We start from the raw sequence: 72,089 nt of genomic DNA, 5'->3' as shown, positions 1-72,089 counted from the left end.
TTATTACCTCAGCTCTTTTTTATAGACTGATACGTGAAAAGTACAGAAAAGAAAACTCTTATTGGTTAGTAAACTAACACATCACCATCATTGGTCAGTGGGGTTCACCACCCCTCGACCTTCTCTTGCAAGAAAACAAGGAACAGACAAACAGCACCTGCAAGGCTGTTTCCTATCTCTGAGGATTGTTTTAATTCCTCCTTATGAATTCCCAGGCCACTTTCCCAGGCAAGACTGAGAAAGCTATGTGGCCTGCAATTTCCACAGGCACCTTGCTCCCTGCTTTGCAGTTAGCATCCATAATGGGGGAGTGCAGGTCCAAAACAAAACCCCCTATAATCGATTATCTTCAGCATGCAACTTTTGAAACTCAGACAAACTTGTTGCTCTGACTTTAAGTTCTAAAAAATTCTTCACCAAAGCCAGAATGACAGTTTTGTTTCACTAGCACCAGCAAAACAATGAAGTGCACTCACTCAAGTGCTTCTTTTGAGTTTTACATCAATGCCCCGTGTGCCCTAAGGGATCTTATAGCCAGTGTATGACAGCTTAAGCAGCGAAACTCAGCACACTGACCTGAAGCACCGCTTCTGCTGTCGGAACAGGCAGTGGCAGGTCAGCAATCAAGCCATAGGAGGGAGCAGCAGGCTTGTCTGTAGTGTGGCTTGAAGAAACTGATTCAGAAACAGGCATGGCTGCCATTGTTCTGTTTGTTTCTTGAGGTGGATATGGAGGGAGAAATGGAAACCCCTGAGGAGCAAAAGGAGGCATTCCAGCTGGTTTGTTGAAAAGGCTAAAAACAAACAAAACCAAAACCATGAGCAACCAACTGTTTACAGCACATTTCTTATCATTTGAACTATAATTACCAGACCATATATAAGATATAAGAATGAATTTTCAAATGGCCACAAACTTTATATTTTCTCTTCCCAGTTACTTCCAATGTAGTCTTTTTGTCTAACACTACAATATAGTATAGAACTCCATTAATCTTCATTCTTGTAGAACAGCTAAATACACACACTATTATGAGAAAACTACTTCTCAAAAATTTATGAGAGCATAATTTTAAATTGTTTCCATCCAAAAGTTGTGAAAAAACATCTGTGTCAAACATTAGTTCTTATTTATGGTATAACATTTAATAGCTTGGGCAACACACACATAATTACTTCTAAATAGTATGAAATATTTTTAAATTCACAGCTGCAGCTATATCTAAACTTATTATCACAGTCAGCCATGAGAACCACAGTTGTACCCATACAGCTTGAATTTAATACAATTCTTTAAATCACACAATTTCTGCTGCACATGGTGCAACAGAAACTGTCTTAGGCCTGGGAGACTATGAACAGAATATGAAAAACACAACTGCTCAGATCATGAGCTACGACAAATTTCAGACTTCATCTCATAATGTAAAAATTTCTTTTTCCAGAAAACAGATATAAACTTACATCAGGCATGTTGATACAGTAACTCCAATGAACCTAGTGTCTCTTCTAACAAGCAGGTCATCAAGCATGCACATGAAATTGTGCAAGGACAGGGAATCTAATTCTTCCAATAGATCCATTACATTATTCCTGTCCCTGCCCTTCCTATAACTGGTCTAGTCTCTTCTTAAAAAAAGAATAGACATAGTTCCACTTATTATGTTTAGATAACTTACTATGGAAATGATGTTGAGCTAGGAGCTAGAACTGGAGGATTCTTCCAAAACTCATCCAGTAAACTCTGAATAATTTTTCCAAGATCTGAATGCATTGTAAACTGGGAAAAACACAAAACAAAACCCAGTGAAGAAGAAAAATTATGTCTGGAATCCAAGAATTCCAAAATGTGCTGAACTTGATGGTCTATTATACCCATGTGACAGTGCTGAAAAGCTATTTTGGATGTACCAGCTAATCCAAACTGTGTATGAACAAGTGCCAAATAAAGTGATAAAGCCACCCAGAACTGAACAGAAACTAAATGTCTTTTCTATATTCCATTATCAGTGCAGAGTCATTGAAGTACCACATTTCTGATGAACAACCAAAAAAACCTAGTTTAGTTACCAAGTTAAATTTGTACAAACAACAGAAGAGGAAAAAAAATTAAAATATCCAAGGACAAAGGCATTAACTGCATTCTGACAGAATCAGAACCTCCATCCACTCCAAAAAAATAGCACATTCTTCTTGACAAAAGGAACAGCATATTAAAATCCTGAATATTCAAGCTAAAACCGTGACGCCACTCTAATAGGATTAGGCTAGAAAGAACTATGTTACAAAACCGTCTTAAAGCATCCCTCTCCTTTATTTGGAATATACTGGAATGTAGTTGGAAGAACTGTGCAATTAATAATAACCAAAAAATGTGATAATAATTTTCTAAGCCTTCATAACTTAAACCAATTTTAGATATATGGAGTACTCAAGTCAGTAATGATATCAGTAAAAGTATAACTACTAGTCTACTGAACACTTCAGAATTTCTGCCTTCAGGCCCCCAAAATACAGTTTGAAAGAGATTAGGATCTATACTAATGTTTTTTACCAGGAGTATTAACCATAATCTAGCCTGACATGTATTAAAACTGCTATTAACAGTAGATCTGTGTGAAGCTACAAATTATACATACATTACTTATTAATGGACCGGTCACGTATACTCCCTGCTTGTCCATTAAATGATGTCTCACAGGTGGGAAAACACTGATGACTGGTTTTTCCTGAGGAAACTGAGGTGGAAGCAAACTGCAAATACAAGAATAATTATTACTACAGTGACATTCTGTGATACAGTTTGCATAAGAAAGCTTCTTATGCAAAGAAAAATTACTACTAATTACATAAACTTACTTTTCTATGAGAACAGTTATGGAAAAGTTTATAATGAATGAAGCACACAAAAGGAATTTTTGGTTACAAAATTAGAAGTCCAACAGATTGGAATACCAGACTCCCACAAAACTGAAGAGAGCATTTACTGGGCAAAATTTTAGTATAACAAAGGAACAATTATCACAGAATATTCTGAGTTGGAAGGGACCCACAAGGATCACTGAGTCCAGCTCTTAAGTACATGGCCCATACAGGCACCGATAATAACTGATAATAACTTGGTGTTATTAGCACATGCACTGACCAACTGATGGACAACAAAAAAGCTGTAGCATAACAACACTTTTGAATACAAATGTTATTACTACAAATACAATGCTATGTAACCTGTAAGAATATCAGGCCAATCCTGCAGGCCAAAATAACAAAAAACTTGTGAACAGAGTATTAACAATATTTGTCAGAGCAAAAGTATCCCCCCAAATTAAATTCACAGGAAATGTTACAATAAATCACTTAAGTTATGATCCAGAAGCTTCATCAGGATAAGAGTTTGGAATTGCAGCAGACTAGTAAATTACCAATCAAGTTTATTTTCAGTGGGAGGGAATCAAAGTTATCAGAAACCTTCAAGCATTTTCCCCTAGTTACCTTCAACTGAAATCACACAGTTATCTTAGGAACTGAGAACAGCAAAATATGATTTTGCTCTCAGCTGAATATCTGTATCTGGTACAGAGCCAGTTTCACTCCGATCACTATAACCACTAATACAAATCCAGGTTATGGCTCCTGACATTAATTATGAGCTGGAAGCTGCTTATATTCTTTTACTGCTTTTCTTTTAAAAAAAACAATTTTAATTTTGAAGATGTGCACAGACACAGCTCACTCTACTTACATGTTAATATTAATTGTCAAGTTGTTTACAGTGAATGGCAGTCGATATTCCACATCTTTCTGTATTTCTGCAATGCTGTCAAAGAAGAAATTGTTAGCATCCATTTCATGGTCAATATAACAGCTAAAAGTCTGAAAGAAACAAGCATTTGAAACTCAGACATTTGTACTCAGTTTAGTTTTGTAAAGCCCTGTAAGAACAAAACTGAAAATGCTGGAATAAGTTAACAGTCTTCAGCATCCTATATTGAATATTAAGATTAAAGCAAAAAAAAGTGGATTTAACATTTAAACCTCATACATAATCACAAGCAAAGGAACTATAGTAGGAGAAATCACACTACTCACTATTCTGACACTCTCAACTTACCTTTCTCCCTTTACTGGCTTAATTTAAAACAACACAGCAATGTTTTTTTAATATACTGAATTTTATCTGATTAAACATTTACTTTGCAAGACATTATATCGGGTTCACAACTAAGTATTGCTTTGCAACACTGCCTTAAGATCAAAATGTAGAACTAGGCACAGTTAGACTAGGCATTCTTCTTTAATAGCCTAAAATTTAACAGCAGTTTTTACTATGTGCACCAAGCTCAATGCATTTGTACAAGTACTTTCAAGAATTATCTGGAGGAGAGCTACTTTCAACAATGTAAAGCTCCAGTGACACTCAAGACCCAGGCCCTCCTGAAAGCACCGATGTGCCTTACAAAATCAGATAAGGCTGAATCCAAATTTCTTTTTCCTGGAACATGTAAATTAGAGGGGAAAATCTTGAAATGAGCTATATTAATAGGAGGTTTATTTCAATACCCAAGGCATTCTACAATTTCTATGTTAGACTGTCTTGAAAGAGAGCATCCCAGAGAATGTGGAGGAGGTGGAGGTGAAGACTTAGCTCAGAAGCAGAATTTCTAGACCGTACGTACATATCTAAGCTGAGATTAAGAGACAGAAAGACAGAAAATTAGCTTCATCTTATAATGAATCAAAACAAACTGTCAAAGACTGATTGCTCTTCCATGTATTTCTCCTTCTTGCAGCTGGTTAATAATACTCTTCTCAGTCACCTAAGGCTCCCTCATACAGGGGAGGGAACAGAGCTCCAATGGCAATAATGGCAGATGGAAATTCCCAGAAAGCATCTTTTGATTCAACTTCAGAAATGCTCCTCCATCCACTGCCAGGTACAATTTCTCAAAAAACCCAAAGCACATTACCTGAAAATGTGTGTTAAGAGTAGTGTCGGGAGTGTTTTTTGTTCTTCCAAAGCACTATTGGGGCATAGAATTTAAGACTGTCCTTAAAAGCTTGGGAAACAAACGGGCATTAACTTAGCTATGAACCTTGCTTTCTTCAGCCCTGTCTTACTCCTCTCATAGCCAACTCAGTATTTGCTCTTTCCCTGTGAAATCACATGTTGTTTAAAGAAAATATTAAATATCTTCAGCACAGGAGAATTCAAATCAAGGGTTCTACTGTGTTACACCACACACCACTATCTGCACCTTCTCATTCTTAACTGAAGGATTCTCTCTGGAATCTCTCACGCACATTCCTGCCCTGTAATCATCTGTCACACCTTTCATTAGCCTGCTGCAAAATCCTTTTGAGAAGGGTATATAATTATGCTTCATTCATGTGCATAACCTATGGAAACTGGGGAGGAAGATGAGGACAGGGAGTGAGGAACAGGAAAGCCAGAATCTCATTGAACTGTTCCAATGGTTATAACCTTGCTTAGGAAAAACCTTGAACTAATAACCTTAGTGGACCCTTCCCCAAGTGGGAATGAGTACACTGGAAAAATTATACATTTCTAACTTTGTCTAGAACAACAGCAAATGTAAGAAAACTCTTTTTTAAATGCAAAGGTTTTATTTCAAGCTCTTAACCTGTGAAGTGACTGTGTAAAGGAAAGCTAGCTGCTTTACTAAAATGAAGATCACACATACCCGAGCTTTTATGACCTAAGACAACACAAACCAAACCTGACTAACTTAGTTCTAACTACACCATGCCAAGAATTTTGAGCATTTTGGTGAAGAGCAACAACAATACTCATAAATGAATGACATTTGGGCAGCTACCATGTCCCTAGCCCTCACCTCAATTCCTGGCCACAGCATCCATTCCCTCCCTCTCTACGCTTGAGCTGGTGCGTGCACAAAGAGCAGCCAACCATTTCAGCAAACTGACTGACAAAAACTGATCCCCTTTTTGGGGACTTAATTCAGGATGAGCTCATCTCACTGCCAGATTAAAAAAAAAAAAAAAAAAAAAAAAAAAAAAAAAAGTGGGTATAAACCAAAGGCCAAGTAAAGCCAGCTGAAGAAAAACTTTAAAGTTAACTAAGCTCCTATACGCCCACAGAACAGCTCCTTAGAAACATGAACTGTCTCAAAAATATTCGTACAGACTTAAGTTCATGCAAGCAACAATACTTAAAATACCATCATATTTATGTTCCCTGTGTGATAATTCAAAATATTAGGAATGTAAACTATCTGCAGTTATTAAACCTGCAAATGTATTTAGCATCTCTTCCACTCCTAGTATCAGTCTGATGTGACAGGAAACATTCTCCGTCCCTTTTCTGAATTATTTTGGAGGCAGCTGCCATTCCAGTCCTACAGAAATCCTAGGAAGTTGTATGTCTGTAGAATGCTTACATCACTGCAACTATAACCTCAAATGTATGAAATGTGGATCTCCTTTTAAAATACGAAGTGTTTTAAAAGACTAGCCAAAACAGGGCAGCATACTGCCAAGAAGGATTACCTCAGGACAAATTGTTTTGCTTTAAAAATTGTGGACGTTGAACCCGAATAAACACAACTGGCATCTTTTGACCATATAAACAAAACTAGTTTTTTAAGGAGCAGCCCGTTTTTAGCAAGCAGCACCGAACACCAGGAAAAACAGTCCGTAAAGCCAGTAGGGTCGCTATGCCACTGTGACACGCAGCTCCTTGGTGCTCTATGTTTTAGTCTCAACTTTTAATAAACTACGCTGTTACAAGCAGCTACCAAAGAGGTTTTATCCCAAGACGAAGTGGCATCTCTTTGAAGACATTACAACCCATTAGCAGGCTTTCCGGTCCACGGCAGGTGAAACCGGGCACGGCGACCTGCGCCCGATCACCCGGCCAGGCCACACCAAAGCCAGCGGGGCGCCTCCCCGACAGCCGATTTGACTTTCCGTTTCCAAATTCTTCCTCCCAGCCCGCCGGCGTCCCACGTCCCACTGTCCTCCGGCGGGGACCCCGCGGCACCGCACTCCCGCCCGGCGGGACCCTTCGGCCCCGGGACAGCGCGGGGTTGGGCCGGCCCGGCTGCAGCGCCGCAGGCTCGGGGGCCCTGTTTACCCACACGGCCGCGAGGACCCAGCCAGGCCTCACGGGGACGGGGCGCAGGCGGGTCCCCGTGAGTGCGCACAGGGACACGCGACACGCTACCGACACGGCGCGGCCCCGGGACAGGCGACACGACACGGCACGGCCCTCCCGCCCCCACTCCCGCCGCGGCCACTCACGATGCGTGCGCGGCGCGCAGGGACTCGACCTGGCGCTGCCGCTGCTGCTGGAGGCCGGGGCGCGCGGGGGGGGCGGCGGAGGGGGGGGCAGCGCCGCCCTTGGCGAGCGGGAACAGCCAGTTCATCGCGCGCGCCGCGGCACCGGAGGGGCGCGAGGGCACCCGCGGCACCGCGCGCACCTAACCGAGCGCCCGCGCGCGCCTGCGCGCGACGGGCGCCCCCCCGCCGCCCCCGCCCCGCCCCGGAGCCGCCGCCGGCGGGGCCGCGTCAGCGCCGCGCGCCCGCGACCCGAGCGGCGGAGGGGCGGGGCGGGGGCGGCCGCGGCGCGGCCGGCGATTGGCCAGAGGGGAGGGGGGAAAGGCCGCGGCGCGCGGTGATGATGTAATGGCTTTGTGCGCGCGGCGGCGGCGCCGGGGGCAGCAGCGCTTCCTGCGGCTCGCGGGGGCCGCGCGGGGCCTCCCAGACCCGCCGCGGCCCGGCCGGAGAGTGAGGGGTGAGCGGGGGCGGCGCCGCGGGTACCGGGCGGGGACACCGGCACGGAGCCCTGCGGGGCCCCCGGGCTCTGCGGCTCCTCCGGGCGCTCCTGGGGCCTTTCACGCGCGCGGGAACCCGGCCGACCGTGTGTCGGTCTTCGCGCGTCGCTCGCTGGTTTTAGCGCGGCCCTTGGGAACTGGAGGAGCTGCTCCCGCCTCGGGAGGCCGCTCGCCGTGCCGCCGGGTTTGGTGTGACTGTGTTTTGCCGCTTCGTTCCCTGCTGCACGCAGCCCAGAGATCCGCAGGAACGCGCCCTTCCGAGCCGCGGGCAGGAGCGCCTGGGGACCCGTGTGTCTCCCGTATCTGTGTCACTAGTGCGCCTTGCCGCCCTTGTGCGGGAAACAGTCGCTAACGAAACTGTAGGGGTTTAGTTTCTGATGGTAATCTGAGCTCTCGTAGTCGAAATTCTTGTGGTTCTGATGGCTATGTTCTGCTTTTGTGAAATCTCCATGGATAAAGGGTGGATGTGGTGCTTAAGCCTCTTTTTTTTTTTTTTTTCAGACTAAGGGTAAAAACTTACACTTTTGATGCTTTGCTTTCTTTCTGTCTTAGGCTAAAAAAAAACCAAACAGTTGAAGTCCTCTTTATGAAACCGATCCTCGGTCAAGTGTAACTTTTGATGTATGGTCTCTAAAGCCCCCCACTATGCCAGCAGCTACCGTAGACCATAGCCAAAGAATCTGTGAAGTCTGGGCTTGTAACTTGGATGAAGAGATGAAGAAAATTCGTCAAGTTATACGGAAGTATAACTACGTAGCTATGGTAAGTGGGTGCTTGATGTCTGTCTAGCAAATTGCTACAAAAGTTGTGACTTTAGCTGAGGTCAGTACACTTGCTCATCCTTTTTAAATTGAAAGCATAAGGAAATCTTAATGTTGGATTAACACTGTAGGAACATCTGGATCCTAATCTTTTATCTTTTTAAAAGTTAGTATTACACACAGTACTCTTCAGCTATGATATGGTTAGATATGTATAGTTGTCATGTGTTCAAGTTTTAATTCTGCTCTTGCAGGACACAGAATTTCCAGGAGTAGTTGCAAGGCCTATTGGAGAATTCAGAAGCAACGCAGACTATCAGTACCAACTCTTACGCTGCAATGTTGACTTGCTAAAAATAATTCAACTAGGACTGACGTTTATGAATGAGCAAGGAGAATACCCTCCAGGAACTTCAACTTGGCAATTTAATTTTAAATTTAACTTAACGTAAGTATTCCATTTCTGTGCTGCTAAATGTATGTTTCTGACTTACTGAAAACGTATAAATACTTTAGCAACCTTTTTTATCTATCTGATTGTAATACTGAGATACCATAAATACTCATGTAAGGAAAATTTTTGTAAGCCAAACATGCTTTCTTCCTTCATTTATGTGCTGTCTGTCTTACTGCTGATAATTTGGTCAAAAATGCTATGCATTTTTTAAAAAAAATGTGGAAGGCCTTTCGTACTTAATGCAAGAGTTAGCTCTGTGTTTTCATGTTTAGCATTTCAGAGTGCTTCTGCCTTACTTAACTCTTACTAGCTGTTATAGAAATCACATCAACTTTAGGTGGAAAATACCAATGCTTGAAGAAAAAAAGTATAATTACTGAAGTGACTAAAAAAGTATGTCAAATGTTATCATTCTGAAATGTTTTGTCTAAAGTGTTGGTTCAAAAGCAAGCTGACCTTTACTATATTGAAATAATACCATGAACTTTATTTCAAAATGTGAAGTTTATCAGTGATAAAACTTTATAAGCATAGACCTCACTTTTTCAGGGGGATCAAACACTTATCTGGTGCTCTAATTATATCTTTAGCTGGTGGTCAACAAAGTTACTAGTATCTTGATTTTGTTTTTTCTGGAGTAAACACAATTGGTTTGATAGATTTTTGTATGTTGATAATCTATTGAATTGAAGATCAGTACAAACATTTCTCACACATTTAAGTATGTTCAAGCCTTGGGGTTTTTGGCAGTTGTGTTACTGGACAACTTTATATACATGAGTTAAATTCACAATCTACAAGAGAGGTTTAGAGAACAGACTTCTATTTTTTTCTGCAGATGAAAAGACTTGCTTTCAAAGTAGTTGGGGTTTTTAAGAGGAAAACTGCTGCCTCTCTTGATCTCTGCCTTCTTTTAAGCAAGCAGTGCTGTGGATTGTCATAAATCAGTTTGATCTGAGCAGTGACATGCTTTATTTAGTCTTGTCTGAATTGTCTCTTGAAAGAAAAGTAAGCACAGATTTAATGTTTTGGTAACTCTAAACTTACCTGGCCATATAAATGCTGGATGAAAATTACCAATTTTCTTAAATAGAAGAATATACTGAACTTATTTATAAGAGAGAATGAGGAGCGAATTAGTAACTTCCAAACTGTTATTTATGAAGAAGGGCTCGTGCTACACTTGATTTATATTCTGAGCTTCAAAGGTCTACTTAGTATCAAACAACTGAAACCAAGAGTAGTTTTCCACCTATTTGTGCCAGATGCCACAGAGGTAAGACAGCTTAGTAAGGGAAGATATAGGTAATCACCGAATTACGTTTTACTAGTTGATTGGGGGGTACAGAAAAATATAAACTTGGTAAGTACTGCACGAGAAATTATTTTTTTTTTTTTTATGTGGATGGACAACTTACTTATTTTTGTCTGTTTCTAAACATCTTTTTGGGAATTGGCACTGTGCCAAGTGTTCTTCCCCTAAAGCAAAACAGCTGTTGGTTGTTCCTAGAAGGTATTTTTTTTTGTGCATGTGGTTCCAGCCAGGTCTTGTTTTAGTGTGCTTTTAAAGAGCATAAATATTTCTCTAATCATACGATGCACCTGATTAGTACAGAGTAGCAACTAGAATGAAACCCCCTTTTTGTTAAATGGTGTGTTATGGAGATAAACAGGTGTTGAGAAGCTAGTGCCTCAAAGCTGGAGAACTAATGAGCAGCTGTGCAGGATGGAAGAAAAAAGATGTAACACATCTTGAGGATGTATATCTGTGTTCTAAAAAATTGTCTTGCTATCAGGAGCAAGGAATACAGGTCTATGACTGAATCTAGTAGTCAAGTTTGATATATTGGTTGTCTTGTGTAGGTTTTTTTGTGTTTTGATTGTTTTTCATTAAAATTTAAAACTGTTCACTGAAGAGACTGTGGAGCAGTATGTTGTGGACAGTAAAAATGGACTTAATTCTCTAAGTAGATTCATGCTTGCATTATTATTTTTTTTGTCTTCATTTAACCATTCCACGTTTTTGTAACGATGATACAGATAAAACTTCAGGGAGAAAAACTCCATAACATGAATTTTAGCATTAAGACTTTGCCAAAAAAAAAGAGATAGTGTTAAAGGGAATAAATGCAGAGGTAGGAGGGGATCAAACAAATCATAGAGAAATTTTTATTTTAACCTATTAAATTTTAGGTTCAAAATAGTTGACCGAATAGGTTAATATTTTAATATTTTTAAAAGTTGTAACAGGTTGCTTAGAACAAAAGTTAGGATACCTGAATTCTAAGGATTGACTAAGTGGAGTAAATAGTCCATTTCCAATTTTATTGAGTAACAAGTTTGATGAACACATGTCTAGACATTTACACAAGCTCAAATCACAAAAAAACTTTTGAGAAATATTATCTACAGAGCTAATTCAGTACAGGGATCTGGAGTGTATTTCTTATAGTTCTGTAATATAATGTTTTAGTGCTTCAACTGTTACATTTAATTTGTCACAGTTCAGACGATTTATACAGATATTTTGCCAAATGAGTTTTATAGATGCACTTTCATCTGAAGGCTTGCAAAAAAGTGGTTATAGGTAACTGGAAGAGGAGCAGGAACTAATTTTTGTATAAGATGGTAAGAATGGAGGTGAAATGGGAATGGTGAAATGATAATAAAAGTTAAAAGAAAACCTTTGAAAAATGGTTGATTTTGTCATTAACCTGGAACAAAGTCAAATTGCTCCTACTCTGTGCTAGTGAAGTCTGTGGATTGAATAGCAAAAAAGAAATGTTACGTCACTGAGGCTTGTAGATTTTGGAAATTTACTTTTCCTCTCTGTTTTTAGAGAAGATATGTATGCTCAGGACTCTATTGAACTGTTGACGACATCTGGTATCCAGTTTAAAAAGCATGAAGAAGAAGGAATTGAGACACAGTACTTTGCAGAACTGCTCATGACATCAGGAGTTGTATTGTGTGAAGGAGTCAAGTGGCTTTCCTTTCATAGGTAAATTCTGCATGTTAAGTATTTGGGGTTTCAACATCTGACTGGTGTTTGAGTTCTAGAGCTTGGATTTCACATCTCCTGACTTTGAGTGCTGTGTATGTAGCCCATGTCTTGATTGGTAAGACTGAGGAAATATTTCTGCTGTAATACCTCTAACACCATTTGGTATTGGAAGAATAGAGGTCACAGGTGTTTTACTGGTGTTTTTAGCCTTGGTGTTTATGCAGTAACCCGGAAATTGTAAAGCTAAAAACCACGAAACTGCTAAACCAGCAGGTGGCGCTGTACACGTGCATGTAATAACAGAAACATTACTAAAACAAAATATTCCTAAGCAATCCTTGAGGAAATACTGTTTGTTTCATGGGAGAGAATTATCAGTGAGGAGGTCTATAAATTACTCTTAAGTTTGTTGTAAATCTTCTGCAAATCTGGGCAGATGGAATTACTCACCTTGGAAGGAGATCCCTGATAAGCCTTATGCATATATTTTACTGCTTACTCTATCAAAGGAGTCAATCTCTCAAGTAAAAATAGAAATGTAAATGCTAAATCTCTATGAATCTGTCATGATACAAAAGATTTTTGAGTGTTAATAAGATTTAACCCTTTGAAAACATACACAGTAGTTGTTGTTTAGCTAACTACATGCCACAATTTTTGCAAATGACAGTGTCTTTAAAGGCTTATTTCTATGTAACGCCTTGAGACATCTGTCTTAAAGGCTGACTTCTAAGGAAGTCAGCAAGGTGAAGCGAATGAACAAGGCTGTACTCATGATAGAACTCTAAAATAATCTTACTTTTGCACTCTTGTTTCTTGAGTAGCACCTTGGGGAAGAATGCTGTAACAAGAATGCCTTAAATTGTGTCAAAATAACTACAAAAGCCAATTTAGTATTAAGTTTTTTTCAGCTTCCTAAACACAGTATTATGGGCTCTTATGTTTATATTTACAGTTGACTACAGTAATATGGATGGTTCAAGAGAAGGGGGAGGCAGGTAATGCATGTAACTGGTGCCTCAGCAGAGGATGCCATGTAGCAGCAGCTTCAGCCTCAAATGGGTGTTTTTCCAATATTGCCTGATGACTTAGGGCCTGGTATAAGGTATACCTGAGCAATTTCTTCACTAGGGATTCTTTCTAGAGCATAATTATATTTAGTTTAATAATATTAATTCCTAAGTAATAGGCTTGTCAAAGTGTAGTGCAAGCTGTGTGCCATAATGCCATCTTTTACTGGTGCAGCTTTTGAAGGGTTTTTGAAATGGCTTTATTAATAGAAGTCCAGTTTCATCTGTGTTGAAATACAAGTTTCTTTTGTGGATTTCACTGAAAGTGTCTTTAGAAATCCTCTTAAGACAGTTGTTTAGCAAATATTTGTCAAACACTGATTATTAGAGTGTTTGAAGCTTTTCCAGACCTTGTTGATATTATCTTGAGCACAAAACCTTGGAGTAAGTGGGTTACACTCTGAGTAACCCAAGTTAAATTATGAAAAGCTATAAATGAGCATGGGTCATATAAAAAGTGCCACAAAGAATAGTGAGCAGCTGTTTCTAAATACATCTTTGATTTTGATTATGTTCTGTGAATGGAAACTTAGGCAGCAAGATGCTCAGCTGAAAATTTGTTCCATTTGGGCTCTCCATGCAGTAGTTCTTTGACAGCTGATAAAGCTGTACTTGGTAGTTGCTGTCTGCTATTGCCTCTGTTTCCTTAAAATGCTTAAATTACTACTAACTCTTTAAAATTTTGAGTCCCATAGTAAGTGGGAAAGTGGAATCACTCCTTTATCAGAGTATGAAGTTATGATTTGGTTTTCATTTTCTAGTCTTTGACTTCCTTGAACTTTCATGCAGTTCATTTCTAAGCTCTTCCCTTCTCACATAGCTGTCTGTGTGCTTTTTATCTTTGCATTTAATGTAGCTGCCTTGGCATCCTGACATGTTGCCAAGTCTGTGTGGACCTGCAGTTCTGTCAGATATGACTGAAGAAATACTTGCACTGTCACCAATTCTTGTGTATTGCGACTTCATAGGCAACTTCATCTAATCTTGTATGTGTGAGTGTTCAAATGTGTTTGAGTCAATGAGAGAAGAGGGGGAAGCCCTGAATTTGTGATTTTTATCACAGTCAAAAGAGCTGTAAGTACTTGACAGTCTAGCAAGTTAGGAAGGAGCAGCTTAAATGTTGATTGTGTGGTTGTTCAACTATCTGCTCTGCAGAAGCTTTTAAGTGTCCACTTCTCTGCAACCTCCTTTGTCTAGCTTTGGAGGGTCTGTGAAAACATGCTTTTTTGAAAATAAAAACCCAGATGTTCTTGGGATGCTGCAAAGTTCCAAGCTAATATGTTTCAGTAATCATTTTATCTAACTGAATTTAGTAAAATTTAATCTGCTGGCTCATTTCTGTTAGCTTTATAAAATGAGCTAGAGCTTTCTCAGCTCTTGAAAGTTTTGATTTATTTTAGAAGCTTGATGCTTGAGTAGAATTCATTGTTAATTGGCTATCTGAATTCTTTCTTGAAAGTAAGGGAAAGAAATAGAGGCATGTTTGATCTTTACTTTTGTCTTGTTGCCTAGAGCTGCCCATGTTCAGTGAAAAAACAAAACAAAGATCTGTAAGAGTGAGTGCTTGTGTTGTATAGCTCCACAGATTGTGGCTTGCTGTGCTGATTTCGGATGATTATATTAGAAATGGTGCAGGTTTTTTAAGGCAAGGAAGCCTGAGTGCTTCAGGGTATAAACCAACCACTAATCAGTGTTAGAGGTTTAGAAGAAAACTTCTCTAATGTGAAGGTAATTACCTAATCGCTCACCGTGGACTTTCTTAGCCTTCTGTTAGCATCAGTAGTGGCCACTCAAAATTTGTTTTACTGGATCTATCTTAGTCTTGAGCTGGAGTGAGAAATTTTGTGTCTCAAAGCTTGGATCTGCTAAAATCTCCAAGTGGAAGAAATATATAATTCTCAATCGAAATTGCTATTTGTAACAACCTGCTCCGTTTCCATCTGAATAGTAAAGGAATGTTGACTTTTCTTGAAGTACTTCCTTATTTAAAGAAATTAGAAGTGTTTGAGAGCATCTGTTTTTTATTATTTTATTCATATACATTTTTTTTGAAGACTAATCAAAAAAGCTTTCTTTTGAAGAGGAGTAGCACAAATATGATTCTTTTCACTTTAAAAGTTTTAATATGAATGTTACATTTGAGCCTTGAGGATGATCAATGTCAGTAATTCAGTGAGGTAGTAAACTGTAGATTCTAAAGGAGTAAGTCTCCATAATCCTAAACAGTGCTTTATGCGTCTTTTGGAACAGCGTTTTTTGCTAATGTGGCTTTTTCTTTTCTTCTTCTATAGAGGGCTTTATGTTGATACATAAAGTGGCTTTCCCACCACTTCCCTACCCCTTCAAATGATTGAATAAAATTAGACTTCCAAGCTACTGTTTTGCCAAGTTTACTGCAGTTTTTACTTTGTAAGAGTCAACTGAAATCCTTCTTTATCTTTGGCTCCTTTGCTCCCTGGCCAGTGGCTGTTGCTGTGGAAGTTGGAGTGTGGCCAGCACAGCTTCAAAGTACCAGATGCAGTACAGGATTTGTTCAATTTCTGCTTAGAGCACTGGAAACCCCCATGGGAGATCTGCAGTTATTCTATGGCTATTAGGTATCTTGTGTTAATGGACTTGTAGCAAACAGCCCATTTACCCACAGTATGTTCAAGGTTTTTCTACCCTCTGTCTAGGGTCTGTAACTCATAGTATAAAGATGACAGAGATAACCTTATTGTATACAGAAGATTCAAAGTAAACTTACTTACATTGAGTGTGCAAGCTGAAGCCTTGAATCTATGTCAGAAGTCACCACTCTTTGAATATCTGCAGGATACATATATATATATATGTATGCAGTGGTATAGCGCTCTTAACTGATTTATCTTTTCTACTGCTTATCTCACAGTTAAAGATCCTGGCCAGTATTTACCAACTTGAAAAATTCTTGGTTTTGAGTATGACCCTTGTGTAATCAAGAATGAACACAAAGTCTTAAACAGGAAATTTGGAGTCTGTGATGGCCACCTGCTCACTTGAGTCATCCCTCAGCTCTATGCTAAGATTCCTTAAATAGCAAAACTGATAAAACCTTCAGCAGAAGCAGCTCTACGGTAGTGTTTTCATATTCTTTGTTAGTACAGGCATTTTTAAAATTTATGTCAGTAAAATCTAGGAGCAGATCTGGTTCAATGCAAACTTAGTAACATGGAAGAGAAAGTATCACTCCTTGATTTAGTTTAGCGCATAAGCAGTCCTACAAGTACAAGGGATCAGAGCAGATGAGTTTCATGGCCAGGTCATGAATAATCTGGTTTGTAATTGCTGCTCTCCTAGGAAAAAACATAACTAGTCATCACTGCTTTTTGTTGTGGTGTTCAGTCTTGCTTTAATACCTGACATCTCTCTTTCCTGTACTTAACCCTCTTGTTTCCTCTCATAACTCTTTGTAGAAGGCCACAGTTTCCCCGTAACTGCCACGCCTCAGTCCTACATCCTCTTTATTCAATTGAGCTATGGAGGAGGAAGCCTTCCTGAACTCTTCTCTCTACCATGTACACACTATAATACCACCATTTCTTCTAACAGATAAGCACTGCTCAGTTACCTTGCTGCCTCCTGCAGACTTACATATATATACACACACAAAAGTTTTTTCCAGCTTACTCTGTCATTGCCTCCAGAAAGAGTAATAGTCTACAAGCTATTATAAAGTTTTTAGTTGTCTGTGTGCTGATTTAATTGGAAAAGTTGAAAGACAATTCCTCTTTGTTGCTGAGGGCTAGATTTTCCTTGAGGCATAAACATGCATTGGCTCTGGAAACGCATTAATCTTTTGGATTTTGAGAACTGTAGAAGTCTCTGTCTCAGTTTGTAGTGAGAAACTCCAGTCTATGTGAAAGAAACCAGCTTAGGAGTCTTTCTGCTGGAAGTTCTTGTTATTAGATGAAGACCCAGCAGCCCTACCTTATTTTGGGATTTAGAGAAAATCCTGTAGGCAGATCTTTTTACATCTTCACTTGGCCTTATTCAGATCAAATTAAAATGTTTTTGGAATCTGCAATGGAGTCGTTCACATGGAAGTTTAGGTTTTTTACATAGACGTTGGTCTTTATTGCATTGAATTTAAGCAGAATATCCTGTCAATGTGCACTGAAGTCTTGATGTTGGAAGCGAGAAGGATGCTTCTAAGTCAGTTGCTTATATTGTTTTTGTTATTAATTTGCAGTGGATATGACTTTGGCTATCTAATCAAGATCCTGACAAACTCCAATTTACCCGAGGAAGAGCTGGACTTCTTTGAGATACTGCGATTGTTTTTCCCTGTCATCTATGATGTAAAATATCTCATGAAGAGTTGCAAAAATCTGAAGGTAAGTAATCTGTTAATGGTTTGGAGCAAATTTTGCATTTGGAGACAGGATACGTCATGCTTAAAAATACTTTCTCTTTTTTTATTGTCTGCTTTTGCTTTGATGGTGCATATTAAGCATTGTTGTCTCAAGCTTTATATATTTAATATTAAAGGCATTGATAGAAGCAGGCAAGAGCACAAATCAATTTTTATAACTGTTTACCAGTTAAAAATACCATGTTTAAACTGGATACTGTGTTGATAGATTATAAACACATATTTGAAATTAATTCTTTATTTCCTTAGCCATAAGAATTGATGGGTCTCATATACTCTTATTTCCTCATTGTGCAGTCCACTAAGGGCTGCAGTCATCTAGGCAGAGGTAATTGCAGGATGATGTGGAAGTGTCTTGGATGAGAAATGAAGAATGTTTCAGATGGCTGCATAAGCAAAGATAAACAACAACATATGTTTAGGGACAACATGTGACTTCTAGGAAAAAAAAGAACTAGAAATTAATTTCTCATGTCAGGCCAGTGGGGCTACTAATTGGCTTATTCTATCAAGCATAAAATTTGGATACCTTATTGGACTGGAGCACAAGTGGGACCTGAAGCTAAGCATGAAGGGGAAGACAGCAAGTGAAAGAAAGATACTAATGGCACTGTTAATAGCTTTAATTGCCAAAGAGCTGTTAAGACTGCACTGCTGCTGGAGTGAGGTGCATCACTCATCTGAGGAAATTGATGATTTCTTGCTTTTATGGAAAGTAATTTAACTCTAGGATTTAAGGAAAACCTGCAGGAAGAGGAGGATACTCACCTTAGTAACATCAAATCCTGTCTAAGGAATGGCTTGCCAGTTCATTGTGCTGAACTACTGAACTGTGTGCTGTATATAGTCTTCTTTCCTTCTGAGATGAACTAGCAGAGTGTGTCACTTTGAATAGTAGCCTACTTTTGTGGAAAGTAAATTGTGTGAATCCTTTGTTAAATTAATGTTGAAAATGTAGATCACCCTTTCAGTTAGTAAGAAAAGTGTACTTATCTGTATTCATATACAGTTGTTACTGGTACAGTCATCTGGGCAAATGGCTGTGTATTGGGGAACATTTTAGAAACACTTCTCCACAGAGGCCAGGAGTAAAAATTAAATGCTCTTAAACTTCAGGAGTCTTAAATTAGTAGTGGGGAGGAACCTGCCCCAAAAAGTCCTCACTTTCTCACTCACAGTGAAGCAAAGTAGAGCATCTGGTGCCTATCTGGTGACACACTTTGGAAGAACAGAATGTATATTCCAAATTTAGTGACATAGAAAAGGTGACAAATTGATGTTCCATGTCACCATTCAGAGGTGACGTTCCCAGTGGGCTTGGGAAAGAGGGTATTGTAGTTTCTGGCATAATTAAGGCATAGTTGTGTGTAACCTGCATTGTTTAGAGACTCTGAGACTTTTTTGGAAGACAAGAAAAGCCTTCACAGGTCTTATTTTGGCAAACCATAAGAACAAGGGTGATTTTTTTTTTCAGAGCTGAATATGTAGGTCAGCTTTCCTGCAGTAAATTTTGATCCACTCACCTATCCTGCAGACTGATAGTGACAGCAGGGGAAGGGAAATGGGCTATCTTACCCCTCCAAATTTGCCAGTGATGAAGTTATGGTGGACTTGAACTGTACTGAGAGAAGCTGCCTGAAACAAATCACTAAACATTTAGTGTTGTGACTAAAAATGTGTGTACTGTCTCCTAATGTGTGTCACTTTTCATCTTTATTAAATTGCAGTGAATTGAACAGCTGTGAATTTGTCTTTTATTGACTTGCCTAAGTTATTTTTTGTATGATAGTCGCTGATCTGCTGTAGGTCCCCCACTCTCTGCCCCCACACACCCAAAAAAGATTCTTGGTGTTGGAAAGAGAAATAGGCTTCAGAACTGGAAATCTGATTGATGCTTTTTTTGGGGAATTAAATACTCTGTGAATTTACAATCTGTTATGACTTTACTGGCATGCAGATTGCAGTTGACTTGAGATATTAATGTATTATGGGCTAAACTCTTGCTTACAGTCTAAAAAGCTTTTAATGCAGACAATTCCAAACCTTTTGATAGTAGTGGCAATCCTAAGTAATGTAGATTGGTAGACGTTGTTGAAAACTTGCTTTTAATTTGGGGTTTTGTGCAGAACAATAAGCTCTGTGACTGTGCCATGAAATGAGAGTTCAAAGTAGATTCGCTGTTGACTATGGTTGAGTGATTATGTAAATTATTCTGTGGCGTTTTCTTGGAAGGTTGATACTCTGAAAATCTGGGAAGAATTTGTCCTTCTCCAAGAGTGAAGCATAACTATCTGGAGTGTAAAAGTCTTACCTGAAAGAGAATCTCAGTAATTTAATAATTTTCTGTTCTGATTCCATCCAGGACAGGGTAAATTTTTGCAGTAGCAAGGAAGGGGTATGGCTGAGATACGGAGTTTATTCTGTGACACCTCATATAATTTCCTGGGCATGGGGGAAGAGCTTGCTTCTGGGTCAAGGTAGTGTGGTGGAAGGAGCAATCAGGTATTATCAGGTATTATTGTCAGATATTTCTGTAGGTGAGCAATAATGTTCCTTTCTTGCACACTCTATCATTAGTATTGTTGGTATTTCTGTTTGTTTTCTTATCTCACTGCTAATTTCCAGTAATTGGTTCATATCTCAACCTGTGTTCTTCACTTTTTGTGCCTCCAGTTCTCCTCTCCAGTCTGCCACAGGAGACAGGGGAGTGAGTGAGTGGCAGTGTAGTTTGGAATGGTTTTAGTGGAAGCACTAAATTGGAGAATACCATTTCTAAACCATGACAGTCTTACTTGGCACCCAATGTGGGGTGTGCAGGGTTGAGATCTGATCAGAGTGGCTTCATTTCATTTAAGCATTTGTCCTATTAGATTCAGAGGCAGTGGTCACAATGCTGTTTGGTCTCTTTGTGTGAGGGTGTTTATTTGTGTGGTACCTAATCATGTATATTTCTGTATATTTACTGTGTGCCCATCAGGGTGCTCATTTTCAGATCAGGATTGCTTTGTTGATGTATGTTGATTGTATGAACTGGAATCACGTTTATGACCTGATAACATCGAGGGCAATGAAGATCATTTGGGATATTCAGTATATTCAGTCCTCCTCTCCTACCCTTACCTTGGGCGCTACCTCTGGGAGTCCATTGCTAATCATTCCTAAACTGTGGGGACAAGGGAGGATTGATTTCCCATGCTCTTCACTACCTTTTTCTCCTTCAGGCCTATTAGAACAGCTTTTGAGAATTTTGAATTTCCTTTGGATGTTAAGGAAAATATGCTCTTGCTCCTGTGTCTCAAATCAGGACAGAAATTTCTAGGAAGGTTAACTAGAGATCTGTCTGAGGGAGGATAGTCATGAGTAGCATGGAATGTGGGATAAAATGGGCCATTTTTGGGGAAAATTCCTCCAGTGTTTTGAGAGTATCACTACAGGACCTTGATAATGTGACAGAATATTTGCAAGAAGAATGCTGTGGCAACTCCATAAAGAATCAACTTACTGAAGTGTGCTGGGCCCTGGCTGCTCTTTACTGGACACAGTCCAGTGCTAGACCCTTAAGGCTAGAACCTTTAGGGGAAGAAGAGGAAAGCAGATCAACAGTGCTGTGACCACTCAAACTGCAGCTGAACTGGAAGAATGACTCATGCCAGTAACAGTCACACCTACACAGAAGAAAAAAATCCAGGACCAAATCAGTTTGCATAGTGAAGCATAAAAAGGAAATAGAATTCTCAGAACAGGAGGAAGAGGCAGGGCCAGAGATAATCACCCAATTTCTATCCCTGGATGAGCCAAGTGAAAAGATTACAGCTGCCAGTCATGAAAGCACCGGATGAGCTGGCTGCTGTGATGCTGGAATATGGCCCACAATATGAAACTAGATGATAATGAAGCCAAGCAACTGGTGTCCCTATCCTAGTGAGGATTTGGGAAGAGGACAGAAACTCTCAGCCTCTGGCGGCAACTCCTGTCAAGCATGAAAGAAAGGTATTCTCTCCTGAAGGATCTAGTGGTATGCCCAAGCAGATGCAGCACCATGGAGAAAGATGTCCAGTACCTGAGAGAATTAGTTGTGCTGAACGTGATCGGTAAGGATTCAAATAACAAGAAGTCCCCTGTAGATCCAGATAAGGTCCATTGTACACAATCCATGTGGCAGAAGTTTGTACAGAGCACACCATTGTCATTCACCAACTCATAGGCATTGATGTCAATGAAAGAAGGAGAAAAAACAGTCCTTTCGGTGACAGACTCCAGTAATCTCTTTTCTTCTTTACCAACCTGCTCCTCGGCTGTGGAAAGACTGTCGAAGATTGCAGACAGATTCAAAAGACTCGAGCAAACTGGATAGATGTCCCATGAGTTGCTGCTATTGATATACATAGTCTCTGTGTATCCTTGACGTAGATTATCTCAGGACCCAAAAGGTCATTGTTGGGCTTTTGAGATAGCTGCTGTGGAGACAGAGGAAGTTAGACAGTTGAATAACTTGCCTCATTTCTCAGAGGACCCTTCTGCTTTGGGACTGCTGATGGTCAAAGAGCAACAGGTAACAATCTCTACCACAACACTGCACTGTCAACAATGCTGCATTGACTGGGTACTCCATGACTTTCATCCATGAGATGATTTGTGAACTGGCGAGCCAGGGAGTGGTCAGCAAGACCCGCTCACCCTTCAATAATCCTATATGGCCAATTGACTGGACTGTCATGGCCTGAGTGAAGTCACACCACCACTGTGAGCCACTATGCTGGATATGCTAGAACTTCAGTATGGAGTCCAGGGGAGCACAGTGGTACCATCATTGACTGATATTGCTAATGTATTTTTTTCCATTCCTTTGGCAGCAGAGTGCAGGCCACAGTTTGCCTTCACCTGGAGGAGCATCCAGTACACCTGGGACCAACTGCCCCAGCAGTGGAAACAAAGCCCCATCATTTGCCATGGACCAATCCAGACTGCACTGGAAAAGAGCGAGACTCCTGAAGACTTGCAGTACATTGATGACATCATTATATGGGGAATGTTGGCAGAGGAGGTTTTTGAAAAAGGAGAGAAAATAATCCAGATTGTCCTGAAGGCTAGTTTTGCCATAAAGCAAAGTCAGGTCAAGGGATCTGCCTGGGAAATTCAGTTTTTAGGAGGAAAATGGCAAGATGGATGTCATAATGATTCCAGTTGATGTGATCAACAACATAGCAGCTAGATCCCCACCAACCAGCAAGAAATGAATACAGGCTTTCCTAGGTGCTGTTGGGTTTTTGGAGGATGCATATCTCAGATTACAGTCAAATTATAAATCCTCTATATTGTGAGCCAGGAAAAGAATGATTTAAAGTGGAGATTTAAACAAGCTTTTGAAGAATGATTTGAAGTGGGATTTAAACAAGCTTTTGAACAGTTTAAATGGGTGATTGTTCATCTGGTGGCTAGTTCATCCAGTAGCCAGTCTGGTGTTTTGCACCAGACAAGGTGTGTAGTATGTGCTCTACACTGCAGCTGGGGAGAATGGCCTTCCTGGAGCCTCTGTCAGAAGGTACCTGGAGAGGCTTGAGGCTGACCTCCGAGTTCTGGAGTTGGGGGTACAAAGGATCTGAGGCCGCATGCTATGCTCCAGTTGAAGAACAGATCCTGGCATTTTTGGAGAGGTTTGAGCTGCCTCAGAAGTGATTAGCACCAAAGCAGAGCTCCTTTTGGCACCACAAATACCAGTGCTGGTCTGGATGTTTGAAGGGCATGTCCATTCCACACATCGTGCCTGATGTCATGTGGAGTAAGTGGACTGCGCTGATTTCAAAAATAGCCTCATGGACACCTGGGCCAGAGAGCATGCTATGAAGTGGGTGTATCATATTCCCTATCATGCACCAGCCTCTGGGAAAATTAGCTGGTACAATGGACTGTTAAAAAACATTGAAAGCAGTGGGTGGTGGAACTCTCTGATGGTCAGCTCTACATTTAGCAGAGGCCGCCTGCTTAGTTAACACCTGAGGGTCCACCAACTGAGCTGGCCTTGCCCAGTCAAAACCTCCACATACCATAGAAGGGGATAAATCCCTGTTCTTATATCCCTGTATGAGCAACATGTTAGGAAAGACAGTTCAGATTAGTCCTGCCTCAAGCAAAGGCAAACCCATCTGTGAGATTTGCCTTCAGGACCTGGTTACACATTCCCCACAGGGGGATGGGGAAACATGATGATGTGTACTTCAAGGGGATTTGATTTTTGGGTAAGAACACTTTGTAATGTTGAATTGTATAATACTTGTTGCTGAATTCCACTGTATGCCATAATTACTGTGGCAAATGAATATGGAGTGGTCCACATATACCACTCATGAGCTCCTGATGCAGCTTGCAATGAGCTGACAGCACACCAGTGTTCCTGCCCTGGAAGACATCTAGGATAAATAAAACCCACAGTAATGAACTAAATTAACAGACATCTCAGAGAGAAGGCCATTGACTATAGAAATTATACCTGTACTTGTGTGTGTGAATGTATGTATATAGGTGGAAGTTATAAGATTTGGACATGACATAGATAGTACAGGATAAGAAATGGATAATGTCCTGGCTCCAGCCAGGACAGGGTGAATTTTTGCAGTAGCCAGGATGGGGCATGGCTAGGACATGGTGGTTATTCTGTGACACCTCACATCACTTTTTGAGCATGGGGGAAGGGCTCACTTCTGGGTCAGGGTAGTGTGGTGGAGGGAGCAATCAGGTATTGTCAGGTGTTTATCTGCTGCTCATGACAGACTAAAACTAGCAATAGCTGTACCAGGTTTTCTTATTAGTTTGTAGATGTTATCAGGAATGTTAGTATTGAAGCTTCCATCATTTTAAACAAAAACCTGAACGCAAATATGTTGCCATAAGACTCGCGGGAATTTTCATAATGTTTGATCTTTTTTTCAGTTTGGACTCCTTTATAACTCCATGAGTTTTGACTGCTACGCTTTTGCCTCTTATTGCTTCACTTCCTGTACTTAAAATGGGTTAAGAGTGCATGGGAAGGTGAACTCTAGGCATTCTGTATTTAAATGCATTGCCTCTGTGCAATGTTTTTGCCTTTCAATGCTTATGGCAGCACTAAAGATTGTTCTGTTTTTTTTTAATCTTTCTATATCATTAAGAATGTGCATGTGCTTTAGTCTTGCCAGTAGCTGTATAGCTTAATTAATTGAAAAAAGAGTCTTTGTACAATCACGTGCTCACAGCAGTAAAAGATTGCTGTTACAGTATTACATGCCTGTCCTTCAGCTGATAGTGTTATCTATGTAAAACCAAACCAAATTTTGACAGCTTTGCTGTCACATGTAGAAGGTATTACTGTTTTGGAGAGGACACTAAAATTGTGTTTATTTAGTAACTTTGCAGTTAAGGGGATCATTTTTCACATAAGATTATTGAGAAGAAAATTTCCTTCAAAACTGGAGACGTTTTACCTTCTAGAGAAGATAGATTTGCAGCTTTGGTGTGTTCTCTACAGCCTTGTAGTCTGTCATTTTAAAGCAGTGTATCAACAGTCATTTTGAAGGAATTCTTAAGTAATGACATCTGGTTACTGGAGAAGCTGGAACATAAGGAGTACTAGTTTTGTTGATTGCAGATATTGCTTTATTTAGTCAGTACTGACAGAGAATATTAATACTGTTTGATATGGAAAGTTTGATTCTCCTGGTATGCATTTATCAGGTATAATGACTGTTTCAGCTACAGTGTATAGGTATTAAAATATGCCTGAGGTTGTATGGCCTGTGTAACAGATTGTCCCAAATGCAGCTGTTCTATCTTCTAATTTAACTTTTTTCAGCATTTAACAAAAACATTTTGTTTTTCAGGGTGGATTACAAGAAGTGGCTGAGCAGTTAGAGCTGGAAAGGATAGGACCACAGCATCAGGCAGGATCCGATTCTTTACTCACAGGAATGGCCTTTTTCAAAATGAGAGAAGTAGGTGGACATATTGTTTTTATTTCCATGATAGTCATGTGCTGTGATAGTTACATGGAATTGCTGATTCTAATAAGTCTGTGGTATTTTAAGGAGGTCTCTGAAGGGCTTCAGGAATCAATCCTTTCTTGACAAAAATGAGACCACCTGTGTTTTTCCCTGAGTAAGTGTGAACCAGCCTTACTGATTCCTTGCTTTGCTGCTGTCAGTGAGTATTTCTTCCCAATTCCAGCCTAGGCCTGACTTTCGGATTTTTTATGAAGTCTAATTTTGGGGTGTTTTTTCCACACCTGTTTTGTAGGATGCCTTTTTTTAGGTGGCTGCTGCAGTGATTTATGAACTGCTGAAGCCAGACTCCTTTCTGGGTGACTGTTCTCAAGGCTTTTTTTTTTTTTTTTTAGCATTTTTCCTCAGTGTTATATGCAGCTGTTGTGTACTGCTGCTTGTGGCAGGCTGAGAGGTGGGGAAGAAGTGTCGATGAACCACTTCTAGCTAAACTTTCAGGCTAGAGGTGTATTAGCTAATGACTTCTAGGCTGCTTTGGAGAATTTCCAAGCATTTTTTTTTCCTTGAGTGAAGCTCAGTCTAACTAAGGTTCTAAAAGTCAGTTAATTCAAGGTTTACAGCAAGGACAGTCAGGTCTTACAAGCTTCACATTTCCTTTCTATTTGTCAGCATACAACAGGAAATACAACAGGAAAATGTTAGGATATTTTGCATTAGCAGAACAATCAAATGTCAAACAGGCCTCTTCTGGAAAGCAGTTGCACTGAACAAATGCCAGTGCATCAGAATATGGCATTCTTCCAGCAATTCAGTGTCATTTACCATGTCAAAACAGATGGCAATATCAAACCTCATCATTTCATCATGTTAAGTACTATATGCTGAAGTCCACTTTCTGGAATCCAGCCTTTTGTATGAAGGGGAACATGACCACGAGATCGTGACAAACACTATTGACACAGCAAGTGAATAATAAAGAATGATGGTTTAGCTGGTTTGCTTATCCTAGCACTCTGTTCTGCCTCTGCTGGAACTGTTGCAGTTGTCAAGCAGGTCATGGGCTACAGATGTAATGAAAAGGATTATGTTTGGTAATACATAAACCATATTATCTGGTATGATCCAAGCCCTGCTACCTGCAGTCTGCCCAGTATTGTTAAACTTCCACTCTTGAATTTGAAACAAAATCCAGAGCAAAAAAAGGGAAGCATATGATAATCATGCTTAATATACAGCCTTTCAAGTTAGTTTTCTAGAGTAAAAGTTCAAACCCATGATAGTTTCTTTAATGAAATGCAGTTTGTGTTAGGTGGAAAACTAGCTAGTTTTATTTACTAAAAGCTTTTGCCACAACTAGAAGTCTCTGAAGATTTTTTTTAGTTCAACACACTTACTTAAGCCAACAGACATGGACTGATAATGAATTTTTTCCCCCAGTACTTACAAATACTCTTTGCAAATACAACATTTCTAAATGAGAGTAAAATAGTAAGCAGAGTGAAGTACATTTAATGTAGATTTTTAAAGCTTTTCAGCATAGTTCAGTGTTTTAAAATGTATTTCTGAGTACAAAGGCTTCACTTTACAGTGCTTTTTGAGGCACAGAATTTTGTTACTAATTGCTGTGAAGCAGATGCAACTTGCTTGCTGGGTCTTGGAGTGCCAGCCGAAAAAGTTACTGATCCTTTTATTTCCATCAGGAATACTTAAATAATGATACTACAAGAGTAGAGTTGTTATTTTGGGCTTCTTCTACCTGCTTTATTTCATTAGGAACTGCTGTGGGCTGTAAAACTTTTAATTAAAGGTTCTGATTCCTATAGGACAGAACTTCCCATCCTGACTGTGCTGCTAAAATCAAAGCTTGAAGGGAGAAGTTTTGAGCTGTGTGGTGTATACAGGCCTCCATGTTTAGATTGTGTATTGTATCCATTCTCTTCCTGTATATTTCTGCCTGTCATAGATTTCTGATATTGATGATGACTCAGAATGTGAACCATTCTGGGGTGTCCAGGATTGCTATGAAGGTTTTAGGGTGAAAAATGTTTGTGTATGTGTGTCTTCTTATTTTTTCAAGATAATTTGTGATTTTGTGTTTGAGAACCCAAGTCTGAAAGGCAGAGTACCAGAATATCAAGGGCTTTATTTTGTCTTACACGGAAAGGTTCCATTTCCAATTTAGACTTGTAATGTGTAAATGTAGTCTTCGTACCAAATTTTGCTGTTCCTTATTAAATGAGAGCTATGAGAGGAGCTGAAAATGCATCTGTCTGCATTTATCTAAATTCTATGATGGGTTTTGTGTCCATCCTCCCCACCCCCAAACCCACATAATATAAATCAGGACATCTCTATTCCAAGACAACAGAATATGGTGAAAACTTCAGATTGAGGAGAGGTAAGGGTACAGGCATTGATAATGGATGCTAAGCATATGTTTGTTGTAAGAAGCAGAAATGAGATGGAGAAGTATCTTTGTTGCTCTTGCAGATATCTGAGTGATGACTAGTAATACAAAATTGTGAAAACATTGCATTTGGCCATTGAATTGGGAGAGGCACAGGAAGACTGATTATATTTCTGACAGATGTAAATAATTGTGTCATATAGCACATTGTGATAATGTGTTGAGATTAAGTGTCTTACTATACTAATTATATCATCTTTTGCACCTTGGGATTTGATATCTTATTTAAAAATAAAGTAATTTTAAAGCCTTTCTACAGTTCTAATGAAACTGAACCTTTTCTTTTGCAATAATTCATGTCTCTCTCTTTTAACTTTTTAGATGTTCTTTGAAGATCACATTGATGATGCCAAATATTGCGGCCACTTATATGGTCTTGGTTCAGGGTCATCTTATGTACAAAATGGCACAGGAAACGCTTATGAAGAAGAAGCCAACAAACAGTCATGACATGAAATGAAAGGCCGTCTTTTTGACCTCCACATGCTTGTATATAGGTTTTATCTCTGGTTGAACCCCTTGGACAATTAAGGCTTTTTTCCCCCCTTTCTCAGCACAGTTTCTTTTCTGCCTTTCTATGTACTAAACTTGACTGTTCCTATCACAGATTTTGATCTTAATATTGATACGTAAAATTTTCTGGGTTACATTTTGGCCTCTTAACAAGCCCATTTGTAAAGAAGCTTATATAGGATCAGTGTGGCAGAGAGAAGGGGAAAGTTGAATGATAATGAATATTCGGTAAACTTGCCTACATTGTTCTTCCAGTTTTTTGTCTTTCCCTTCCCTTCTCTAAATTAATTGGCTCTGATTATAACTAACTTCCCCCTTCATGTCTGTTCTTTCCAGTATGCAGGCGTTTTAGCTATTCAAGATTGTGGACCATCAAATTTGCACTTTAGAGAGCGACTCTGACTCAGATCCTCTGTTTTATTTGAAGTTTGTTTTGGTTTTTTCTTTTGCCCTCAGCTAGAAAACAATCACTTGCCAAGTTCAGCAGCTTCAAGCTGTATTTCCTTGGTATCTCAACCCACACAACGGGACTTATTTGCTGCATAATCTGTTTGTTCAAGCAAAACAAACTACTGAAATCATAGTAATTGCTCTTACTTTACTAGTGTTTGGTCATCTTCCAACACACCCTGCACATGTCAACTGCTGGTTGGCCTGCTGCTATAAAACCGCTCTGTGATGGGGGAAAGAGGCTTGAAAAAACAGCTTTACACCCTTCAGGAAAATAACAGCTATGAATTTAGCCTTTTTGCCATTAAGCTGAGAGTTGAAGGATAATGGAAAAGTAGGAGTCTTGTAATGGCACATTTCCCTTGATTAACTTTGTGGCTTTTATCTTAGTAATGTACACCTCATATATTTTTTATGAAGTCATATTTATTATGTACTTGATTTCATGATTTTTGTAAGTCAGTTTAGTTGAAGAGAAACCCCAAAGATCTGAAAAAATACTATTTAATTGAATTATTGAATTAGAAAGACAATTAAATCATGCTTTTTTGTAGTTGTTACAAAGACAGATGTTACAGATATTTGTTGTAATACAACAAAATATAAATAACTTCCAGCTAATAAAGTTACCTGAGGAGTGTAATGCTAGTTTATTTTTGAGTATATCTTACAATATATTTTAGATATATTGTTTTCAAGGACCCTGAAGTATCTTCTGAACTCTGCATAGCATGTACACAGAGCAGTTGTGCAGGAAGGATTTTTGGTACTGAATAGCTAAATACTAGCCTGGAATGATGGAATGCGTGACATTGTGTGTCTGTGCGTGTGCACGCGTACGTGTGTTTGACACGGAAATCAATGGCAGAAAAATCTCCAAATGTTCACCAATTACTCTGTTGTATCTTGTACTTAAAAGCAAAAAATCAAATACCTTTTTCTCACTGAATTATGATGATGTAACTGGGCGGTCCTTTTTAAACAAGTAATTTGCATAACAGAGGGTATTTGTTTTTAAAGCTTTTGTAAATAAAGGCCTAAGAAATGTTTTCTTACATAACAACAGACTGGTGGTTTTGTTGCAAAATTTTTCCTGGAATGTGATTATTTAGTCAGTTCAGCTCTGTTTTGTTAGGCATGATAGTTCTTTTCTACATGCTGATTTAGAGGCATCTAACTCACTGCTCCCTGACTGATTTCACATTGAGAGCAGAATTATGTTCATGAGTTTCCACTCATTTAATTCTTACTGTCCTGAGCTGGAAGAGGGGTGATTGCAATTTACTTCAAAGGCATCCTAATCCCATTAGTACTTTTATACCATTATGCATTAGATGATGGTGACTTCAGTTGTCTTTGGCTTTAAGATAGTGATGGTGAAAGCAGGATGAATTGTTACTGTGGCCTCCAGGGAAAGTTTGCGTAGACATGGAATGAAGAACTCCTGAAGTTTGATGCATTTGCTTTAAAGTAGCAGCTTTGCCTAAAGCATATGGATACAGCTATCTGGTTAACTTGAGCAGAATGACTCTTTGAAGGACTTTAATGGGTTTTTGTTTTGAAGTAGGTTTTTAATCGAGGATCAAAGGAAGGTTTTAGAGCCTTCTGAATATGTGCCTACAGTGAAAGTTCTAGTGCCGATGGGGATGTGCTTTTGAAGTGACTGCTGAGCATTCCATATGCTATGCTGTGCTGTGCTGTGCTTTGCTTTGCTTCCCATCATAGAATCATAGAATGGTTTGGGTTGAAAGGAACCTTAAAGATAATCTAGTTCCACCCCCCTTATTCTGGAGAGGGACAGACCGACCAGTATTTCACTTCAAAGAATTCTACTCTTGAGTTTTCTGCCAGTAACAAAAGCATTTTCAAAAGCCACTGGTCAGCATGAAACAGATTATGCTTTATTCTTGGGCTGATCACTGTGATCTGTCTGTTGAGAGTTGATTGCAGCTGGGGAGACATCTGTGCATCATTCATTTCCTCGAAAAAATTAGATTTAGTTTCCATTAAGGAGTGATTTAAATTGTGAATTGTAGAGATTATGAAAAAAGTAATTTCTTTTGTGTAGGACCATTATGTGTAAACTTCAGAGCCTGAAATGCGTTTCCAAGTGGCCAGCTTTAATTGCTTTTGCAAAAATTAATGTGCAGGCACAGTTCCAGCTGTCTAGACACGCACCTTTTTGTTCAGAGAGAATTCTCTTTCTAGGCCTCTGCTTTTCCCAGTCCATTTAAAATACACTGTTGTTGAGTAGGTTTGTCAGAAGAAATGCAGTATCAAGACCTGTTATATTTGATCTTTCTATTTTTAATCCACTTGTATTTTTGGCTTCTCGAGTCAGATGAGTGTTCCAGGAACCTTATGTTCTCTGTCACTATTTTTTTAATATAATTTTTATTTTAAGCATTTGGTTCCTTTCCTCATTGAAACTAGGCAAGAAGCATCCTTGAGATGGAGGAAAATAGGTCTGAAAGACATTCAGAGTATTTAAGGCTTTTTCCCCCATGAACTTGTTGATGACCTATCAACTCTGACATCAATACCTTTCTCTTACCTTTTCTGACTGGTTACTCCACGCTCAAGAATGGTCCATTCCCTTACTCTGAAAATCCAAGAAAAGTAGCAGGAAGCCTGCGTTCATGAACAAGGTGCTTCTGATTCAAGTCAAAACACAGAAAGGTGGAAGCAGGACATGTGACATTGTCTGAAGTGTGGATGAAGGGGCTGGTTTAGGAAAAGCAAAGTCTATCTGAAGTTGATTCTGGTGAGGGACAAGAAAAGCTTGTACAGGGACAGCAGGAGCAATATGACACTACTGCTAAATGGGGGCAGGAGACTAACTTAAAAAGGACATGTAAAAGGCCAAGCTACTTAATGTCTTTGCTTTGGTTTTTACTCTTAGGACCTGCCTTTAGGCATCCCAGGTCTCTGAGATGCCTAGCAAAGTCTGGAGTAAGGAAGACTTATCCTTGATGGAGGAAGATCATTAGGAATGTAAAAACAAACTGGACATAAAGTTCTGTTGTAAACTCCCAATTGGTTTTTCAACCTTGAATTAACTAGTAACTCACTTAAAAACCAATGTGCACTGAAAGAAAACACTTCTATACAAAAGCCATTTTTAGAACTTCCCTGGAAGCTTAATATTCTCATGTCAATGGATTTAGGGTGGTGTGAGTTTATTGCAGTTTATTAACCTGTAAAATAATTAAGTGGAATTTTAAACAAAACAGACTTCTCAAGATTTTTATATTACACCATGTCAGCGATGGCAAAGAAAGCCAAAAGCCTCCAGCAGAATTGTGGGTATTTGTCTAACTACTTAAAATTGAGTTTGAACAAAATCTCACAAAGAATAAATCCCAATTTTTACACAGTAAAATCAATTATCTCTGTGTACTTTTCTATTCATACCATGAAGTTATTCTCCTGGTATATCTGATGTTTAGTGCACTTTAACTGGTTCATGGGAGATGGTTTTATTTCCCTCTTCCATGAGGGTGCTTACTTGGTGTTCCCTCTTGCACTACCCTCACACAGGTAGTGAAATGAAGATGATTCTCCTGCATTATTTTAGCAGTCTTGGGTTGGGAATAAATCAGCCCATTCATGCCAGCTGTGAAGAGACTGGTGTTGTACTTCTGCCAGCACATATGAGGTATTATTTCTTGCCTCTGTTGCAGTAGAATTTTCTTGCCCAAGAGTGCTCTTTCCCATGCTCCTAAGACACTTGCCTCAGTTAACTGTGTTGGATAATGTGAGGGAGAACTGGAGAAAGGGGAAGGAAAGCCTTTTCCCTTCTCCATGTATGTTGGCAGCAGATGAACTTTTTAAGCTGCATTACAGAAAATGTGCTTTACTTTTTGTAGGACAGTGAAGCAGAGCTGGGGTTGCATTGCCTTTCTTTACTTCTCATCATGTAACAGCTGAGCTGGACAAGCTCCCCCTTCATTCTCGTTCCTCTGCGTGCTCTGGGGAATAGCTGTAGTATCAGTGATAGTGTTTTATATGAAGCTGATGATTTTTGCTATTATATCTATTTGAAATACCAGCCAGTTACATCCCTTGATGTGATGGAGAAAATAACTGGAAACAAGTTACTGTTGTTCAGGCTCTAAAAGTATGTGTGTTGTCTATTTTTGCCTTTATTACAGGAACTCTATAAGTGAACTAAGAATTGTTCTATTTTCAGATTAAAAAAAAAAAAAGGAAAGTGACTTCATAAACTGATGACTGTCAGGCAGTGTTGGGTATGTTCCAGTTATGCCAATCAGTTAAACTGTGAGCATGCAGAGGGGGAGAAAGGGGAGAAGGCTCACAGCACACTCTTCCAACTGCTGCAGTCAAGCTATTGGGACCATCTGCTTGAGATTACACTGATCTAGGATGAAGGATGTGATCAATGCCTCAAATACTGGATTTCAGGATGACTGAGTTACTGTATTTCAATGATGAATGATAACTTGGAGAAATGAAGGAATTACCTATATAGAATCAACTTTGGGAGGGAGAAAAATAAAGAGAATATAAGTGGTGATTGTACATGTCAAATGAAACTCTTCTAATCTGGACTTCTAGGGAAGGGAAGGAGAAGACAGAAAGATGATAAAAAATTAAAAGAAGGAACAATTGAAAAACTGCTGAGGGAACACAGCAAGGCTTTCCTTAGGTTATGTCAGATGTCACCTGCTGAAAGTTCAATCCCATAAGGCTGCTGCTTTTCCTATCCTACTGCAAGGTCACTGACAAGCAGGTGATAGATGGAAGTGAAGTAGGAATAAAGACATCCCACCACCCCCACTGCATAGCAGCACATACTTTTTTTAAATCTTGTTTTGGATGAGAATGTTTGTGTATGGTTCAATACCAATATTTTTGGAAGGGTTTTAAAAACAGGATGAGCTTGGACCATATACTGCAGGTTATGTCTGAAGTGGAAGAAATAAAAGCTGCTTTCACCTTTACATAACTGTTCCTGAAGTTTCAGAAGTCCCTAAGCCAAGTCTCACTCCTCTCTGCACAGGAGGTGGATCCAGCACTTTCCTAAGGAAGACTTAGGAAAGGGGAAAGTCAGACAGCTCTAAAGAATCTGGCCTGGCAGGGTGCAGAGAACCTTCATGAAGCAAAGCTGCTGTGGGTGACAGTCCTGGTTAGAAGCTTTCTTGTACATTCTCACTTCTATGGTATAGGGGGTTTAAGACAAACCTCCCCCACCCCCCTTTTTGGGGGGGGGGGAAACGACAAAATTTCACATTTTTGACCATCAACAGTACTCAAAGGAGTACTCAAAGCTGTCTGCTCTGCCAGCATAAAGGCATGGAGTGTTTCCCCCATGAAAGATAATAGAAGAACTAGTTCCTTTTCAACCTCTTTCAGTGTCAGTGCATTGTGAGGTAAACCTTGGAGAAGGGAAATACACCTAAAAAAGTCCAAAACTCTTGATGAAGGGGTAAGAGGGGACATTCATAGCAACTGGGTTGTTAGTGAAGCCCTAGTAGAGATGATCTGTTCAGATACACCATCACTAAAACTGCTGGTAGCGTGTCAATGACTGCTACGTACATGGCATGCTGAACATGAAGCATTTATTTATGTGAGCAATACATTAACAAGTGGTAAAGTTATACACTAAATTTATATAGAAATATATTTCCCCCCACCCCTCCACACACCAGTCAACTGAACCAGGGGAAGAACTCTCAGTCCAAATAATAATGAAAACCAGCTCCAGCACTCCACACACTGAGACAAACTTGTTTCCTTTCTGTAGTGTCCCTCACAAGAGATACTCAAGAACCATCTGTATTTCATACTGTGCAATATGCTCTAGGATGATCCTGCTTGAGCAGGGACCAGATAATCCCAGTGGTGTTACCTTCCAACCTCTGTGAGTTTGTGTTTCATTACCTGCCCAGCCACAGTCTACTAAAGAACTTTCAGTCTGTAACCTAAACTGGACAGTGTTTTTCTTCTCCATTTAAAGAACTAAAGTGCGTAACAGCAGCTGTATCTTAACTGCTCACAAAGATTGTGTTCCATTTTCATAACAAAAATAGTTCTCTGTGAAGACTTTGAGTACTCCATCACCAGTAGAGTATGTGTGGACTACTTCTGGTGCAGATGTTTTGGGTTTGTTCTAACCTACAAATAAAATAATTTTTTTACACATGTAGGGAGCTATGGTTCATATGACTGTTTACATATATACAAAATAAATTTAATTCTGTTGTCATTGGGACTTGGGCCCATCTGAGGAGTCTGCAGAACTCATCCAGTTTCCACTAGAGTTTGAAATGCAGTCATACCTCTAGACAAATATCAGGGATATTATTTTCTTTTTAGCAAAAAAGTAGATTAGTAACTGTACAGTAGGTAAAAAGCACTCCTTAAAAAAAATACAGAAATTACACAAAAGGCTGTAGTAAAGTGCCTAGCAAGAATATAAAGGACAGGAGAATCAGTGTAGGCAGACAAACAACATTGCATCCTTGCTACCCTGACTTCTTCACGAATTCTCCTGCATGCATTGTAACACTGACAATGGTCAGTATGTCAAAAAGAGAATTTTTACTTATTATAGAAAGTATTAGAGTTTAAAGCCAAGAGTACAGTCACATCATCAGAAATTATACTTTGGAGCATGATTAGCTCAATTTTGTCCATACTCTACACAGTGAGGACTGCCAGGAACCCTTAAAGCCTGCTGACAGTGCTGTGCATGGAGATACAGCTCATGCCCATCCAGAGAGCAGATGCAGCTACAGCCCTCTGGCTTAGATCTACTCAGTGTTTACTTCTGAGCTACCATCCTTTCTTTCTCCTCCCTTCATCAGTGTCTGTTTCCCATGCCTCCACCAGTTTTCTCTGAGGGGGACAGCCTCTGACTGCAACAAAACTGCAGATTATTTAGGGCTATTGTGCTTTCTGAGTATGACTTCTGAGATATGGAGAAGCCAGGCATTTCTTGATCCCTTATCCCTGTCCTTTCTCTACAATGATCCTCAGCCTTACTGAGAGATCTCAGAGCCCTGGACACAGAGACTGACATCTGTATTAGAGAGACCCATTTCCATGATGTGTTTTGCTGGGGAAGAAATCTTTTTATGTTTTTATGTATGTCTTTACATAAAAATATGGCGCAAGATACACTGAAGCTGAATTTCAACTTTCTACTTAGTATTTTTAAATGCATGCCCCATGAAAATCCACCCTGTGTTCACCTAACTGCATAAAAAACAAGACTCTACAAGATTGAGAACCTGAAGTGTTAAAAAATATATTTTCCCTCTCCCCCTTATCCCTTGACAAGTTTGCCTTTAAACAAACATGAATATGAGGTAAGCTGACAGAACAACACTGAATAAAGAGCTGCAAAAAATCTTTTGGTTACTAGATCTCTGCAGACATCATGTAAACTGTATGCTACCTTCATGCTAGTTTAAAAAAGGTGTTCTACATCAAGGGATCCACACTCTGGCACTTCTGGCAATAAACAGATGTTTTCAGGCTGGTAAAATTTTTAGATTTAAAAAAAAAAGTAAAATAAATACATTTTCCCTCACTAGAGAAAAAAAAAAAGCGCCACATTTTGCTACACCAGCTATCACTTAAGCTGCAAACCCAAGAAAGACAAATTTTGAAGTTACCTGCTGGTAGAAGAGTTAATAATAGTATCTTTTGCTTTCAGAATTATATCACTTAGTCCTGTTGCCAGTTCCATAAACAAATGACTAGCATCTTTATACTGTGAACCAACCTACTAAGTAACTCAGGTTTGATAACAGAAGCACTTTCCTCTTTCAACTGAACTGAGCATAGTCTGACAGATTTTCACCTTTCTTTTTAGAGTCCTCTTTTTATCTAGCCCCCTAGAAAGCATAACTAAGTTCCTCCTAAAGTTGTTTTCAGAATAGAAATTTGCATTTAAATGTAAACACTGATACCATAAATATAGTGTATACAAAAGGCACAAGACAATTAGATTTGTGTTGCTAAAACTTCCTTGACTTTGAAAGCCAAAAATGCCTCTTTTATTCTGGTCAGTAAACTGATCCTAAGAAAGCTGCTAGCTCCTAACTTAATTGAATGGGATTTCCTACGTGCAGCAGCTTGGCTTTTTGGTATTGCAATCAAAAGTCCATTGTCCTGTAAATGCAAATATCACAAGTTATAACAGTCTCCTTGACTGTACATGGTACTCAATAAGTTATTCAGTAAGAAAGGCAGTGTCTTGAAGAAAAAGTGAAGAAAGAAATCTGAGACAAATACTGATTAATAGGAAATTAGGAGCTTGAAAGACAATGGCCCTCGGTAAATACCTTTTGGATCTAAGTTCAGGGCCAACATTTGCTTCCCAAAGGGGTAAGAGCTCTAAATGGGACAATAAAATCCCATTTCATAGGACTATTCTGTGACACTTCCATCAAAATCCCCAGCTGGCCAATTTCATTTACATATTACCCATCTGAACACAGGCTTTTTATCACATTACCGAGGAGTGGCCCACTCTGGCATTCAATTAACCAAAGGATTCTTTTCCTTCTCAACAACTTTTCAAATTATTGGTAGTGCAGATCTGAGGGAAAACAGAGCTTTTACAATAATGTTTTCCAAAAAGTGTTCCAAAAATAGTCAAGACACTTAGGTCTTATCTTCAAAAATTGCTTATCAAGGGCTCAAAAGAAAATACAGTCCACCAAGCAATTAAACTATTCCTAATCAACACTGGCTGTTCTCCCCTCATAAAGCCAGTAGTGCAAAAATTTGATTTTAAAGTCAACTAACAACAATTTGAATTAAAAGACAGATTTTCAAAACCAAGCCAAGAACACGAACTGATAGTAAGGGGTCACATTTTTCTTGTGCTGAATATCAAAGTAAAACCAGCCATTGAACTTTTACAATTGTAAACGCAGACTTCTTTTTATCCACTTTCTGGTACTCAGTCATCCTTCACCATTCAAACCCAGTAATTTTAAGTTGAGACATCCTTTATATGGTTCAGAAGTAGTGTGTTTAGTTTCGTGTTTCAAGCAGTGACATGGAGACAGCTAATCATCTGTCAGTTTGTTTTCTGAGCACATCCATAGAGGAGCAGACAGGAGCAGCTGGCCAACAGGGCTGATATTTGGAAGAATGCATCTTCCTTCCAACAACAGCTTGTTCTTAAACTGGAACAGAATATTAATCACAAAACAAATGATTAGAATCAAAGAATGCTTAAAAATTATTGTAACAAGTCTCATGAACTTGAAGGGAAAAGTTACTAACAGCAGAGTAAAAACTCCCACCCTGAAGAGGAACCCAGTAAGACTGTTCATAGATATGCTATTAATCCACTTCAGAATGACAGTGATAAGTACTGACTACACAGCAAGCAGGCCACCAGCTTATAAAATGGCAAGAGCTATTTTTACAGTACTTTCAGATACCAACATAATTAAAAAACAATTCTCTATTACATTAGTGTAAACTACATCTGGCACTTTTGGTAATTAGTCCTCTGCTGAAATATGAAGGATTATAGGATATAGGATATTGAACAGATCCTTTGGTGGGACAGAAATTCTAATTCTAATACATTGGCAGGGGCTGCAGGCTGTATTTTTCATATCTAAGATGAAATTGCTTGTTTTTGTTGTAGTGACTTCAGCAGCTCTATTAGAAGTATTCTATTCAATTCCTAAGAAGAAATATAACTCATATATTGACAATAATGTAATGAAGTTAAATGCAAAGTAGCTAAAAGAAGTTTTTATATAAGGGTTCTTATTTCAGCAACTGTTTGTCACACATATGTCGACAGTAATCTATCTTTTTTGTTACTTTTCCAGAAAGTTTTAACTGCCACACAGAAATATCTCAGAGCTAAGGGTACATCCAATCTGGTGCTTATGCTCATGCCAGGGAATTGCCAGGCCTTAGTACCCTTCTGAAAGTGCATGAATCCAAGTGAGGCAAAACCAACTTCCAGGAGCCCCTTAATGTGACTTTAGACTTACTCTTTGGAACATAACTTCCTCTGAAAGTAGTCTCTCCTTAAAAAGCCACATTTCAAAACAGATGCTTCCAAAAAGAAAAAACAACCCCAAACAAAGCCCCCAAACCCCACAGAATGAAATAATCAGACTGCAAACACAACTCTTTCTCAGACTGGATTAAAAGAAGAAAAGAATTTAACAAGAGCACAAGATGTTTATCAAGCTAAACTGATGGGAAAACCCACCCACTTTTAACATCTTTAGAACAGTCACAGACCACGTTTGATATTCAGAGTAATCTGACTGACAAAGTTCCAATAAAATGTACACACACTCTTCAAAGAAATATTAAAGTTTAAAAGCTATTACTTAAGTGTTTTAATAAAGTGTAATAAAGTGTTAGGACTTCAGAAAGTAGAACTCCAACCTGATAAAACTATTTGCAATTAATGGTATTTCTGTAACAATCCAATAATCTGTTTCTTTGAAGTCTGTCTCCAGTATTTTACTCTTTAATTAGGGATGATACGTAAGACATTACACTAACTGAAGGTAAGTAATTCGGTCTTTTCCAGAAGCTGTTGTTTTGTTGAAAGAACTGATGGATTAAACAGTGTAGAAATGCAATATTTTACATTTTGAACGAAGGGTTTGAATGAGGAATTTATATTCTATTAAAATATCATACACAGAGCAGTGAAAATTGCAGACACCGAGTTTCCTGCACTCAGCTCTTTAACTCTGTTCATCTGACACCCACATTTTCAACACCTCTAACACTTCACATCATCATCAAGTTTGCAGATGTACCTATATCTGGAACTGTGTCTTCATCACTGAACACAAAACCAGAATGTAAGGGCCAAGAGGTTTTTAAATTTCTCTTGTGAACCAAACTGAACTTTAGGGGACTTTTTGGTACAAGGGCCCATCTGCTGGTATCTGTACACCTACTAGTTTTATAATCTGCCTTGACAGTGCAATACCATTCCCAATGGGCCTAGAAACAATCACTGCAGTTCCCTGATGACTTTTCATGCCTTTCATTTCTTCCATGAGGGACCACGAGCAAACTCACAGCCATGACAGCATGTCCAAGAATCATATCACACATAAATGAAGGACATTGACTTGAGACACATTTTCAGGATGACGGAAAAGGTCATCTTCCAGCAGCAGAGAAGAAATGACCTTGCTGGAACAGCTCCTCCATACCAATCATTTGGTATGCAGAAATTCTTAGGGTTGGAGTCAAACTTTTTATACAATTTTAAATACAAAATAATATAATTCTGTACGTTTTGGTGGAGTTAGCTATATTCAAGTACTAGAGTTAATGTGATGATTGTGCTCGTTCTCCACAACCCAGGAAAAGGTCAACTCCTGTTATGCACCTAACAGAATTTACTAGCTGCTTCTCAAACCTGCTTTCTGAGAAGTCTGTGTTGCAAGATATCAATGCAAGAAATCAAGAAAATCTCAGCAGTTTTTGACAACAGGTGATTACATGCTCAGGAAGTCACATGGACATCTTTTGTCTTCAGCAGGCAGCATGTTTTTACTATAAAATAGGATGCATCTCAGTACCTGACCACAGCAAGACACTAATAGCTTATATATTAGACTAAATCCTTTTTGCTTCATCATTTGATATACTGTTACCTGTTTTAGGAGACAAAGCTATGATCTTTGCATTCAGTGTTAAGAATCAGCCTAATTTTCAAACTTAGTGTTAGAAATATTGGCTGAACAGCTTGAATATTAACAATTTCAGTATATTTCTAAAGAACGGGAATAATAATAATAATAATAATAATAAGTCTATTACCTAAACACCAATGAGTATAAAGATCAAACTAACTTGCAAACATGACTCATCAAGAAATAGGTTTAGTTTAAAACTATGAATTGATGTGCTAATACACATAGTAAAAAAATTAATTGAAGAAAACAGATAGGAAGTGTTCTAGTAATTTTCTTTTGTGCATTCTTCAAATGGTAAGGATCATCGAATAAAATATTAAATACAGAGAATATTAACATACCTTTCCTTACATATTCAGATGTTTCTTTTAAGGGAAATTAGGTTTCATTTTCCATGGTTAATGCAGGATTACTCATACCTTAAAAGACAAAAAAATAGTATTCCCACAGGAAAAGGTTTCATGTCTATTTCAGCAAATAATACAACCTTGAATTAACAATCATTTTAATGTCATTACTCTAACACCAAGCCTAGTCCTGTCCCATGTCTATCACATAGCTTTTCACTAGCTGCAAATAGGTGTCACCTCTTTATAAGCAATTTGCTTCAAAAGGTGCCATCAGGCCTAGCTTAAAAAATAATTAGCACCTACTAGCATCAGTGTTCTGATATTCCTTGGCCAGGTTTAACTGCAGCTTGACACACAGAACTCCCTCCAAGCATGTATTTAAAAAAACCCTCATGAATTTTGGTTCATGAATACAAGCCATGTGACTGTGGTCACTGTTACACTATATCCTCCAAAACTAGTTTATACAGCACAAATCATTGCAGCCTCCTTACCAACTTTGCCCTTTTCAGCCTTTGCAGCAGTTTCTGACCAAGATGGTGTATCTGTAAGTAGGTGGCTCTGGGAATCACGCAATGGCTTTGCAGGAAACAGATGGTTCTCACTGTAGTGCCAATAAAAAGAACATTAGTGAACTGCAGTAATTTTTAATCATCTTACCATACGTTACAAACAGCTTGTCATACGCAGTATTTTCCTTACCTCACCTTGCTTCTTGTCTGATGAATCACTACTTTTTTATCATTACATACATTACACTGTAGTTGTCACAAGTGCAAGCACAATCTAAAAAGCACAGGGATTTTTAATTTGACAGCTATTTTGTAATAATACATGTACTTCAGCCCCAAATGCACTCTTACCTATATTCCTCTTCACTACAACAAACTTGACATGATAAATAGTGGAGAGAACATCTCCAAAATCTCTTTCCTAATGTAAGCTACAGAATGCTGGGATAAGATAAAACGTCAGTAAACAGCTAGCTGAAATGTCATATATTTCTTTTACGACTAAAAGATTGTCAGTATGATTCCGTAATCATTTCTTAGCCACTTATTCCCTATACTGATCGCATTTTCATTACATAAATGTTTCAAAAAAGATGCAATATGAATTTATTTAAAGGAGAATGTGCATATTTTTCACACTTTAAAGATGTCACGTCCATTAAGGATGAGAATTAATAAAACATGTTCTATTATCAGCAGAAACAACACTTAATATTCAGCTTCCTGCCCTTTGGCCCAAGTGCCATTAGGGATGATTCCCTTATATGAAGTAGCTTTCACCAGACAAGAAAAAGCAGGTGTCCCCCAAAAGCCATGCAAGGCTGATTTGTATCACAGGCAGACTGACTAACCATCTCATATGTATGCATAAAGAATACTGCTGATAGTGATTGTTAGGCAAGTGTGAAAAATTCAGGTCCTGGGATGCCACTGAACCGAGACAAAGCACCAGGGGGAAAAAACCCATCCCCCCTCATTTCCATAAATTTAAATATAAATCTGAGGATTACCTGATTTACAGCTTAACTGTTAAAATTTGACTTGGATTTATTAAAAGGATACTCTTCATTTGCTTGCCACATTTAAGTATGTTATACGTTGTTCTGTTTATGTGTGCACATGAAAAAAAAATCAACTATTTGAAATGGGTAACAAAAAAGCAGATTACTTTTTGGATGTTGAATTAAGTCCACCAGGTGTGGAAGCTTGCTCAGGATCCTGATTAACAAGGCAAGTTGGAAAGGAGCAACCATCCCCTAAACTGAAAAAGTCAGAATTAGTGTCATACATAAAAAAACCTCTCAACTTTGAAGAACTTTTTTTATTCTAGTATTACTATATCTTATTTCAAAAAACTAACCATCCCCCAAACTCTCAGGATCCTGGTTATTTAACAGCTTAAACAAATGAAGCATTTGGAACAGCATACCTTGAAAACACAGGCAGCAACCAGTACTTCTTCTCATCACCAAACACCTGCCTTAGGTTTTTGCTGAAGCCCAGGCTAAAGCCATTCTTATCTGTTCTGTGACGAAATATGGGAGCTCTGAATACCTCTTAAAATAAAAAGAGTAATTAGACCTCTTTGCAGATTAGCACGTTTAAGTCTCCCACCAGTACTTAGGGAATTGCTCTGTGGGTACCACCACCCAAGAGGAAAGGCTGAGAAATGTCACTGCCCAAATGACTGAGAACCTGAGAACGAGTGCACTCTTTGAAGCCAAAGTCAGTGCTACACAGGCACTGTGCGTGTGGAGCAAGTCCAATGGCTGAGTAAGGGTGGAGGTCACCCTCACCCTTCTCCCTCATCAAGGCAGGGAAGAGTGAGGAACTCAGTCTTTAAAAAAGCATATGTTTATATGAAGATTTCAGCATGTGACTATACCACAGATAGTGTTCAACAAAGAAAAACCTAAACAAAGGGTTTATTATAGAAAAAGTAATGTAAAAGAAGAAAAGGTTAACTTTAGTAGTAAGACTTTCACACACTGGGGTATGAAAATACTGTGTGTTTTTACCACTGCATTAAGAAACATTTTTGCTCATAGACCCAGATTATTCCCCCTGGCCATCCAACCTAAATTTCTGGAGAAGAGGGCTAAATATAGCTTCAAGTGTTGTAAAGTGCCTGAGGCAGAAATTTTACTCACCTTCCACCAAGCAACTGATAGCCATTTAATTCCATTAATTGGCTGTACATAGCAGGCAAGCTCTGATGGCCTGACAGCACAGGCCCCACAAAGCCTGTCAGAACCATGCTGAGACTGTCCTTCTGCAGTCAGACCTTAGCTATGAACTGCTGGAAATGACCTTCCACATGCAGTGTGCATTCATTTACAATGGGTTTTAAAGAAGGGGGAAGGGAAAATGGGGGCACCCTTTTAAATACCCCTATTAGGATAGGAAAAGAGCTCCCAGGATGATTTAAGCACAGTCACACTTAAAGCTATCATGGCTTCATTACCAAATTACTGAGTTTTTAGGGCTTCACATATTGAGCAATCTCCTAAAGTAAAATGGGAAGAGACACCCAGATCTTTTTGAGTAACTTAAGTAAGCAGGAAATATGTTACACCAGTATGGGATTCCATTTGTTTTGAAAACACTAAATGTTGAATTAGAAGTGCAATGTATTATGACTACCTCTGAACAAAGTTTTTGCATTAAAATTTTAAGATCAGTTTATAAACAGAAGGTCAATTTATTCTGTTCAAATTAGCATCTTTAATAAAACTTTTCTCTACTTAAACCTAGACAGAAATGAATACCAGTAAAAAATTGTTCAAAGTCAGTGATTTCTTAGAATAATGAAGAAACTCAAAAATCCTAGAGGAAATCTTGAAGTAAACAAGCTTTCTTCCAGTGATACAGATACCTATTTTCAAAGTTTTCCTTTAATCACCAAAATCATCATAAACAAATCCTAAGAGAACTGGGAAAAACAGGTTAATTCACTGGCCTCATTTAAATCAGCTTACATCAACACGAAAGTGTTTAGAGATTTAGAAATTTTAATGACTATATTGCAAATTGGCATTATTACTCTAGCATGCAGTAGAGAACAGGCACTTAAGTATTCTAGTCTTTATTTATGTATTAAGTTTTGTGATCAGACACATGTGCATTCAAGCATTACGTGTGCAAGCACGTAGTAGTCCATCTAACATTTATTAGAAATTTATCTTGATTTTATTTTAATTTCTTTAGTTTATTCAGTTTCTATTAACAAACTGTGGGCGGAAAGCAGCAAGAGGAAGAACATTAAATTTATTAATAACTTGGCCCTTTGGGGCAAGAGAGAAAGAGTCAAAATTTCCAGAAATCAGAAGAACTCAGGAGTCTTCTAACCAAGATCCAAGGAACCTGTGTAGAATTACCCACTTCCTCCACTACCCCCATGCATATAAGATACATTTATTATCTATTTTTTGCTGTCAAACATGGAAGCATTAAATTCACTTACCTAATGTAGATTTATTCTTGCTGACAAGCCAACAGTGATACCCAAAGAGAGAAGACAAACTGACAGAAAACATAGCTGCAGCAAAGAATAAAAACATGATGTGGAACTTGGCTTGAGTATCAGGAAGGCCATTCTAAAAATTAAAAAAAAAATGCCATTAGAATAGGGGAAATAGCTGTTTCATTTGATTATTAATCATCCTCTATTCAGCCAAATCAAATTCAGTACACAGACAAGTACACCACACAGCAAGAATATCAATAAATGGATTATACACATTCTATGTACAGACAGCCATGAAATTAGGTTGGTGACAGCATCTAAGTTAAAGAAATAGGTCCTTTTTTGAGAAACTGGAAATACTGAGAGCAAGGACCTGAAATTTAGGTCTGAACTTTGAAGTGTCTCTTAGAGGAGAATAATTTGTAAAAAATGAAGGCTATGATTATATATATAGGCTATACTTTTGTACATGACATTAGGAGATACCAGTTTATGAAGTAATGCCTTGGAATCACAGAACACCTTGGCTTGGAAGGGACCTTAACAATCATCTAGTTCCCAACGCCCCACCATGGACAGGGGCACCTTCAACCACACCAGGCTGCTCAAAGCCCCATCCAACCTGGCCTGGAACACTTCCAGGAATGGGGAATCAGTAACTTCTCTGAGCAACCTATTCCAGTCCTCACCACCCTCACAGTAAAAAATTCCTTCCTCATACCTCATCAATATCTGCTCTCTTTCAGCTTAAAGCCATTTCTCCTTGTCCTACCAATACATATCCTTGTAAAAATGATTTTTTGTAGGTCCCCTTAGAATCTGAGGTTTCTTGCACAGCAGTAACTTCACACACTTAAAGACAGTTTGTAGATCTAGGTACTTACTGTCCAAAACTTGATAAAGTACTGCAAATCTGTTGCAGCAATGAAAAGGCAATACAGTAGCGAGTAAGCCAAGAAGAGAAGAAAAAATTTGTAATTGGAGAATCCTACACAGTTGTTCACCCTGATAAAAACAAACAAAAAAACATGTAAAAATAAAATGTCATGAAAGTTTTCCTCGCTTTCATCCAACCAATTTAAATTCAACTTATTTACTCTAAAAAAATTTATACCAGCATGTAAACAATTTTTTACTTCCTATTTCTGATCCCGTAAGCTACTGGAATGGATTTAGTTTCAATCCTCAAATTAGCATAGTAACCCAAATCAAAACACCACCACCACAAAAAAGCCCAAAGAACTTTACCAGGTAACACCTCTTTCAACAGCTCACTGAAATCAAATTTTCACTTATGGTATGAAATTTGTTCTCATCATAGCTGATGTAAATGTGATTGCAGGTAGCTATTTTTTTTTAGTTTGCAGGTGTTACACCATTACGCATACTGCATGTCAACTGGGAGAGTAACATGCCAGGAACTGAAACTTGACTGAACTTTGTGAGAATAAAAGCAGTCTAATTTAATCCAGATCCTCCTTCATTAATCATACTATATACTTAAAACTTCCCATATTAAAAAACTTCTTAGTAAAATTCTCAAACCATGAGCATTCATAGGAGACTCCTAAAAATACGTATATTTACATCAAATAATGAGAGAAATGCTACTCTGGAATAGAAAACATTCCCTATCAGTGACAACATGACAGAGAATATCTAAAACATACCTAAATATTAAAATAAATTTCATTTTATCATTTTCACTTATGGGCCTTAAGATCACCTGTCTCCCATTTGTAAAGATTTTCATACATGATAATGAGCATCTAGTATACACTATGATGATGAGGGTGCATTTAGCACCCTTTAGTAGCTTCCCATTAGAGAAAACATATTAAGTATTATGAATTTTAGAGCTCTATTAAACAAATAATGATATTACACTCACCAAATGAAAAAATATTGGAGTGTTCCCCACGGGCACCTCATTGGTAAACTGCTTCCTCTTTTATTTGGCTGCATTGAGAAGCTAATCAAAGTTATCTTTGCACTAACCTTGACAGAACTCTTCATATGAGTTTAAAAAAACCTAACTGATTCTGCTGTCAGAAAGATCAGCCAAATAAGAGAAGACTATATCCATAAAGAAACTTGTGTATTGATAAATGATTCTCAACAAAAAAAAAATAAAAAAAAATAGAAGAATGTGTGGTGAGGCTCAACTTCAGCTTCCAGAAGTGCAGGACGAGTTACCACAATTATTCCCTTCTTTAGGGAGATGGTGATGGTTAATGGCAGAAGACATGCTAATCAGGTAAGGGTAAAATCTTAAAATAGCAAAGAAATTTTCATTGTACATTACTGTTACCCATTCTCAAGTTGGGTCAGAGTTTGTTCTAAATTTTGTTTAGACAAAACATAACACCTTGGTTAAACATAAATTTTGCACTGTCATTTAAACATGCAGCAATAGCTAAGCATTCATATTAACTACAGTTAAGCACTCACAACAGATTGATCTAATTAAGAAAAGATATATTTCTAAGCTCATCATTATTCTTATCGAAAAAATATAAAATTCTCCACAGTGAAGTGGGTTTTTTCATTATGTATGTCCAATTCCATGATAAACTGCAAGCAATTCTGGTTCAAGTTTTCTACAATAATCCTACTTTCCTTTCATGCTACTTATTTTTGAGCTTTCTTACTTAAGACACTGCTTGATGTGAGAAAAGAAATATCAAGTGAAATGTTATTCCCCGAAGATGAAGTGTTTTGAATCTAAGATAGATTTACTTCTGTTGTTTTGCACGTGGCAAATGGAACATGATACTCATGTCAAAATAAACTTGCATAAATTATTATGCTCCCTTTTGACAAGGCCCCAGAGAGGTGTCACTGCAGAGGTGTCACTGGAAAAAAATAGTTCCTCAGAAGATTGAAGAGAAAGTAAACACCAAGGTTTTGTAATTGTATTGTTTGAGCATGCAGCATCAAATCTTAAACCTCAAGAACAGTGGTTAGATTTGAAGTCTAACATTTCTAAGAAAAACAGATAAATATACCAGCAAATGGCTAAATAATGGTATGTTATTGCAGCAAAACATTCATACAGTCAGAACAGTCCAGAATAACAATTTGGATTACAGCTAGCATTTTAAACACTCCATTTTCAAGTACAAAAAGTATATGTATTATTCCTGTCTGAGGGGTTAGTTTACTGAAAATGGCAGGCAAAGAAATAATTTGCAAGGCATTGAAGGTGATGCAACCCAGTTAACAAAAAGCATCACAGAATCCAGGAAATGCTAACTATTTGGATTACTCAAAAGATGAAGGAGAGATGTTTTGAGTTATTCCTAAGGTAGTTCCTAAGCGCACCTTGTTAGTACTAAGAGTGATATATACAAACAGTATTTTTGGTGATGCCTCAAGCCATTGGTACCCACCTCCAGCTCCATTTGTACGCAGTGAATAGCAGCAGCACTAGAAATCACCAATGCATCACTTACACATTTCAGAGCAGTTAGTGGCAGTTAGCATTAAATATTTCTGTTTATCACAGTGTTCCCATTAGCACAAGAGTGACAGCCAAAACAAAGACTCACAGAGAGCAGAAGACAGCTGACTTGGGGCTAGGACATGACAACCTCTCATTACCTCTGCCTTCTAAAAGCTTCGTCTTACTTTCCATAGGTTATTTTTACTCCTCCTCTCTCCAGAAATCCTTCTCCTGGCAGAATATTAAATTAGAGCTAGCTCTCATTGCTGTTTCCCTGATCTCCCTCCTTAAGCTTCACCTGAGTTCTTTCCCTCTTCCTTCCCACCCAATTTGCTCCCATCAAAAAATCACAACATGAAAAGCAAAGCAAAACCTAGTGATGTTCAGAGAGGCTAAAACCCATCCATTATATTGAATTGCACCCTTACTTTTGTTGGCAAGATAGTCATATATATTTTCCTAAGAACCTTCAAACATGGGTCTTTACAGGAAACTATAAAGCTTGATCAGCACATCTGCAGTATTTCAAAATTTTTTCATCTTTTCCACAGTTACTTTCTTCAGGGTGAGCAAGGAACTGTGCACATCTGCTCAAATTAGGAAAAAATGCACAATACCTCTTTTTCTACTGCAAAAGGAACATCTCTCCAGGAAGTATTACACATCTTTCAATTACCTTCTCTATTTTATTTTAGTTTTTGCACCCATTGCTTATTAGATTAAAACCAATGAGCAGTGTGCATACTCTCTCAAACTGGGTATGTTTATGTTGTTAGATTAAAAAGAGTGCAAACATGTATAGTAAGCAAACAATACTGAGAGGAAAACAGTATTTCTAGAAGTTTCTGCTCTAGTGAAATAACACTTCACTGTCCCTTTATACAAAACCTAAGTAGTGTTTATGATTTGTTATTTGATACAATGGATTTTTATTCTGAAATCGAAGCTAACATGAAGAACATTTTCATGTAAATGTCAAGACAGAAAAACACAAAACTCCCAAAGAGACCACAAACCTTATAAGAAGTGTTTATAATACTGAGTATTACTAGTCATATCAAGACTTTTCACTGCTATTTTGCCAGGAATAGCCTAGCAACTGTTTTTCTTAGAGCTTTCAACAAGGCAGCTATTAAAAAGCTGAAAAAAGGAAACTGTCTTTTTTGTTCTAAGAAATTTGTTCCACATTCAATAGTTTTACCTGTTTGCTTTGTTGCAGCCTTGTTTGTGGGTTTTTTTAAGAAGCAGACTACTAACACTGAACATGATAAATTTTCACATGCTCATTATCCCTACAGCAAAAAAACTCTACCCTACACAAATAACTATTTCTTTCAATTGTATCCATCATGTAGAAGCAAAAGAGGATGAGATGCTTCAAATCAAATTACATTATGGCAGATGCTGTAGTCAGGACCAAGAGAAACAGGTGGAACCCAGCACCCACCCGTGCTCCAGGACAAAGCCTCCTCTTTCCTGGAATTTGATATAAGAAAGTGTCAAAACAACTGCTTAGAACCATCTACCATTCAGTTTGTCCAACACAGAGGATTCTACTTTTCTGATAATTTTATATGGTGAAGAACTCCCTTGTACCACTCAATCCTCTAAACTTGGACCTTACTAAGCAACTATCTTCAATAATTTCTGTGAGATACATCTGCCAAATCGACATAAAACTAATTATACACCCTGTCTATTGACTGGTTCCAAGGGTTGCTAAGAAAAGACAGGAGAACAAAATCACTGTGTGGGCTGACACAGAAGCAAAACAAGGGAGAGTGGGAGGCAGAGAGGAGAAAGAATGAAAGAAAACAAAGAACCCATAAAACTCAAAGTGGTAACTTGGTGTTTCCAGCAAGCCCACTTCAGCTGTCCTGGGAGCTTCGGTAAAAGGAACCAGGCACAGCCTTGCTCTTGCATTTTAAACCTAGGATAGCACCTCACACTTCAATGCACCTCACACTTCAACTAAGGCACAGTAATATTCAATCTCTATGAAGAAAAGATGCAGTTCTTAAAAGAAGTTCTCACTGATCTGAAGTAGACTAAAGAAGACTTCATTCATACTTGTTAAAACATAAAGAGGTACCAAGCAAAATGATAAATTAACAAATTCTTTCTGTACACCGTAACTAGGAAAAGAGGACATACAGTAAATAACACCAACAGTTCTGCAAGACCAGTAACCTCACACATTCCTAACTCTAGGAAGGCTAAAGCATCATCATCATGGCAGGCCCCACAAAAGTGTATTTTACCAAATCTGAACATAAGAAAAGAAAACCAATAGTACACTCACCAAGGGCAGTGATGATCCATTTTCAAAATGCATCTTGAAAAAGCCCCAGCAGAATTCCAAGCATCACCAAAAGACAGAAGAAAAAAAAAATTGTCAGAAGCAAAGTAACATGCCAGATTTAAAATATTTATGTACAGATTCAGAATTACCCATATTTCCTATATGGTATTTAATGTATTTAATAAATACATCTATTTTAAATTCACATAATACAGTTTACCTGCAAGGGAACTGCAGAACTGGCAGATAAGCCAAACTGAAAACATTTGATATGTCAAGAACTTATGATGTAAGAAAATGCAATCTATAGGATTTGGTCAACTTTAGCATTTGGTCCTCAATCTGAATAGGATTTTCAACTACTGTTTATTTTCTGGCAGAGCCTTAGAAACTGGGCTAATTCAATTATTATGTAGTCATACAACTAAATATATTTCCAAGAACATGGTCTGTTTCTATAGAAATATATACATCTTTCTATGCAAATAGACAAGGTTTTTAAGGGCTTACCTTGTATGAAAAATCCCAATCACTTTTGCAATTAATCACTCTCCGTTAACAAAATGTTCACAAGAAAATCAGATATGATTGAAATGAGGAAATTTTGGTAATGTAAGGACAAAATAAAGGTATTCTACAAAACATGTTAACTAATTGCATCCTGCAAATTTCGCTCACATTTTTTAGGATAACAAGTCACCTTTTTTCTTCACTAGAACCCCACATGACAATGTTCCTATCTTACACTGCAACCACCATTTCATACAACACAACCAACATGCTCTTCCTGCCTCAACTCCATCTCTCTTTCAGTGCCTCTGCTGCCTTCCTGGACAAAACAATGTCTTCTCCAACTCACAATCGTGTTGGAACCTTTGATGAGCTGAAGAGTATTTGGAAAAGCCTTAAAGCTAAGAATAAATCGCCCTCTGAAGAAATGTCCTCTCAAAGTTAGATACATAAAGTATGGGGGGGCAAGAGTGAAGAAACACACAGACATCCAAGCTAACTGGAGAAGGGTCAGAGAGAACAGCCAAAAGAAAGATTAAATCACAAAGCAATCAGACCTCTGGAGAGTATGGATAAGAACTTCCTTTTGTGTGAGACAAACAAGAACTTAATTTTAATTTTATGGCCTCAGTTAGAAAAGGGAAAATGCTTGCCTGTTTTTATTTTAAACAAAAGTAACCTGCAAGTTATCCAGTAAAAAATAGGATATTAAGTTTATTACCTCGGGTAAGATGTAAGTGATATCATGATTAGATTGAGATGGATAGTGATGTGTATTCAGATTCTAACAAAAAAAGCACATTTTTTTTAATCAGCTATTTTTGGTTACATTCTTACAGAAAATTCTTTAATAGTATTTATAATTTTTAACCATTATGTAAAGAATGTGTAAGACCATGTAATCCAAGCTGGCATTAAGTAAGTCATGAAATGAATTAGACTAAGCTATAGACTTTCTTAGAAATAAGTGAATAAAAACTAAACCAAAGAAAAAGAAAAGGGGAAAAAAGTGGATCTGCCAAAATATGAAGCCTGAAAAATCTATTCATAAAAAATAAAAGCTTCTGTGCTAAGAAAGAAAAATAGCTTAATTCAAAAAAAAATCCCTTATTTAAAAAATATTCTTACTTGTCGCATACTGAACAGTGATGGCAACGATCTGGTTTTACAAGATGGCATCTGTCACAGTATCTGATTGCTAAAGAAAAAAGTTCCAAGATTAGATTTCAATGTACAGTTACACATTTTGATTTCTGAAGTCTGTGCAGAAGCAAATACTATCAGCTCAGCCCAGCAGAACCCCCAGGAAGGCATTTCAGCATGATCACAGTCAGTTGCAAATACCAAAGCATTCTTCAACCACTTGCAATGCTGAATCTATCAGACCCCAAAAAGCTCAGTTTTTGCAATCTCTGCTAATCATAATAATCTTTTTTTTTGTTTTCCAAGCCTTTTAGCTCTGCAAAACAACTAACCAACAAAACCCACAAAAACCTCACTAGACTGGAAAAATGTTAAAGTCTGTTCAACAATATAGCTATTTTAAGCTATTATTCTAAAAGCTTTAATTTATTATGTGAGATTATCTCTTGGATTTGCTTAGCTAGCCAGCATTCAAAACCTGACAATATGAGTAGGGCTAGATTAACTCTTAGTTTGGAAGATCTTTTTTCTTGCAACTTAACAACCAACAAGTAAAAGTAACTGTTTCTTACTGTGATCTATCTAGCTAGACATGACATGCAGATAGTGATTCTGTTTCTATTTTTTAACTTATGATAAATGACTACAGTCTCTTCAGCAATTTGTTAGTATCACAAGCTAATTGTTAATATCAATTTGAAAATAAAAGCAAGTAATTGTCAATCCACTTTAAAATCCTATATTGTATGCTGCAATTACCTCCCAACAATCTTTATACACTGAATAAATGTAGCTGCACAAAGCTAAATTAAATTTCATGGAACACTTTGTTATTTTATGAAATATGAAAAACACTTCTTCCCTCCTATCCAGACCCTTGAAAACTCTTTTTTTAATTACTTTAACTAGTACATCAAGACACCTGCCTTTGTTAGGCTCCTGAACATCTATTTACCTCCAGACATTGTCCGTGTGTAGATCGGAAGATCCTTGGCTGCCCGTCTTAGGACTTCTTGCTGGGATTCACCTCTAGGCTCCCTCTCTAGGGACTCCTTGTCTGAATATGATAGGTGAAACTGGAATAATTTTTAAAATGAAAGAAATATTAGCAAATTCCAAGTTAAATATGTAACTGTAGATGTATAAAGAGGAATAAATATTCATTATCTAAAGATGGATTAGCAATGTGTACAGGGTATTACAGCAAATAACCCAGTGTGTTCCCACGATAACTAATTTATTTTAAGGTGACTAAAGACCAAATTAACTTCTGATTTGGTATTGATGCAATGATGAATGCTTCAAGAAGTATTAAGCAACATTCTTCAAGAGAAATATCAAGATCTTATCACTCCTGTGAAAGGCCAGTCAATTTACTTCTGCAATGGTAAATATTAACTAGTGAATATAACCTAGGGATGTCAGTGTTTAACTGAAAGAAAATACACTACTAGTAATAGCAGAAAAAAAGGCTTTAGTTCTCCTCTGGTGTCTGGCATTTTTCCTTTTATTCTTTGTCACTGCTGTTCTCTTCATGCAGGTGTTAGGATATGCTTTTACTTTAGAGACTGGCAGAGAGAAGGAAGAGATGTCTCTTGTATGGCAAAATAACCATATCTTGAATATCTTCCTGAATAAAATGCCAGCTTCTGTCACTGCCCAAAACAATAACAAACATGGCTTTAGCAAGTGCTGAAAAAGTAAGAATTACTGAAAGAGATGCTTAGTACACATGAAGTAGTACAAATTTCTTAAACTCTGAAGTCCTCTGCAACACAGCAACATAGCCAGCTTTGTCACTGTAGCTTCTAGAAACAGCCAGAAGTCTTTGCTATCTTTATCAGAGAAAGATGATACAAAATCACCTTTGAAAAGAAGGCCATATTTGGCAGGAAGAGATGTCTCCATCCTGTGCCAGAAACAGAAGCCCTCTGCACAGCATTTATGTTTACAGGAAGGCTAGTCATTACAATAATATTGATTTCTTTTTTCCTAAAAGAAAGTGTTGCATATAAAATAGGAAAGCAGACAGAAACATGCAGTTAGGAGCCAATTCTCACTTCCACGGAGAAGGAACCACTCCACCCTTCCTGACAAAGCCCACAGTCAAGCTGGATATTCACTGTTTAACTTGAGTTTCTCAGGTCAGCTCTTTTTTTTCCCTTGCAAGAACACTTACCAACATCTGAGTTGATTTATATCGGGATACTTAAGATTTCTCACTGCAGAAACTTAGTTTAGAATACTTTTTTTTTAATGCTCATTTGATATAAACTGAGCTACTGTTCCATTTTTCTTTATAGCTCCTCAGAGTAGTCCTACATCTAAAACCCTCATGCCTGGGTAACCATTTCCACTCCCATCTTCATGCAGTGCTTGTATAAAGCTGGTACAAGTAAAGAATGGCACACACTACAGTAAATCCCCTCAAAACCTACTTTACATGTAAAAGTTTGAAATAAGCTTAAAAGAAAGCAGCTGCAGCACTCATGAAAACAAAATGCAAAAGTATTGAGTAATGTCGCATTACTCTTCAAGTGAGCATTTGCTAGTTCACTTCACCTGAAAACACCTCTTTTTTCTATTTGCAGACTTCATCCAATAATATGGATTACAAAATACCCTAATTAAAATTTTTAAATACTGCTCTAGTAGAATAGGAAACAGATATGGAACAACCAAGATGTCACTTACTGCCAAGCAACACTGTGTAAATTCAAAGAATGCAGGAACACCACACATTGCTTTCTGTTACTCAATTACAGTACTTTTCCCATTTGAAATTCTCTAGTAGCATTGTATGACTATAATCAGCAGGATTTGTCAAAATGCTTTTATTGGCATCAGCCCAATGATTTGAAAGCCCTGCTAATGATCAGTACAGTCACCATATACATGCATACATTTTGCTGTGTAATTTCCAAATGAAATAGGTTTTTAATTTATTTTGCTCCTACCCACCACAGGCTGTAGTAAAGACTGCAGTGTGAACTCCAGTGAAGATGGCAATTAGTTTGAATTATCTACTCACTTTCACAACTGCATACCCTAGTAGTGAATGAAAACTATTCAGATAAGAACCTCCACACAACAGACAGTAGAAATCACAAGCTATTCATTTTAGGTTGAGCTGGTACTTAGAGCAGCTAGAGTTGAGTCCATGCCAAAGTAAGTGTTTGCTTTGTGGGAATTTCAAACTACAGGGCAGCCATAGCATGATTCCTCCTGACCTCAGAGGCTGTGTAACACAGCACCTACTGAGGACTTGGGGGTTTCTGTTCAGAGACAGAATGGAAGAGGCCAAAAAGTTGTGCCAGCTATAAAAGGCAGCATGGGCAGAATTTCCATCAGGACCATTGATGGAGAAACTTCCAAGACCTCTTTTTTCAAATGGCTGTTCTTTACCAGCTCCCTTCCTGCTTAGCCAGCTGTGGCTTCCCACCATCAGCTTACCTAATGTGCACTCCCAGCACAATCCAAAAGTTCCTTCATACCAAAACAGACAGAGAATAAGTTTTAATTCAGAGGACAACAGACAGATGCTGACAAGAAATATAAGTCTTAAACATAGGGAAATAAATTTTTGCCCACATAAAAGTCTGATATTCCAAAGGCAAAGGTACAGGCCACTAGTTCAAAGAACTCATATTTTTCAAGCGGACAGGATTTTTTCTTCTACCATAAATATCTCATTTTAAAATATCTATTAAAAAATTAGAGAAATTGTTACCTTTTGTTTTTGTCTTGGTCACTACACTGATTGCAATCTGACTCCTATTAAGAAGCTGTAACTGCCATCTGTGTTTTTCTACAGAGTGTAAAACTACATGAGATCAGAAAATTAGTTATTAACATACTACAAAATCAGGCATTTGGCTAGGCTATTTCATAAACAGAAGTTAAGTTTATCTTACTTCTTTTGAAGGATTCATTGGTAGCGTAAAGATTGTTTTCCAATATGACCAGACGAACAGCATGAAAAATATGTGGTAAGCAACCAGGCACACAACTAAAATCAGAAGGGAACAGAATTAATACAAACAGACCAATGATATTGTAGTACTTACAAACAGTGCCTGTAGGCATCACAGATAGTTCTCTAACAGATATATAAATACAGAGGCTCTGGAAAAGCTTTGCAACAAAAATACTACACTGCAACTTTACATAAGACAAATACAAACTGTGTGGGGAAGGTCATGATACAGTCTACATAGATTACAGAAATTTGAGGAAAATGGTTAATAGCCTATTAAAGCCCCACCATTAATTAGCAAGCAGTCTCCTTTACACATTTGTTAAATACTAATTAACCGATGCATCTCTGCCTTTGTAGCTTTATAACCCTTGAAGGGAGACTGCTGGCTGTGCAAACCCCAACTCTGCCTCCCTCAGCAAAAGCCCCAAGCCCCCAAAGGATGTAAGGGGACAGTGACAAGTGTGAGGGAATTCTTGGGGTGAATATGCACATGATACCTGAGCAGTAGCCATATCCAGTTAATTTGTTTTCCTAGATTTTAAGAGGGAGGACAGTTGGGTGGTTTTTAAAACCTACAGGTCCTTTAAATTCAAGTATTCGTTCATTACTTTATATTCTTCAGAGCCAGTCAGCATTTATTCTGATGTTTTTTAATAGGTGAGAATCAACATTTAGCATGCTGAGTTGTTGTACTAAAATACAGAAGGCAATAGTAACTTTTCCAAAGAGTCTGGCATAGGTTGAAAGGTATTTCCATTTAAAAGTTCTTACCCTAGTATAAGCAATTCACTACAGGAAATAAATCATGAACTCATATCCCCTGATTAACTTACTCTAATGACAAGAAAATAGTATTCTTCCACAAATTCCTATCCTCAAAAAGCATCACAATGGAAAATTTCTGTACTTTCATTTCATGATCTAAAATATTGCCCTTGTATGGTCAGCTTATGGAGTCTTTTTATATGCCATATTATTCAGGGCTACAGAATTCTTTATGACACATGCATGATGGTGCATGTAAGTGCAGGAACAGATGTCTGGTATGTTCTTACTTTTTGCAATTTTGCCTCAAAAGTAACACTGAATAAATACTTTTGGTGTTGAAATTTGTTTATTCAAATAGCAGGAACATTGTAAATATTTACTCTTATTCACTAAACTGTTAAAAATAATAAACAAAAGCTAATAGAATCTGAGGTGAGGCTCTATACAAAACTTATGGAATGATGGGGCAAAGAGTCATATGCCATGGCTATAAACGGAAAGAAAAATTTTATCAGCATAAATAAATGACAGAACTGGGCTCCCTAGAGGTCTGTGCTGGGGCCAGTTCTTCTCAGTATTTTTATTGACATGGATGAGGGTGTTGAGTCTTTCATTAATAAATTTGCAGATGACACTAAGCTGGGAGCGTGTGTTGATCTGTTGGAAGGTGGGAGGGCTCTGCAGAGAGACCTGGAATGGTTCAATGGATGGGCAGAGTCCAATGGGATGATGTTTAATAAGTCCAAGTGCAAGGTCCTGCATTTTGGCCACAAAAGCCCCCTGCAACACTATAGGCTGGGGATGATGTGGCTGGACACTGCCCAGAAAGGGACCTGGGGGTGCTGGTGACAGCTGGCTGAACATGAGCCAGCAGTGTGCCCTGGTGGCCAAGAAGGCAAAAGGCCCCTGGCCTGGATGAGGAATGGTGTGGCCAGCAGGAGCAGGGAGGCCATTCTTCCCCTGCACTCGGCACTGGTGAGGCCACACCTGGAGTGCTGTGTCCAGTTCTGGGCCCTCAGTTTGGGAAGGACGCTGAGATGCTTGAATGCATCCAGAGGAGGGAACGAGGCTGGTGAGGGGCTTGGAACACAAACCCTGTGAGGAATGGCTGGGGTTGTTTAGCCTGGAGAAAAGGAGACTCAGAGGTGACCTTATCACTCTCTACAAATCCCTGAAAGGTGGCTGTGGGCAGGTGGGGGTCCGTCTCTTTCTCCAGGCAGCAACTGGCAGAATAAGAGGACCCAGTCTCAAGCTGCGCCAAGGGAAATATGGGTTGGATATTAGGAAAACATTTACGGAAAGAGTAATATGGTCTGCCCAGGGAGGTGGTGGAGTCACTGTCCTGGATAGTGTTTAAAAAAAGACTGGAGGTGGCACTCAGTGCCATGGTCTAGTTGTGGTGTTAGGGCTGGGTTGGACTTGGAGGTCTCTTCCAACCTAGTGATTCTGTTGAAATTCACACAAAGCACAGTACACTAAATGACCATCTTGTCAGTCTTGCTTGCATAAGCATCTGGACAAGAAAAGTCCCCGCTTTTATGAGAACATTTCTATGAACTCTAAAAATACCCAGTTTACTCAGACAAAATCAGTATTTTTTTAAGCAACAGTACATTCATGGCATATAGGGAGAGCAAAGTTACCTCAGTTCTGTACATGATGCACTTACTGATCTGCATTAAGCATTTTATTGGTGCAAAAAAACTCCCCAGTAACTGAGTGACAAGAAAATTGTTCACATATTAAAAAAAAAAAAGCCTAATGCCTAAAGACATTATCCAAGGCTCTCCCCCTTTGATGTCTGAACAAGACTCAAGCTCATCTTATTTGATCTTGAACCTCAGTTCCCCAGGCTGGCCCTGGTCCTGACTGGTCACTCCTCCCAGGTTATTTGCCCACCAGTTTCCCTGCACTGCGATGGAGACACTGGGCTACCCAGCTGCCCCCTGGGTGTTCAGAGTCCAATGTAAGAACTTCACTTCACTTGAGACAGTTAAAGAAGAGCTGTCTGCTGCTCCCTGGCAGAAATCTTTCTCTTTTACATGTTCTCTGGAAAAATCCCCAAAACCGATCAACCAACCAACCAACACAACCCCTAGTGAACCAAACAAAACAAATCCCAACCCAACGGTGTATCCCTTGCTTGAAGGCAACCAGTTTACAGCTAGCTAGCACAGCTAGAGTTGCCTGGAAATTTGAGGCAACGTGCAGTATGGCTGAGCCCCATTTTCCCACTTTTCTCTCCTGAAAAATCTTAGGGCAGAAGGATAGCCTGGGTAAGGTTTTTCTGACTGGCTGAAGCCCATCAAGGCATTGAGTGAAAATATGAAAATATAATGTTCCCCAATGCATTTTGCTGATAATTTTAATGTGTTTTGTGAGCAATGCCCATCAACTCACTTTTTTCCCCTCCCACAGAGTACAAGGCAGTAAGAAACTGAAATTCAATGCCTGCAGATAACACTTCTATACTCATATAGGGGGTGAGATCACTGAACTGAAAAAAAATTTTTCAAGAAAATGTTTCTTAATTGACAAACATGTTTTCTAAGCGAGGGAGTTGCCAATGACTTAATAAAATCTGCTGGAATTAGACAAACATAAAAAGCTCTTCCTCCAAAAGCTCTGCAGCCTTACACTTTACACTTCCATGTTGTGCTGTAATATTAAAATAGTATCTGGAAAAACAATCTAAAACTAATCTACAGCCTCAGGGTAGGAATTTTAGTGACTGCTGACTAGGCAGGTTTATTATATTCTGACAAGGTTACACATCTGAAAGATTCTATTTCTTTAAATATGTTAAAAAGAAAATGCAGAAAAAAAAATCACCTCCCATTTAAGTATGTTGCATCTGCACAAATACACTGCTCATCTCTGAAACCCTGCTTTTATAAGAGCTTTCTGTACTATGAATACATTATTTTAAAAACCAGAATATAAAGATTTAGTTGACACATCAGAAAGCCAGTGAGAAGAGTAAAAATTCTAATTTTTCTCATCTCTGTTTGTAATGGCTAAGGCAACATTCAGGAACAGCAAGATAATAAAAGGTGCTAAGGAAGAAAAAAAAGTACAAATCTAACTGTTTTAAGTTAGACTATTTCTCAATTCTACTAGTAAACTACTGTTCTACTCTGATATATGAATTACACCTATAGACAGCTAATAAAAATCTTACCTTTTTCTCCGATATTTGTCATTGTCACTGAAAAAAAGAAAAAAAGGAAATAATAAAATGTTATGTTTAATAGCAAATGATGTAACTCAGTATTTAAACTTCTTTTTTTTCAACCAAAGATGGAAGAGCAATCATCAAACAATACACTTTAAGGTCACACACTAAGAAGCTTTTATGCTGTGTACATTCATCACAAGAATAGGTACACAATATCAACTGCTTATAAGGGTTTTTGGCTCCTCTTCCCAGGCTCATTTCCTGATAACTAGGACCTCCATCTATCTGAAGCTGCCAAAGTTTAATCCAAAAAAAGCCATCTCTGAAGAGCAGTTATTTCTTCTAAATGTGGTTACACAGGTTTCACTCTTTATTTATGTTCTGTTCTTGAAGTGAAGGTATCAGGCTCCAGACCTGGTTTTAACAGCAATATTTGGTGATACCTTAGATCTTCAAAGCATGAAAACTCAAAGTAGAAAGAAGCTGCACTTCCTTTAAGAAACTGCCCACTGATTACAAGATTTGGGGACAGTAAGAGAGTGAGAAAGGGCAAGTATGTCAGGCATGGAAGGGACCACACAGGTATCACATATCAGTGACCACATTTTCCACTCTTGGTCACATTATTTAAAATGACCATCCCACAACAAGTATCTCAGAGAGATCAGAAACTCCCAACTGACCAAAACCTCTCTTTTCACCCAAATTACTCCACCACGCATTTATCCATCCCAGCTAAGCAGCCTACAAGCTGTAGCACTGGTGCCTACAACAGCAGAGTAGATATACAGAACTCTCATCCACTCTTGTTCTCCTAATAAAAATGATTGCAAAAGGCTGGTCTTCAAGCAGCAGGAACAAGGCAACTCCTACGGAAAAGCCAAACAGCCATCTGACTGATGGATTAAACTTAGGCTTGGTGGTCGAGTTAAAGCCAGTATTTAAATACACCTTGCACATTGCAAGGGTGGCCCATGGGACCAGTGCTGCTCAACACCTAAACTAATGCTCTGGAAGACTGAATACTTATCAAGTTTGCAGATGACACCACCCTGAGGACAGCAGCTGGTATGTGCAGGACTTCCATTCAGAGGGACCACGACAGGCCGGGGGAATGAACCAATTTGTGAGGGCAAAGACAAAGTCCTGCACCTGTAAAGAAGCAAAGCCCTGCAATGACACAGCCTGGGGAGCTCCAGCTGCTGGGCTGGAGCAGCTCTCTAGAAGAAGCCATGGTGTTGCTGGTGGGCAGCAGAAAGGGCCACCAGCCACAAGGGCCACATCAGCAGGGGCACGGCCGGTCAGTCAAGGGAAGGGTTTATCCCCCTCTGCGCAGCATTCATCAGACCACATCCAGAACACTGCGGGGATCTGGGCCCCCCAAAACAAAGAGAAAAGGCCAGGAGGAAGCAACCAAACTGGCAGGGTCTTATTCTCTAAAGATAGGCTGCACAGCCAGGGCTTGTCAGCCTGGAGAAGACATGGTTTTGACAGGGTCCCTCCCAGGACCTCCAGGGACGCACTGAGGAGCTGAGTTCTTCAGGCTGGTGCAGAGTGGGTGACACGAGCCAGTAAGTGCAAGTTGAAATAAAAGGATCAGATTTGACACAAGGAAAAACATTTCCACCATGAGAACCATCCACAAGTAGGGGCAGCTGTCCAGACATGTTGCACAGCCTCCACCAGTTAAGTTTTTCAAGACTCAAGCCAATAAAACCCTGAACAACCTGGTGTGACCTCACACCTAGCCATGTTTTGATTAGGAGGTTGGACTGGATCCTCTCAAACATGAATTATTCCACAACTCTGTAATTATAGATTTTAATAGGTGCATTAAAATGGAGATTCGGCTATAGCTCTACCAAAACAAGCATCTACCTTATATGAGGGAAAACAGTAAGCAACTGTGTTTATACAGCTCAAAAAAACCCCAGAAAGACACCACAGAACTTGCATAAGCCACTATAAACTATATTCTGCCCTCAGTTTTCTGAATTCTTCAGAATTTGATAAGCTGAATATCCATCTAGACAGATGCTAGAGAGAAGCTGAAGGAACACGTATGTACATTTGACTCTGAAAAGCAGACATGCTCCCCTACAATAACACACAAGAATTATAAAATTGTAACAAAACAGTCATCCACCAGATGATTGTTTACAAAACAAAAGACATCTTCAGAGCTGATATGCAATTTAAGAGTGATAGAGTACTCAGATTAAGACAAATTAGCCACTATTCAAATCCTAATTTTCTTTCTCCACTTGGAACGGTCAGCAAAGTGTGCAGAAATTTTGCCAGTCTTCTTGGAATAACTACTCTCTGCTAATTAAAAAGTCACAGCCAAGCATACATTGTAGAATCACCAGTTTCAAAACAAAATCTACTTAACCAACCTTCACAATAATTTGTGGCATTTTTCTCTCCTTACGAGGGAGAAAATTGCTGTGAAAGCAATTTTCATGATTTTTCCACCCCTTATCTTTGGATAAAATGTATTTACTAATGTGTCTGAGATGACTAAATTTTCCACAATGCCTATAAGTAAATGACAGACAAATCCAAATTCAGTAATTTCTACCAGATGGCAAAACTAAAGTTTTTGAAAATTTCTGTCTGCCTCCAGAAGGAAAAGCACTCCTCAGAGTCTACACCTGCACACAGGACTGTCTTCTCAGCTTTTGCAGTATCTAGCTTGGAACACAAATGCTCCTGACAGTCAGGACCACGAAGACTAAAACACAAGTGCCCAGAGATGTCCAGTTAACCCCAGGAGGGTGAAAAGATGTTTCTGTTTTTGGTTTGTTTTTTCTGTTTGTTTTTTTTTTAATATGTGTATCTTGCAATTTTATTTTTTTTTACCACTGAGTATAAATCAAAAGTTATTTCATACACTCCTGAGCTACAACCACTGTAAGAGCCTAAAGCAGAGAAGAACAAGGCTGAAAAGAGATGCTAGTACCTTCAATCTTACCATTATTTTTCTCCACACATATTGGAACTGGTGTTTACAAGGAGACTGGCTGCACTGCCCAACAAGATTCCCACAGACAGTGACAGAAATGAACTATGCCAGATATCCAATAACCTGCATGAAGTGAGGTACCAGACCTTCTGCTTATGCCTTTTTAAATCACTCTAACAAGGCTCCCTGGAGGAGGCACAGTGTGTGGGAAACTAATGGACAAGCATCTACAATACAACAGAGAGAAAGGTTGAAGGTGTGGGGTTATTTTTTGGTTGGCTGGGGTTTTCTTGGTTTGGTTGCTGGCTTTTTTGTGGGGGGGAGGGAGGGAGTGGGAGAACATTTTGTTTTTCACCAATGTGGCAGAGCTGACCAACAAGAAAAAAAAGTGGCTCTTACAAATCAAACTGTCTCTTAAATTTCTCTTAAAGATTTAAGCTTTCTCCATTTGTTGAATGACCAAAATACAAAGACTTCTTAAATTAACTACATGATGTTTACCCTAAGATCACATTAAAATCAAACTATTTAAGAGCATGGAAAATAATTTTCTAATATGAAAAAGTTCTCTAATTTTGGATTCGATCAAAGAAATACTTGTTATTTTCCCTGCCTTCTGAATAGCACATAATATGTTTATTTAAACAAAATTTTATATTTTCTAGTAGAATAATTTGTGTCAGTATTTCTGTCAGTTTTCTCATTTGTTTCAAGGGGTTACACTCACTGTAGTGAAAAGTAGGTCAGACTGTGCATTCTGTCATTAATAAATATCAGCTGAAATGCTGCAAATACACTTGCTGATATTGAAATAGCACAGAAATAATATGGGTAAAAAGCATTTATGTCTACGATGATTAAAATAAACACAAAGGACATGGCAATCCCAACTGCTAAGCAATTTCTGGGAGAAAACAGGGTAAATCCCTTTGGGACCAAAATGGAATGATACTCCTGTATATTCAGAGATGGAAATAATTATACAAACATGACCTGTCTTCAGGAAATCATTAAAAAGTTACAGCTTTGTTTGCCTGAGATACTGCAGGGGCCAATTTCATTAAGAATCACCCTTGCACTGCTAAAGCCTCAGGATGCCATTTACAGTTCAGCACTAGCAGACTGTCACATCATTAGAGCCTCTCTGGTTCATTACGCAGCTCGCAGATGGTGCTCATCGGAATCAGGGACCAGGCTGGGACAGACACAGCATTTCAGCCAATGTAGATGCCAATTTCCTGAGCCAGAAACATTGCTCCCTGCTTGCCCCAAGCCACAAGCAGCCAGAAACGGGAACAGCACGTTCAATAGTCAATGCCACAAAGCAGCCTGCGCTTACAGAGAACAATTGCAAAGATGACAGAATACTGCGTTTCAAAAGATCGTAAACAGTCCAGGATGGCTTCCATCACCAAATTAGTGTGTTAGGAAGAGAAACCACATCTCCAGGCACCTTGCACACTGGGTCAGACCAAGTGGATTTCCCACTTCTTCAGTTTCCACTCATTTTCTCTAGAATCTTTATTCCCACTCAACCATGTAAAAACTATGTAGACATCCATCTCCACATAGCTAGAGACATGGTAAGACACATTGCTATCACGAACCCCAAAAGATTTTGAAAGATAAATTTCATACCAAAAATGTGCATTGGTTTTGTAATGTTAAATTTTGCTTGACTTCTAAACCCAAAATCAAAGTTTCTGAACTGTAAATGTAATGGCTAGATTTAAAAATTAGGGAAAAATTAAAAAAATAAAATGGGAGAAAGCAATTAATTTTTTAAAGCTGTGATGAAAGAGAATATGCAAAATTTTGCTATTGTATTTTACGTACTTTTTAAAAATATTTAAATCTTTGGAATTGGAAAACAAGATACATCTGATTCAGAGACTCTGCAGCCACATCTATAAATAGCCAGTTCTCTCAAACTTTTATGAAGTTTAACATCTTGGATCTGATTTGCAAAACTAAGTACATATTTTATCTTTATAGCATACTTGAAGCTGTAAAACACTGATCTATAGATGCAGTTTGACTCAGCTCTGTGCACACATAAAAGTGTTTTATAGTTGTGACAAGTGTTCTGTCATTGCCTGCAATAGTCCTTTAGTAAAAATATCAGTGCTTGCAATAAAGCAACTACCTCTCTGCTAGACAGAGCAGTGATCTGCATTGATTCAGTGTGGCAAGGTACCACCAGTGCTTTGTTTCAGAACAAAAGTAACGGAAATATTTCTGGGATATTTAAGGTTGCCATAGGTAGTCATCAATAACCCATACATTTGCATTTGATGGTATCTGCAAATGTTTCAGAAGATTCATTTTAACCCTGTGCCCATCGAACTGCATCACTGTCCACCTGCCCAGCAGCAAGCTGCTATTTGGCACCTTTGTAGGTAGGGTCACAAAACCACTGCTTTGTATAGGGTAATATAAGAACTGCTTTAATCTTTTGTATAGGGTATATAAAAACTGACAAGCTTTCTTCTTTACAAACTTCCCATTTACCTTCCAAGCCACAAAGACAGACTAAAGAATGAAAAGTGTCTGGCTCTACCAAAGTTGTAGACACTTGTGTTGCCAGACACTTATCAGCAAAAACTACACCCTAACAGGAACAGCTCTAGAAGTTATGTATCAAGCAGTGTTAAACCTTTACCTGAAAACATAATCTTGTCCAGTAACTGTATCTTCACCACAGACCTTATGTTTTCAACTTCAAGCCATGGTTTACATTTCAAGGCACAAAACCTACAGGTAATACACTGGGCACTGCACGGAGAGATAGCCAGCCATGCTTAACATACACTTCAATTCTGTTTCAGAGCTGTAGAATGGCAGCTGCCCCTGAAAGTCTGAGAAACCATCTGAAATGCACAGGAGCACTGCTGGCTATAATTCAGAAGCCAATTCTGCTTCAGTCACTGGTTTTGAAACTTCTCAGAGTAACCACAGATGTCACAAGAGGGGAAAAAAGAAAGAAAGAGAAAAAAAAGAAGAAAAAAAAAAAGAAAAAAGAAAAGAGGTAGTATTTCCAAAACATGGAATAAAAATGAGAACTTTCTTGGACCAAAGTACTTTTGTACCTGAGCAGTACCTAACGTGCTGACAGGGTGTTTAACCGGTATTTGACATCAGCCAACTGCAACGTTACAATGTACTTGCATTTCTATAGCCAAACCTAAACTCTAAATGGTTACAAGACATAAGCTGCAAGTACCATAAATCCTTTAATCCATCTGGAGAACACACTGAGCAAAGAGTTCAAATCCAGCTGACCAAATCCTAGATCTAACTTTTTTTTTCTTTTTTTAGCTTTTCTTCCCCCCCACCCTATCAGCTTCTATCTCCTTATTTTCTGCCACTCCTGATGCCCTGATGACACTGTGCCAAGACCACAGGGAATGTATTAATTCTTCCTCTAAACTTTGATGAATTAAGCAGCTTTATATTCTGTTATAATTCCATTCCACTGATGGTTCACAGGGTCAAAAACCTCAATTCAGCACTTATCAATCTGATCCTCCAGCAAAAATCTTCCATGATCATTAACATCTTCAGCAGCTGGATGTCATTCCACGCTTTCTGTTCCATTCTGAAGGCAGCTGTGGACAGATACCAGTCACGTATTCTACACCAAAAACAAAGATGTGACTTTTGAGCATTCCTAACAGTACTGTGAATGTCTTGTACCCGCTCTTCAGCTGTGCTGAAGCAATTTATTCTTTTCCAAATCAGGCAAATCACTCACCAGGTGGCAATATTTCCTCTCTTTCCCTTCACTGGAGTAGTCACAAAATGCTTATTGCTCGTTTGTTCCACAGTGAATCTATTTTCCTTCAAAATTACAAATTCAAGCTGCATTTTCTGACAGAATTCCCTGAGAAAGAGCATAATCCTTTGAATTAAAATTAGTGCCATGTAAAAATGGATCAAAACTGAACATCCATTTTCTATTGGATACAGAACATCTACAGGATAACCCTTTCATCAGCTAAGCTGTTCTTTTTACTAAAAAATGTGTCACAACACTGTCAAATTTTTTACATTTTCCTTCTTATATGCACCTCCAAATCATGAACTGGTAGGAAAACAAAGCAAAACAAAAGGATGTCAGTATCTGCATTTGTCAAGAACATTTCTGAAAAACAGCTGTCAGAAACTGCAAGTAACTACAGGTTTGCCTTACCTAAAGCATGAAATGGATAACTCCTCCAAGTCCCTTATGGTTCTGCTATCCTGAATTAGAGATGTATCTAAGAAGGGAAATGTAAGAATAATTTTTTTTCTTTGCATGTGAAGTATGCAAAGATTTTAATAAACACTGAATGTTCATTTTCTTGTTTTCATAGTGAAGCCAATGTGTATTTTCTGAGCACAGACACATGGACACAGGTGCTGGGGTTAAGTATTTCATTTGCACTTCATGTTACTGTTGTTCTATGTATCCCAGGTTGAAATTTCAGTAGCTTGAGCTATCAAAGTTCACTGTACTCCGTGTGTGCCACCTCTTTCCCCATCCTTTTTTAGAGAAAGAAAAAAAAAAAAAAAAATAATCTTTCTCACAAACACACTCAATTTTTTTTCTTAAGGGAAGGAATACTTAAAGACCCAGTCATTTTAAACACAAAGTTATTCAGGATGAAAAAAGAAGTACTGCTGCTAGACAGGACTTGTGAAATGACAATATTGGCAAAATCAAGAGAATGGCACTGGATTAGAGGTAAGCATTTTTAGTCGAGTTGTTGAGTTGTTAAGACCAACTCATATACACATTTAATTCCAGTATTCATTCTACATCCAGAAGAAAGAACCTTTGGTACTGTTCAACACCTTTCTCCTTGTTAAAGGTTAAAGCTGCATGAACACTTATCTGAATCTACTAAGAGACAGAACTCTAGACATGGCAATACTAGTGCTAAAAACAGTGGATTCATTTTTCTGTTTCTAAAAGCCTTTTTTGTTTCTAAAATGCTACTCAATACTGTAACTGCTCAGCTTTAGGTATATAAGGAATCAGGTTAGTAGATTTCTTTAAAAAAAATTGTCCCTCCTATAATGCTCAGATGAAATAAAAAAAACCCAAAACCAAACAACAAATAACCCCTAAAAAAAAAAATCCCAAAAACCTATTCAAAATACTATACTTGAAACACTTTCTCATTACTAAAAGCTCAAACAGACCACTTACATTACAATAGTGCAAAGTCCTTGCTAAGTCCTATGGCACAACGGTTAATAGTTCCCTGTCAGCCTCAGTGACAGAAAGCTGCAGAAAAAACCCAGCTATATACATTCTCTTTAGCATTCAGTGCTGCAGGAATAAAAGATGCACTGAATAGACAGGCTGGCTTCAAAGCACTGAAATGCTTACAGTCTATTTCTGCCTTTTTCTTGGCTTTCGTTCCCAGAGTTGTTAGTTATTCCTTCTGTTGTTTACACTAAATATTCATTAGTAAGACAAGACATAAGCTTATTTTATTTTAATATGCCAAAAATGAGGGAAAACATCCAGATATAGATAAAAGATGGAATTACTGGAGATTGTGGATGACTATTATGCTGAATTAAAGAAACTGGTGAGCCAGCTCCAATTGGAAGGTGTGGGCGCGGGTGGGAAATAAACAAACAAACAAATCACCCTTGATGATGTCCATTGAAAGGAATTCAGTAAAAGATGCTTTAGCTGAGACCCAGAATTCCACTTCCTCCCCCTCCCACTGTGGCCTTTTGCTTCGAGGGGTTCTCAAGGGAGCAGTGAAGCACAGTTTACAATCTGAAGCAAGTTTCAAGCCTGTCCTTTCCTTAAGAGGCACCTGCTTTCAGGTAAGCTAAAATCCAACCTTCCTCTGTCATACAGTTATGCAGAATAAAAAATACAGTAGAATACTGAAGCAGTAGTGCCCAAAACAAGTCTACTGTACCTACCACAAAGCTGCATACATTAGTACATTAACTACAGAGTGGCTTTTCCCTGGAACATCCTTGCCCTCCTCGTGTCAGCTTACAGCTCTCCTTTCCAGGCTTCAGTCAACTCCCAGAGCCCTGCAGACAATTCTTGTGCTGTGGGCAGACACTTCATTCTTCCTCTCATGAGGGCACAGCAACTTTATTGAAGAGTGATGTTTAGAACCAACAGATTTGAATGGTGGTAGGGAAGAAAAAAAATACGAAACGCCTAACCTCCAACATAGGAGCTACAGCAAGTCTTAATACTGCCCCAAAAAACAGGTGCTACGCCTGGTAATCACTTTTTGCTTAATCCCTCAACTGCTCAGCCAAGCATCCACAGGACAATAATCCTATCAGTTCTCTGTATACAATTTAAAAAATCAAAAATTAGGTAATAGACTGCTGAGATTTTCAACACGAACAGCCGAAAACTAAGTACAGCTAACTTACATTCCTGTGTGTCATTATGATGACATTGTTATTGAAACATCAGTATGCCACACATTACCCTCTGAAAATCAGATTCAATGGTTTTCTACAACAGACACCATAACAGAACCAAAATCAGAAAACAACCCCTCCAAACCAAGGGACGCTGGTGAGCTGGTCATTTAATAAATCTTTCTGGCTCGGCAACTCTAATTGACACAAACGCTCATAGCACACCCAGCCTCCAGTTTGTAATTAACGATCCGCCTGACGCTAAGGATCAGGTGCCAAGGGGCGTGCTCAGGATCACTTCCGAACGTAGTGGCAGGCTGCCGGTGACAAAGAAGGCATCAAGAAGTTGTGACAGCCGGGCATTTTCTAGACGACAGAAGAGTGGCAGAGGGATACTCGCGGATTTCCTGTTACCTATTCCTGCATCCACGTCCGCCCTCAAATGGCTCTGTACATGTATGTGTGTGTGTGTACACATACGTGTGTGTACATCTGTGCGTGTGAGCCGAAGGGAAACTCTGCTCAGCCCCCTGCACAGCCAGTCCCGCTTCCCGTGTCCGGGGCTGGGACCGGCCACACTGCGCACTCCACGGAGGCAACTCACGCCTGTCAAAAGCCCCGTGCTCCAGGCTCCCTCCTCCCGTGGAAGTGGAAACCAGGCGCGATGGGTCGCGGGGGATCCCGGCCAGCGCGGATGTCCCTCGCCCGCCCAGGGGGCCGGGGCGCGGGGCTCCGGTCCGGTCCAGCCCAGCCCAGCCAAGCCCAGCCCAGCCCAGCCCAGCCCCGGCCCGGCCCGGGCGTGGCAGCAGCAGCAGCCGAGGGCGGCCCCGGCGCCGCCAAACAACAGAGGCAGCCGCCCGTGCCCGTGCCCCAAGCTGTGCTCCCCCGGCAGGGGCGGCAGCGCCCACCCGCGTCCCGCCCGCGCCCCGCCGCGGCGGCGGCACTCACGCAGGCAGAGCTGGGTGACATAGGCGTAGTAGGACCAGCAGAGGATGCTGGAGATGAAGAGCACCGGCACCCAGTAGAGCAGCCGCTGGCAGCGTCGCCGCACGCCGCCCCAAGCGCCCGGCGCCCCGGCTGCCGGCGGCGGCGGGGCCGCCATCTTCCCGCACCGCATCCCGGCCGCTCGCTCCGGGGGCCCGGGCCCCGGCCGCGCTCCCCGCCGGAGCCCGCCCCGGCCCCACCCTCCCGGCACGGCCGCTCCTCCCACCGCCCGCCCGCCCGCCGCTCCCCCCGGGCCGGGCTGGGCTGGGCAGCGGGGGAAGAGCCGCCCGCAGCGTCCTCTCGGGCTCCGCTTGTGCCGGGCCGGGGGGCACGGGCACGGCCGGGAAGTTCGGGGCGGGCGGCGGAGCGGCCCCGCCCGGCGCAGGGCGCGGCTCCGGCCTCGGGCGGCCGCCACGTGCAAGGGGCTGGGACGGGCAGCGCCCGGTGCTCGACGCTGCTTCTCTCCGCACCCGCCTCTGAAACTGGGATGGTGACGCGTAACACCGCCTCGCAAGTGGTTTCGAATACCCAGTGTTACAAAAAGCGCTGCCTCGTTTGCAAATAACGCTTCAGAGGACAATGAAAAAGTGTTGCCGTGCCTTGGCGGGCAGGAGGCGGTGGAAGGCCACGGTGGCCAGGCGTGGTTGGCTTGTGCCTTTTGGTGGCGGAAGGTGGCAGAAGGTTGTGCTGACTCACGCTTCCCCTAAGGCTTTACATTTTACTCATCGCTACAAAACACTTGTGAACTATAACAGTACTCCCAAGCCTGCATCACATTACGCGCACCCTAATCGTTGCTGAATTATCATTGCAAAATTGGAAATGTCGAGCACGGCCTGTAGTATTTGTGCAGTCTGGTAGAATCTCAGAGCATCAGCAGCGCAGTGGTGGGCAGTAGCTGGTTGATTAAAATGGGATTGAACTTTGGAAAAAACCTTGTCTAATACCTCATGCAGGAGACTATCCATGAAGATAAGTAATCGCTACCTGGAAGGCATACTACTGACATTGATTGAGAAAACAGCTCCAAGAGAGGAAAAAAATATTGGAGAAAATAAGAGAGAACCAATAGTAGTTGTGCTGGCAGATTCCAGAGTAAGAAATGGAGTAGCTATAGTATGTTGGTTGAAGAGACACAAGAAAAGAAGTTGACCATATGGCTGCAGTGTTTTTATGCGATGCAAAATCATTCACCCCTCCTTACTGTAACATCAAACAGAGTGATTTCAGTTAGCCATAGTGAACTGACTGAATGACCAACACAGGATGATGTATCGAGAGGAATAATATATATCCCATGGCAGTAAATCATATTTTCCTATTCAGGAAAAATACTTCTATATCATCCCAAAGGGCTCAGAAAAACTGTCTCCTCAATGTGTGGTTATTATAGTAGAGAAATGAACAAAAGATGCCACCAAAAGATTGGAACATAATAATTTAACAAAAGATTCTGCATAATGGGGAATTATGTATTATACATTAAAACATAGAGTAAATGGTGCTGAA

At 39.2% G+C, this 72,089-nt stretch overlaps 3 protein-coding genes across 5 annotated transcripts in view; 1 reads left to right on the top strand and 2 right to left on the bottom strand.

Moving 5' to 3' along the window:
- The window catches only part of VPS37A (VPS37A subunit of ESCRT-I), a 14,541-nt gene extending 7,101 nt beyond the window's left edge, over positions 1-7,440 (bottom strand). The window contains exons 1-5 of the mRNA XM_005517692.3: positions 7,281-7,440; positions 3,742-3,816; positions 2,639-2,753; positions 1,679-1,779; positions 577-793 (exon numbers count right to left, since the gene is read on the bottom strand). Coding sequence (XP_005517749.2) covers positions 577-793; positions 1,679-1,779; positions 2,639-2,753; positions 3,742-3,816; positions 7,281-7,405 — 633 coding nt within the window. The 5' untranslated portion in view covers positions 7,406-7,440. The remainder of the gene's footprint in view (positions 1-576; positions 794-1,678; positions 1,780-2,638; positions 2,754-3,741; positions 3,817-7,280) is intronic.
- Positions 7,441-7,653: 213 nt separating this feature from the next.
- On the top strand, positions 7,654-29,961 carry CNOT7 (CCR4-NOT transcription complex subunit 7). The gene is made up of 7 exons (XM_005517693.3): positions 7,654-7,773; positions 8,366-8,575; positions 8,829-9,022; positions 11,871-12,032; positions 17,316-17,460; positions 25,352-25,462; positions 28,257-29,961. The coding sequence occupies exons 2-7, from the start codon at positions 8,459-8,461 to the stop codon at positions 28,383-28,385; spliced, it is 858 nt and encodes a 285-aa protein (XP_005517750.1). The 5' UTR covers positions 7,654-7,773; positions 8,366-8,458; the 3' UTR covers positions 28,386-29,961.
- Positions 29,962-34,443: 4,482 nt separating this feature from the next.
- On the bottom strand, positions 34,444-70,713 carry ZDHHC2 (zDHHC palmitoyltransferase 2). Of its 3 annotated transcripts, none has more exons than XM_005517694.3 (13): positions 70,545-70,713; positions 60,239-60,265; positions 56,225-56,319; positions 53,266-53,386; positions 52,296-52,365; positions 50,658-50,690; positions 45,795-45,915; positions 44,908-45,040; positions 42,874-43,000; positions 42,613-42,705; positions 41,427-41,536; positions 40,924-41,001; positions 34,444-38,068 (listed from the first exon to the last, which is right to left on the bottom strand). In XM_005517694.3, the coding sequence occupies exons 1-12, from the start codon at positions 70,711-70,713 to the stop codon at positions 40,961-40,963; spliced, it is 1,140 nt and encodes a 379-aa protein (XP_005517751.2). In that variant the 3' UTR covers positions 34,444-38,068; positions 40,924-40,960. The 3 variants fall into 3 exon arrangements, 2 of the variants coding, with proteins under 2 accessions (XP_005517751.2, XP_087912984.1); XM_088056858.1 differs by lacking the exon at positions 70,545-70,713 and adding an exon at positions 66,955-67,085 and having other exon boundaries at positions 34,445-38,068; XR_015772761.1 differs by lacking the exons at positions 34,444-38,068; positions 40,924-41,001 and having other exon boundaries at positions 41,434-41,536; positions 42,613-42,700; positions 70,545-70,698.
- Between the last annotated feature and the right edge of the window lie 1,376 nt (positions 70,714-72,089).

The sequence above is a fragment of the Pseudopodoces humilis genome, chromosome 6 (assembly GCF_049639895.1).
Source record: "Pseudopodoces humilis isolate 2021_Gansu_Grassland_sample_001 chromosome 6, ASM4963989v1, whole genome shotgun sequence".
In the NCBI taxonomy this organism is placed as follows: Eukaryota; Metazoa; Chordata; class Aves; order Passeriformes; family Paridae; genus Pseudopodoces; species Pseudopodoces humilis.
This window is presented reverse-complemented; position numbering and strand designations above follow the sequence as displayed.

Coding starts and splice junctions, on each gene's coding strand:
- CNOT7 (XM_005517693.3), top strand. CDS start 8,459: ATGCCAGCAGCTACCGTAGACCATAGCCAAAGAATCTGTGAAGTCTGG. Junction 8,576..8,828: donor AGTATAACTACGTAGCTATG/GTAAGTGGGTGC, acceptor CTGCTCTTGCAG/GACACAGAATTTCCAGGAGT. Junction 17,461..25,351: donor AGAGTTGCAAAAATCTGAAG/GTAAGTAATCTG, acceptor TTTGTTTTTCAG/GGTGGATTACAAGAAGTGGC.
- ZDHHC2 (XM_005517694.3), bottom strand. CDS start 70,713: ATGCGGTGCGGGAAGATGGCGGCCCCGCCGCCGCCGGCAGCCGGGGCG. Junction 50,691..52,295: donor CACTGTTCAGTATGCGACAA/GTAAGAATATTT, acceptor GGCTTTTTCAAG/ATGCATTTTGAAAATGGATC. Junction 41,537..42,612: donor CTTAATTCAACATCCAAAAA/GTAATCTGCTTT, acceptor TTGGCACTACAG/TGAGAACCATCTGTTTCCTG.